The sequence below is a fragment of the Saimiri boliviensis genome, chromosome 11 (assembly GCF_048565385.1).
Source record: "Saimiri boliviensis isolate mSaiBol1 chromosome 11, mSaiBol1.pri, whole genome shotgun sequence".
NCBI classification, from domain to species: domain Eukaryota; kingdom Metazoa; phylum Chordata; class Mammalia; order Primates; family Cebidae; genus Saimiri; species Saimiri boliviensis.
The window spans coordinates 22,689,667-22,761,143 of NC_133459.1; the positions used below are offsets into that span (position 1 = coordinate 22,689,667).

The 71,477-nt window shown below is 45.0% G+C and overlaps 1 protein-coding gene across 3 annotated transcripts; it reads left to right on the forward strand.

The window, feature by feature from the left end:
• Positions 1–204: 204 nt before the first annotated feature.
• On the forward strand, positions 205–52,832 carry LOC101034871 (NIPA-like protein 3). Of its 3 annotated transcripts, none has more exons than XM_074380291.1 (11): positions 205–294; positions 20,947–21,015; positions 22,836–23,007; positions 26,146–26,205; positions 30,458–30,603; positions 34,087–34,183; positions 36,626–36,761; positions 39,736–39,824; positions 41,332–41,395; positions 44,106–44,200; positions 48,850–52,832. In XM_074380291.1, the coding sequence occupies exons 1-11, from the start codon at positions 229–231 to the stop codon at positions 49,047–49,049; spliced, it is 1,194 nt and encodes a 397-aa protein (XP_074236392.1). In that variant the 5' UTR covers positions 205–228; the 3' UTR covers positions 49,050–52,832. The 3 variants fall into 3 exon arrangements, with proteins under 3 accessions (XP_074236392.1, XP_010343740.1, XP_074236393.1); XM_010345438.3 differs by having other exon boundaries at positions 223–321; XM_074380292.1 differs by lacking the exons at positions 205–294; positions 22,836–23,007.
• Positions 52,833–71,477: the final 18,645 nt, after the last annotated feature.

Below are 71,477 nucleotides of genomic sequence, written 5' to 3' on the forward strand. Positions count from 1 at the left end.
TCTCTCTGTCTGCCTGGGAAACACTGAAATTGACACTTCTCTGAGTGAAGCTGAGGAGAAGGCTGTAAATCAGCCAGAGGAGCCTGGAAGTACTCTTTTGGCGTGAGGAAGAGATGGCTGCTGGAGGGAGGTGAACACCACGAGGAGAGATGGCATCTAGCCTGCGCCCCGCCTAGCAGCAGCTCCAGCTCCTGAGCCAGGCCCGGCACGATGAGCCGCTAGACCACCATGGACGGAGCCCACAGCGCAGCCCTGCAGCTGCAGCAGCTGCCTCCCACAAGCAGCGCCAGCGCCGTGAGTGAGGCCTCCTTCTCCTACAAGGCAAGGGCTTTTGTTGGGTTTGGGAATTTGTATTTTTCTAACAAGAAAGTTACGCAGTGCTCTGCACTGGCTTATGGGGTCTGCATGCCTGTCACTGGCAGAAACAGGCAGGCCCTTCACACAGACAAGGGAATGTGTATTCCAGAGAAAAGAGAGGCTCATTGAAATACATAAAAATAAGGAGGCAGAGGCTGGGCGCAGTGGTTCTCACCTGTAATCCCAGTTCTTTGGGAAGCTGAGGCAGGTGGACCTCCTGAGGTCAGGAGTTTGAGAGCAGCCTGACCAACATGGAGAAACCTCATCTCTATGAAAAATGCAAAATTAGCCAGGCATGGTGGTGCATTCCTGTAATCCCAGCTACTCGGGAAGCTGAGGCAGGAGAATCACTTGAACCTGGGAGGCCGAGGTTGCAGTGAGCCAAGATCACGCCATTGCACTTCAGCCTGGGCAACAAGAGCGAAACTCCATTCCTAAATAAATAAATAAATAAGAAGGCAGAGAACCACCATAAAAGGTAGGGAATAAAAGGAATGCATTCCCACTTAGATTTGATTTTTTAAAAATCATGTACTCTGGGCTGGGTGTGGTGGCTCATGCCTGTAATCTCAGCACGTTGGAAGGCCAAGGTAGGAGCATCTTTTGAGGCCAGAAGTTTGTAACCAGCCTGGGCAATGTAGCGAGACCCTGTCTGTACAAAAAATTTGAAAATTTGCCAGGTGTGCTGGCATGCATCTGTAGTCCTAACTATTTAGGAGGCTGAGACGAGAGGGTGGCTTGTACCTAAGAGTAGTTTGAAGGTACTGTGAGCTATGATTATACCACTGCACTCTAGCCTGGGTGACAGAGCAAGACCCTGTTGCTAAGAAAAAAAAACCCAAATATGTGTGTGTGTGTGTGTGTGTGTGTGTGTGTGTGTGTGTGTATCACCTACTCCATTACTTGGAAATAATTTTCATTAATATTTCAGTGTATCTCCTTGTTTTTTTCTAGTAATTTGGGGTCACATTGCACATAAAGTTTTGTGTCTTGGTTATTTAGCTTGACCTTACTTGTGGAATATTTCCCCATGTCATTGAGTAGTGACTGAAAGCATACTTTTTGAATGATTGCCCAGCAATCTGTTGAGCTAATCTGTGTCAAAATGTGCTCCACAGATCCTCTATTGCTGGATATTCAGGTTGCTTCTAATCTGGAGTGGCCGTATGAACCTTCGGGAGGGTTAATCTCTGTGCTGATCTCTGATTCTTTCCTTAGATGTAGTCATATAGGTACAATGAATAGTCAAAGGGAATGAACCTTTTTTAAAAAGAGGGTTTTAACGTCAAATTTAAATGTTTCTAAACACCAATCAATGCAGCATCTGATGACTTGGATTTATTGAAAATTATTTTTTTAAAGATCAGGGAGGCCGGGCATGGTGGCTCACACCTGTAACCTCAGCACTTTGGGAAGCCAAAATGGGTGGATGGCTTGACCTCAGGAGTTCGAGACCAGCCTGGGCAAACATGGTGAAACCCTGTCTCTACCAAAAATACAAAAAATTAACCAGGCATGGTAGTGCACACCTGTGGTCCTAGCTACTCGGGAGGCTGAGTGGGGAGGATCACTTGAGCCCAGGAGGCAGAGGTTGCAATGAGTCAAGATCACACCACTAGACTCCCGCCTGGGTGACAGAGTAAGACCCCCATCTCAAAAAAAGAAAAGAAAAAAAGAAAAAGAAAAAAAAAGATTAGAGACTGCTAATACCCTAGAGCTAAAGGAGACGCTAGAGATCATCTCATCAAGCCTCTCATTTTATGGATTGGGACAGTAAGGCTGGGAGGTGAGAAGTGACATACTTCAGATCCTATAGCAAGTTGAGAGGCAGAGCTAGAACTGTTGTTAATTTCAGATAATCATGATGAACTGAATAACAATGACTAGTATTTATTGAGCATGTATTCTATCCCAGGTACTGTGCTGAGTTGGTCACATGCCTTTCCTTGGGTAATCTTCACACTAGCACTATACATTAGATCCAGCTTTCCTCCTCTGTAACATGGGGATCATAATAGTAACTGCCTCCTGGTGGTGGTGAGGACGAAATGAATTTATTCATGTGAAGCAGCACTTAGGCAAAGACCCACACATCATGGCCAATGCTTGTCAAGGGCTAGCTGTTACCATCTTTATCCCCACTTTAGTACAAGGAAAATGAGACACAGAGAGGTGCTATAATGGTCCTGACTGGCACAGCTAGTAAGTTGTGCAACCAGAATTTAAGCCCAGGTCAGACCGGCTGCAGAACCCATGCTCCTAACTGCAGCGCTGCTCCACCTCTCTGGCGTCCTGACTCCTGCCACCACCACACCCCAGCGTACCCAAGGAAGGGACTCTGCAGATCATTGAAGGGCTTTTGTCATTTTAATTCCATCTGACCAGCCAGGTGGAATATATATGGAAATTATGAACCTTTGTCTGGAATTAGACTCATTCTAGAGGCGAAGAGTGACTGACATTCTCAGCAGACTCTGCTTCACCAAGCAGTCAGTTTCAGAGCTAAGACGGCGTGATTGTTTCAGCATTGGCATCTCGCTCCTTGATCTTCTTTCTGTGAAAGCTTGTTGTTTCCTCTTCCTATGTGGCTGCTATATTCATCTAGGGCTCTGTTGGGCAGAGTAACAGACTGAGGACTGGGAGACCTGAGTTCTTGGCCCAGCTCTGTCATACCTGGCTATGTGATCTTGGGCAAGTGTCATCCCTTCTCTGCGCCTCAGTTTCAGTCTCTGTAAAATGAAGAGGCAGAGTTCATAGACGGTCTCCAGTCCTGCCTAACCACCTGACATACCTGGGGAGCTCAAGAATATGCAGATTTCTAGGCCTCAGACTCATCTCTCTCTGCCTTCACCCTTTCACCCCCTCAACTCTACTCCCCTGCAAATTGTGGTTTTGCATAGCTAAGCTAGAAGCCCAGAACGTGCATTTTGCAAAACCTCTTCAGGTGAATCAATCAGCCAGGTGTGGGAATTTCTGGACCGCATGATCTACTAAGCTCCTTCCTACACCTACGCCAGCTCCATCATCCTGAGAAATCGAGATCTCAGGCCACCACGTCTTACTCAGCACTGATATTCAAAGTCAGCAAAACATTCTTCTCAAGTAGGCAGTGACACTGTTCCCCTCCTTGGAGGTGTCCACTTGCTTGGTTTCAAGTCAGAAAATACTTTTCCTGACTAGCCTTTTTATTGAAGTAGGGTATACATACAGAAAAATATACAAATGATAAGTTCTAGATGTTAAATTTTAACGAAGAGCGTGCATATGTATTATTGACACCCAAAATCAAGAAATGGAAGATTACTAGTACCCAAAAGTCCCTTTGTGCCCCCTGCTAGACACTTCCTTCCCCTCAGGGGTAATCACCCTCTCTTTAAGTCAGAAAACACATTGACAATGGCACAGTCCTGACTTCAGAGGAAATTCAGGAGCTACCGGCCAGCCTGAGTGAATACCACCAGGGCCTTACATATTGAAGGTGCTGAGTACATTCGTTCTGTGAAGGAACCAGAACATTCCATTCTGCTTTTGGTATTCAGAGTCTAAACCACTTCTAATGTAATGATAGAAGCTGTTCTCTTGAGTTATGGAGATGATGGAGTGACAGCATGGATGGCTAAGACCATTGAAGAAGATTTTTGTTATTTACGTTTCCTGAAAGAAGGAGGCACATCGTGCGGTGGAGGGCCCCACGGGACGCGCCAAGGTCAGTTGGTCAGAGGCGGAGGGCATGTGGGGAAAGCTTAGATCAGAGCCTTTGTTGTGTTTTCTGTGGGAAAGGCATGGCAGGACAGGGAGAACAGTTTAAGACTGGCTGATTTGAAGAACTGTGGGTTGTCTGGTACATAGCCCTGGGCTGATGTAGAGCAGGGGAAATATTGACCTGGGTGGGAGAGTTTAATAAAGGAGATGGTTGCAGCTCTGGATTGGTTAGTTAGCCTATGAAAGGCATGCTCCTTAGAATATAAAAAATCAGTTAATACAATGGACCCTGTGAGGAATGGATGCCAAATGAACAAATATAAGAATCTAAGAAAACTCAGAGCACTCTCCCTGATGAGATTTCTAGTCAGTTTCCATTTTAATCTCAAATACAATTCAGTTGCCTAGTATGGAGTATCTTCATGCCGGAGCAAAGATGAATAGGTCAAGGTGGCTCTACCAAGGAAGTTTGAATTGAGGTGAGGGGCAGGCAGGATTGTGATGATGGGTTGAGCTGACTGAAGTACTGGGTGGGGTAAAGATGACCTGGGTCCAAATCCCCACTCTCTTCCTTCTTAGCTAAGTGACCTTGGGTGTATGATGCGTCCCCACAGACCTCCTGTCACCTCATCTGAAGAATGCTGGTTTTCATTCTTCCCTCCCAACGGGTGTGTGGATCAATGAAAAAGCACCTAACCCAGTGTCTGCCCACATACTAGGCATGCAGGAAGCATGTGACTTGGAAATGCCACAGGGTTTCCAAGAGGAAGGTACACAGTACACAAAGTAGAGGGGAAGGTGTGGTTAATTCTGTTTTGGGGGTGGGAGCGGGGTTTTAAGGGAAAGCTGTCTCCTTTCTCCATTTTGTTAAGACTAATTTGATTGCAAGGAGTAAAACCCCATTTCAGAGAAGCTGAGTCAAAAACGGAAATTTTTATAAGCCTACAGGGTAGCTCATGAAATCCAATGGCAAGGAAGACAGTGGGACTTGGAAGGTGCTAGAACTCATACCTCCCCTTCAAAAGAAGGAAAACCTGAGTGGCCAGCTTGGGTAAGGTGTCTACCTGGTCCAGTCAGTGATGGCCAGGGAGTGCCACCCACCTGATGCCACCTGGCAAACATGGTTTCTGAGGCTCTACTATTGTAGGGAGGTCTCAGGAATGTGGTCATATGGACTGGGCAGGCTGCCCCCAACACATCTGTTACCTTTGGAAGGAGGAATATATTGAGAGACTCTTAAGTCCAGTTTGATGGGTGGGATGAAGTTAGGAACAAGCTGTTTGCCTTTGAGTTGCAGCCCTGCCCATCAGGGTATAAATATTGATTGTCGGGGAGGGCACTCTGCTACAGGGAGCCCCCAAGGCTGAGCTGCCCAGGAAGCAGCTCCCAGCAGGACGTTGATACTGTAGAAGTTTGACTTCAGCCGGAAAAGTCAGGCCTCAATTCTTCTGTTGAGTGAGTAGACATTTCCTCTGAGCACCTACTTTCTCCAGCTCGTGCTGGGTGGCACAGGAGCTATATAAATCAAGCTTGTCCAACCCACAGCCCAGGATGGCTTTGAATGCAGCCCAACACAAATTCTTAAACTTTCTTAAAACGTTATGAGATTTTTTTTTAGCTCATCTGCAGCTGTCATTAGTGTTAGAGTATTTTATGTGTTACCCAAAATAATTCTTTTTCTTCCAATGTGGCCCAGGGAAGCCAAAAGCTTGGACACCCCCATATAGATAATCGAGACAGATCTTCCCTGGTTACAGTCTAGGAGGGAGGTGGGGAAGATACATTTTCACAAGTGTCTACCCCTCTAGACTGAAGTCGACACAAAAATAGAGATACAACAGACTGTTAGTAGCATGGCCTTTGGAATCAGAGACTTGGCTTCAAATCCTGGCCCTATTACCTTCTTATTTTTTTAGGAGACAGAGTCTCCTGTGTGGCCCAGGCTGAGTGCACAGTGATTATAACTCTCTGCACGAGCTCTGTTACTTTCTAGCATTATAACTTGAGGAAAATCATGTAACCCCTCTGTAGGTAAGTTTTACATCCATCCTACAGGATAGTTATGAGAATACGTGAATTTACAGAGAGCAAACTGAAGCTGCCTTGTACCACTCTCTGCTTCTGCCTTTGGGAATCCTACCCAGCCTTCCAGCACAAGTATCACCTTTTCCGTGAAGCCTTTGTCAGTCTTCCTGGCAATAAAATATAGGTCCTTGAGCCACACTTTCATAGCCAATTAACAGTAACTACTGTAATCGTCGTAACAAGAGCAGCTTACATTATTTACTTACAGGACAGGAACTGATCCTGTCTAATCCTCATAAAAGCCCTCAGGAGATTGATACCCCATTTTACCTGTAAAGAAACTGGCACAGAGAGGTTAATTAACTTGCCCATGGCCATAGTCAGTGGGTAATGTAGCTGGGGTGAGTAGCTTTGCCCTCACCTCACTTCTTTTGCCGGTAACACTCCCCATTCAGAGACTGAAGTGGGAGTAGAGCGACCATAGTCCTGGTTTGTGCCTCATGCCTGTGTATGTTAATGAGCCCCCTTTCAGTCTCAGAGTCTCCCTATTTTTTTTTTTTTTTTTTTTTTTTTTTTGAGATACAGTTTTACTCTATCGCCTAGGCTGGAGTGCAGTGGCGTGATCTTGGCTCACTGCAAACTCTACCTCCCGGATTCAAGCGATTCTCATGCCTCAGCCTCCCGAGTAGCTGGGATTACAGGCGTGTGCCACCATGCCCAGCATATTTTTGTATTATTAGTAGAGACAGGGTTTCACCATGTTGACCAGGCTAGTCTTGAACTCCTGACCTCAAGTGATCCGAGGAGTTTCCATATTTGGAAGATTTATGGTTACTCTAAATATAAGGCTCCTGGTAGTTGGGAGGCCTTACTTCCTTACCTATAAAATACTGGGACCAGAGTGGTGTGGGGACACCCTGACAGTTGCTCATTCTGTGACTTTGGCTGAGTCCGGGGCTTTTTTGGGTAACAGATCTCCACTGGGAACAGCCCCTGAGATAATCTGCCTGCCGTCTCCCCTCCCTTCCACCTCAATCGACACTGTTGATTCTACTCTGACTTGTCAACTCCAAGAAACAGTTGGGAACCTGATTGGGTGTTGACTCCAAAGAATCAACCTGATCTGGCTGGGCCCAGCCTGGGGCCACCCGAAACATATATATTATATTGTGGTTCTCAGCCCTGCCTCTCTTCTGGGAACCATGTGTTCTGGGTTAACCCGTACATGTGTACTTGGGAACGTTCCACCACTAAAATAACTCCAGTGAAGACATACAGGGTGATTCCTCAGCAAAAAGATGAGCAGAATAGGTTGAGAAGGCTGCCATCGGGGTCTAGAGGTGGAAGCTGGCCAGTCACTACCCCTTCCCTCCCTGCAGCAGAACTGGACACCCGCATTTATGGTTTCCGAGCCCAAGGTCTGGAGGAAGAGCTTGCTGGCAGGAGTCATTCTTGCCTCCCGATTGCCCTGTGCCAGGCACTGCAGGGCGCCTCATAGGTGTGTGCACAAACCATGTAACCCTGGGCTGGTGGCAACTTCTTGGCCTGTCTTTGAACGCTCATAAAATTGGACTTGTCATCACTTCACAAAGGTTTGGGGGCATAATTAATGTTGATGAAGCCCTTTGAAATGCTTAGGTGGAGTTATAGTATGGTATTGCTAATCACAGCTGTCTGTAACTGGTTATTACATGTGGACATTCATATGTTTATGGAAATGGCTTGTAAAAGAAGCCTCAGCCATTTGTGTCCTTAGTGGAAATGCAGCACTTATAAGGTTATTTTTTTCCTAATTGACTTTACCACCTTTGAAGGACACTTCATAGAACACAATGGAGACAGTCTGGAGGAGTAATTAGCATCAAGAGGCTGGAAGTCAGGCTTAGATGCTAAAAACAGGACGCGTAGTAACACCCATCTCATAGTGTTGTTTGTGGCCCTAAGAGGAGGGTGTGCAGAAAGGGCTTAGTGCACCATGTGCTCCATCAATACTAGCCTTTTTTTTTTTTTTTTTAATCATAGTAACTATCGGGGATCAGAAAACTGTACCTTAAAAAGAAAGCCTCAGAAGCAAAAGTTTCTCTCTGACCTTCTGCCCTCCTTTCTCTGGCCCCTCTTCTCCACCAGGCTAGTCATAGAAACTACAATCCCTCTTTCCCAAGACAGGTCATAGAAACCAGAACCCCCGCAGGCACTGATGTGGCTCGTGTTTGTAATCCCAGAACTTTGGAAGGCTGAGGGCAGGTGAATAACTTGAGCCTAGGAGTTTGAGACCAGCCAGGGCAACATGATGATATACCGTCTCTGCTAAAAATACAAAAATTAGCTGGGTGTAATGGCATGCACCTGTAGTCTCAGCTACTCAGGAGGCTGAGGTGGGAGTATGGCTTGATCACCAGAGATGGAGGTTGCAGTGAGCTGAGATTGCGTCACTGCTTTCCAGCCTGGGTGACAGAGTGAGACCTTGAGAGAGAGAGAGAGAAAGAGAGAGAGAGCGCGCAGAACCTCTTTTCCCCAAAGCCAGCTATAAAACCTAAAATATTACTCTAATTTTCTCCCCACTTTTTGTTATAAAAATTGGCTATAAGGAAATTAGCAGACCTACCTTGTCTGATTGTAGGTCAGAAGACCCCCATTCAGAGAGGGTCCTGCCTCATATAAGGAATGAAGGAATGCTGCAAGGAGACAGGCTGAGAAGAATCTGGACAGACAGGCCTCACTGGGTTCCCCACTCAGTCGAACAGCATTAGATCCCTTTGTCCAACCCTATTTCTGCACAGCCGTCCATACTTTGTTGAACCTAAGCCTAAAAATGACAGTTTCTCCTGTGTCTTTGGGTCTTCACTCTGAAGGCTCCCATGTCATGTAAAATGTTGATCAAATAAATTTGTACACCTTTTCTCTTATTAATCTGCCTTTCGTCAGTTGATTTTCAGTGAACCTTCCGAGGGCGGAAGTCCTCCCTTGGCCCCTACGTAACATTTTAGCCTCCAATGTTTTTGCTGCCTAGACGAGTTCACCCTTGTAAGGTTTACAGTTTTACTTCTGGGTCCCACCCTTCCCTGCCCCACTCCCTGACTTGTCTCTGTGGCCACAGTGGCTTCCCTCTGCCTTTCCTCAGCTCTGCATTTCCACTGGTGGCGGGTTATTAACACACGCTCAGGCCAACACCTTCACAGAATCAATCCTCGTGGATTTAGTCAACCACTCATCCAAGGCCATCTCATCTTGGTCTCTTGGGGTAAAATAAAATAGCGGCTACCAGTTATAGGTGGAACCATACGAAACTACCATCTTTATGCATCAAAAATGATTGAATATCAGCTGGGCATGGTGGCGCATGCCTGTAATCCCAGCGCTTTGGGAGGCTGAGGTGGGAGGATCACCTGAGGTCAGGAGTTCGAGAACAGCCTGGCCAACATGGTGAAACCCCGTCTCTACTAAAAATACAAAAAATCAGTCGGGTGCGGTGGCACACACCTGTAATCCCAGCTACTCAGGAGGCCAAGGTGGGAGAATGGTTTGAACCTGGAAGTCGGAGGTTGCAGTGAGCCGAGATCATACCACTGCACTCCAGCCTGGGCAACAGAGTGAGACCCTGTCTCAAACAAACAAACAAAAAAAGGTTGAATATGGTCAGTTTCATAGGGTTCACCCTAATTCTAAATACTGAGGTGAGTGCTTTCTCCAGATTGTCTCAAGAAGTCCCCACTATAGCACTGGGAAGCAGGCACTGTCTCAAATAACTAGCAGAAGAAACCTAGCCATAGAGAAGCAAATCTTGGCAGGCTGCTCTTGAACCTGCAACTGTGTGACCCCTTAGGATCTCTGAGCAGCCCTCGTGGGGGTCTCAGGTTTCTGCACAACTCCTAGGGCCTGTTTCCAGGTCTCCTTAGTCTTCCATAAAAGTAACAAAGCACCTGTGCAGTGTCCTTGGAACCAAACCAGAGTCCTTTTGTCTGCTGCATACCCAAAGGCAGTTCCTGTGGAATAGCTGCCAGCCAACTCTCTGTAACAGTCGCTCCTCATTAGCAGAGGATGACTGAATCACCGGGCTCCAGCTGCCATGCTGCCTGATCCATGCCTCTCAAGGAGGCTGATGAAGTCCTTGCTTTGTATTCTCCATAAGGGCCACGTTTAATGCAGAGCTTTCTCCGAGGCCCTCAAACTTGACCCTCTAAAGAAACACCACATATTTCTTTTCTTTTCTTTTCTTTTCTTTTTTTTTTGAGATGGAGTTTCGCTCTTGCTACCCAGGCTGGAGTGCAATGGCGCAATCTCAGCTCACCACAACCTCCGCCTCCTGGGTTCAAGCAATTCCCCTGCCTCAGCCTCCTGAGTAGCTGGGACTATAGGTGTGCGCCACCATGCCCAGCTAATTTTTGTATTTTGTGTTTTTGTAGAGATGGGGTTTCACCATGTTGACCAGGATGATCTCGATCTCTTGACCTCCTGATCCACCCACCTCAGCCTCCCAAAGTGCTGGGATAATAGGCCTGAGCCACCGCGCCCGGCCGAAACACCACATATTTCATCACTTGTTCTTTTTGTTTTTTTTGACATAGAGTCTCACTCTGTGGCCCAGTACAGTGGCATGACACACATTCTTTTTTTTGTTTTGTTTTTTTAATTTTTAACCTATGTGGGTACACAATAGGTGTATATATTTACAGAGTACATGAAACATTGATATAAGCATACAGTGCGTAATAATTACATCATGGAGAATGGGGGGAAATGTATCTTTTAACACTTGAAAGCTTTGGGAACTCCTAGCATACTTCCATTAAAAGGAAAACTTTGGACGAATTACATTTACCAGAGTTATTTGAGCAAATAATGTTTCATGAATCAAGCAGTTATACAGAACCAGAAGAGGTTAAGAGAGCTCCGCATTAGTGGCCTGAGCGGCAGGCTTCTGTAGGCTGAGTGCAGAAGCAAAGCAAAGAAATGGCTTGACTGACTACAGATAGGTGCTTGCCTTATTTGGGTCTGATTGGAGGAAAGTCCCCAGAGGTTAGCTGATGCTTTCTGATTGGTTACGCTTAAGTTTCATGTTACTGGTTACATTGCAATTCAGTTTGCTTACACAGGAACCCAAAGCCCTATAGCTGACTCAGCCTGATGGCCTCCCAGTTAAATATTTTTCATACTTCTCTATAAGAAAAGATGTAGAATAGGTAATCAAATTTCATTTATTAGAATTTCCTTGGATATAAGGGTCATAAGTATTGATTCAGTCAGAAAAGTTTTTTATTATTGGTATAATCGACTAAAAGCAGTATGAAGTTTTACAATGATTATTAAGCAAAAAATAACATTGTATTAGAAATGAATATCTGAATGAGAAGAATGGGGGTTTCTTTAAATATTAATTTCTGTATTCAAGATAAATATTACTGATTGCTAGAATGAGGTAGAGTTTAGCATCAATTCTATTGCAAGTTTTGTTTTCCATAGCCAAAGTGCTAAGAACTTCATTCACATTAGTATAAATACCTTGAATGGAAGGAATGTAGGTATAGCAGTATCACTAAATTCTTTTTTTTGAGACAGAGTCTCACTCTTGTTGCCCAGGCTGGAGTGCAATGGCACAATCTTGGCCCACTGCAACCTCCACTTCCTGGGTTCAAGTGATTCTCCTGCCTCAGCCTCCCAAGTAGCTGGGATTACAAGCGTCCACCATCATGCCCATCTAACTTTTGTATTTTTAGTAGAGACAGAGTTTCACCATGCTAGCCAGGCTGGTCTAGAACTCCTGACCTCAAGTGATCCACCTGCCTCAGCCTCCCAAAGTGCTGGCATTACAGGCATGAGCCACTGTGCCCGGCTCCAGTATCACTAAATTCTTTGAACTCCTCCCAACTTATGTGCTAAAAATCACATCATAATAAACTATTTTCATCAGCTAACAATATGATTAGAGCCACCTTCATTTTTGTTCAGAGCAAAGTACTGGACACCCTAATTTACAACAAGATTTGTTTTTCTTTCATAGTTTCTGTGAAGTTTACCAAAAGGGCATTATCAATTATGCCTCTAACTATTTTCACCTGAAGGCACCTTGTGTTAACCTGATATATCTAGAAAGAGTCAGGGAAATGGAAATGTTATTTTTACTATACCTTTGCTTATGCTGTACTTTAATGCACATATATTTGTACATTTATTATGTGGTATAGTATATAAGTATTTGTAGATATATTTCAAGTATAAATGATTTTATTTTATAACAGGCTTTGAATATATTTTGTCAAAACTTAGAGCAGCAAATTTGACTTGTTCAATCCATGTAACAGATCTGGAATATAACCTAATTAACAAAGCTAGTCCTTATTGTCCAAACATTAGTCAAACCAGACTCTGGCTTAGAAATATTCCAGTAAGGGCGAAACTCTAACATCCCAGTGTCATGCCTAAACAGGAATATGGATGACAGAGAGAAGAAAAGTCATTCTTGGAATGGGTGTTATGGTATCTTGACGATCACTAAAGAAGCCTGGCAAACAAAATTTCAGAATTCCCCTTGGTTTCCTGGTGGTTTTACAACCTGACAATGTACCGGAGTAAGGTAAATGAAGGACAAGCCTTCTTTGATCAAATGGGAAAAAGCTGCTGTGAAAGGTGAAATAAGAAAGCAGAACATATGAAAAGCTAACAAAGAACATAGAACATGAAGATAAGTGATCAAGTCCCTATGACTGTCAGTATCGCCCTGTGGAAGAAAGTCTGTGGCCCCAATCTAAAGAAGATGGCCTTCTAGTCCCTGCAACGCTGATTTCTATTTTAATTATTTTTTATTTTATGACCTCTGAGTGTTCAAGTGAAATGATTTCTCTTTTAGAAACATAGTCCTAATAACGTCACTCAGAGCCTCCCTGTCATCTCCAAGCCTGGGTCCAAGGTCTTGGAATGGGCTTCTCTGGCTTCTCTCTCTCTTCCCTGGACCCCTGCCTTACCGCTCAGTTCCCCGATCCCATTTTTCCCTGAGTCTTTCCCCTTACACCAGCCATCTTTCTCTTCCTCAAAAGTACTATGCTGGTTCTCACCTCAGGAGCTTCCTACAGGTTCTGGAATGGCTTTCTCCGCCCCAGCCCCACCATTCCAGGTCTTCAGGTCTCCCTTCAGAAATCATTCTTCAGAGATGTCTTCCTTGAGCATCCCACGACACACACACTAGATCAGGTTCCTGTCATGTAGAGTACCCTGTGCCTCTCCTATGTAGCCCTAACCACAATGCGATCACTTCAATGTATATTATGTGAGGACAAGAGCAGGGCGTGGCACAAACTGGGCACTGAATGAATACATGGCTAGAGTGCCATTCCTCCCTTCTCTGCACTTCTGTTGTTCTTGTGCCCATCTCTAATAGATTATAATATTTTCAAGGTCTGTATTCTGCACTAGCCTGGGAGTCACTAGGTCAAGAACCAATTCCCCAGCTCCTAATAACAGCAACTTTATATATTACGTAGTTTGACATAATAGTTATGAACTTGGGCTCTGGTGTCAGACTACCTGTGTTCCCATCCTCCTTCAGCCACTTCCTAGCTATCTCTTACCCTCTGTGCCTCTGCTTCCTCAATATAAAATTAGATGATAATAGTACCTGCCTTATAAAGTTGTTATGAGGATTAAATGAGTTAACATATTTGAAATACTTAGAGTAATACTTGGCACATAGTAAGTGGTTGATAAATGTTACTGTTTGTCATTATCATTGTCATCATCATCTCTAATCGTCACAGGCCTAGTCTGTCAGTTTCCAAAGGCTGAGCTCTCTCTAGTAAACTCCCACTGGCATGTGCCTAACACACAGGAGGTTCTCACAATGTCCTATTGTTGAATGATGGATGATTCTATGATAGCTAATATTTGTTGAAGTCTCTGAGAATTCCCATAGTAAAGAAATCTATATCCATGAACTCTGACTTGTGCTAGGAACTGTGCTTTGTTATTTCCATGGGTTTATCTTGTTTCATTCTTGCAGCCACCTTGAGGAGGAAGTACTCTTAATCACTCCATTTTACAGTTGAGGAAACAAATGCCCAAAGATATGTCCAAGTCACAGCGTCATGAAGGACAGAGGCTGGATTCAAAGGTGATGTCTGCCTGCCTCTAGAGCCTAACCGCTGAATAACGACACTTCACACATTGATAGTGCTGGAACAGTTCCTTAGGATTATGATGTCTTCTGAGTTTCCACAAAATACTGTACTTTGTAGGTTGCCTTCTGCAGTCCTCTTCAGTCCACAAATATTGTTTGAGGGGGTTGGGTATGCTCTGCCTCAGGACCAGTGCCATGTGAAGGTTGGAAGACGCCAGGCATGCAAAAAAAAAAAAAAAAAAAAAAAAAAAAAAAAAAAAATTTAGGCTGGAAGTCTGAGAGCCTAAATTTTAGTTATGCCCCTTCCATACTGCCTTTGTGACATAATATTGAGCCAAGTAGTTCAGGTCTTGGGCCCAGAGTAAATTCCACCTTTGACATTCCACCTGTTTCTCAGCATTCTCTCAATTATTGCCATTCATTTGTGCTTAGATTAAGTCATTTATTCAAGAAACATAAACTGAGTTCCTTCCATTGATTGGGAAAGAAAAGAGAGATATGGAGACTCCAATTAGAGGAATGCAGAATTCTGTCCACCCATATCAGATGATTAAGTTTTAAAAGGAATTAAGAAATCTGTGACAATAATAGCATAATGGGTGGGAGAGAGAGATGGAACTATATAGGAGCAAAGTTTTGTGTACTACTAAAATTAAGTTGCTGTTAATCTGAACTAGATTGTTACAAATTCAGGTGTTAATTATAATCCTCAGCACGACCATTAAGAAAATAACTCTAAACATATAGTAAAATAAATGACAAGGGAATTAAAATGGTACACTAGAAAATATATCTATTTAACACAAAAGAGGGCAGTAATGAAGAAATTGAGGAACAAAAAGAGACTAGAGAAAACAAGTAGCAAAATAGCAGAAGTCCTTTCTTATCACTAAGTATTATTAAATGTAAGTGAGTGAATTAAACTCTCCCATTAAAAGGCAGAGATAGGCAGAATATATATTTTAAAACATTTAAGTATGTGCTATCTACAAAAGATTCCCTTAAATTCAAAGACATAAATAGATTGAAAGTAAAAAAAAAAAAAAAAAAAAAAAGGAAAAGGATATTCCATGTAAACAATAACCAAAGGAGAGCTGGAGGAGCTATACTCATACTAAACAAAACAGACTTGAAGATACAATTGTTACAGGGTACAAAGGAGGACATTATATTATGATGAAGGGGTAAAGGGTAAATTCATCCAGAAGACGTAACAATTGTAAAATACATGCACCTACAGAGCCCCAAGATACATGAAGCAAAAACTGACAGAATCGAAGAAATAGACAATAATAGCTGAAGACTTAAATAGTGAATACCCCACTTTTACTAATGGATAGAACAATTAGAAAATCAGGAAGAAAACAGAAGAAGACTTGAACAACACTGTAAAGCAACTAGACCTAACAGACATCTGTAGAATATTCCATTCAACCAAAGCAAAATACAAATTCTTCTCAAGTGCACATGAACATTTTCTGGGATACAGCATGTATTAGGACAGAAAATAAATCTTATTAAATTTAAAAGATTGAAATTATACAATATATATTTTCTGATCATAGTGGAGTGAAATTAAAAAGGAAATTCACAAATATATATAAATTTAACAACATACTTCCAAATAACCAAAAAGTCAATGAAAAAATCACAAGGGAAATGATAGAAACTACCTTGAGACAGCTGATCCTAAAATTCATGTGCAAATGCAGGGGATCCAAAATAGCCAAAACAATCTTGGAGGAAGAACAAAGTTGGAGAACTCATACTTCTGATTTCAAAACTTACTACAAAACTACAGTAGTCAAAACAATATGGTACTGGCATAAAACAGCCATATAAATCAATGGGATAGAATTCAGAGTCTAGAAATAAACTCTATGATCAATTGATTTCAGCAAGGATGCTCAGACTATTTAATGGAGAAAGAATAGTCTTTTCAACAAATAGTGCAGAGATAACTGGCTATCCACACGTAAAAGAGTGAATGAAATTGGAATCCCGCCTCATACCATGCATAAAAATTAAACTCAAAATGGATTGGAGAGCTAAATGTAAGAGCTAAAACTATAAAATTTCTTAGAAGAAAATAAAGGTAATCAGGTCAGGCAATGATTCTTGTCTCTTTTAGTTTAATTCCTCCATTGCTGCCTTCTTTTGTGTTAAATAGGTATATTTTGTAGCATTCTACTTTAATTCCCTTGTCATTTCTTTTACTATGTATTTTGAGTTATCTTCTTAATGACTGTGCTGAGGATAACAATTAACATAACAATCGAGTTCAAATTAATACCAACTTAATTTTAGTAGTATATGAAATGTCACACCTATATAGCTCCATCTCTCTCCCCCACGCATTATGCTATTATTGTCACAAAATATGACACCAAAAGCATAAACAACAAAAAAGATTAGACTTCATCAAAATTTAAAACTTTTCTGCATCCAAGGTAGAAGTCTAGGCTGTCTGTGTGGTTTTTGATGACACCATGGGGAGGAGGACACCTTGCCGCCAGCTCCCTACTTAGCCTTCCTTGATAGTCCCAGCATGGGAGTTGGGGGGCTGACTTAGTCCATTTGGGCTGCTGTAACAAAATACCATAAACCAGATAGCTTATAACAACGGAAATGTATTTCTCACCGTTCTGAAAGCTAGAAAGTCCAAGATCAAGGCATCAACAGGTTGGGTGTCTGGTGAGGGCCTGCCATCTCACAGACAGAACCTTCTCCCTGTGTCCTCGTGTGATGGAAGGGGCGAGGGGCCTCTCTTGGGCCTCTCTTGTAAGGGCACTAATTCCATTCATGAGGGCTCCACCCGCATGTCCTAGCCACCTCCCCAAAACACCACCTCCTAATGCCATCATCCCCTTAGGGGTTAGGACTTCAGCATAGAAACTTAAGGGGTAACAGGCTCAGACATTCAGAGGTTCATACAGGTGCCGTGTTCTCTGTGGTGTTTGCAGTGGAGAGGTTATTGTCTAAAAGTGTTTTTTCTTGCCAAGCTTCTCATCCCCTTGTCCTATGGTAGTGAGAGGAGGCTTTTCTTGGGGCTTTTTTTCCCCCGCTCCATCCCTGTTGGTATTTCCAGAGTGCTGGCTTCTTCAGCTACAAGTTTGGGATGTATGAGGCAAAAAGAACACCCAGGGATCTCACCAACGTGCCATTCCTGGGGTCCCAACTTTTCTAGTTTGTCTACCTTCTCTCTGCCTTCAGAATCATCTTATGTTTGTGTTATATGTGAGGACCAAGGTTTTAGTTTTACGCAGCAGAAAGAATAGGGAAAGTGCATCTACTCCATGCTCCCCAAAGCAGATGTTCTGTAACTGACTTTTCAAATGGAAAGTTATAAAACAATTTTATTGTATGCAAGGAGCATTAAAATATTGAAATTAAGATTCATTATATTTGTAAATATAATTTCTTTATAAGAATTAGTTCTGTGGTAAGGTTTCAAAAAACTAGACTTGCGAATGTACTTGAAAAACTTACTTCTTTTTACAAAATAAAAGCAGATCACCCCTTTTGTCCACCAAAGCCATGCCTCTGAGAAAGGGGAAGCAAAAACCCCACTCATGTTTATGAGAAGTTGGACTAGTAATAAACGTGTCCCAAACTGGTTTCCACGAACTGTTGATTCTTTTAGGCTTTTTAGTTGCAAGTAACAGAAACAAGTTCTTAAGCAGAAGGCTGGGCTGTTCCTGGCTTCAGGAAAGTCCGGAACCAGAATGGCTCCAGGGTTCTGGGGAGCAGCAACTGATTGTTCAGGCCTCACGTTGGGCTGAAGGGAGCCAGCCTTTCTTCAGCCTTTGTGTTTCTCAGTCCAAGATCTGGATCCCAGGGAAAGAGATTCTGACCTCTGGCTTGGGTCACACTTGGGCCACGCTTGGGCCATGATGGCCAGGGAGGATGGAGGACTGTGAATGACAGTTTCAATAAGACTGTATTCAGTGGGGAAGGGGCAGAGGAGGAGAGTCCTCCCCCACAACGTCAGGGTGCCGTTTATTAGAAGAAAAGGAAAGGATTAAAATTCTAGTCAAGTGAGAATCGTAGATGTTTACCACAGATGCCAACGACTGGATTCCAAGTTAAGAGTTCTAGAGCCAATTAAGTTTGAGAACCTGAGTTAGACAAGGAGAAATTCCTCTGAGAGCCTCCAACATGCTCTGGGAGCCTCCCCGCAGGGGTAGAGGGTGCATTGCCTTTAACTACATGGTACTTTTCTTGCCTTGGCACCCCGTTAACATATTAGAATCTCTGAGAACTCAGCTGGGGATGGCCAGTTCTCTGTGAGCCTTTTAGCTCTGAGATCCCATGATCCTACATGAAGGATGTATTCTGCCCGCAGGTAGCTTTATTCCATCTGGCTGCACATCAAGTGAGTCGTAATCAGTTCCCAGCTCTGACCTTTTCCAAGTGGGGAACACATCTCAGGTGTGGTGAGGGGGTGGCAGAGCTGGGACTAGAACTGGGGTCCCCTGGCCCCGTGTCTTTCCCTCTGTGGCGGCGCTGTGCCTTGCTGGGAGAGAAGTTAAGGACAGCTGTCCATGGTAACTTCAGTTGGTGGGCCTCCCTCTAGGTCCTCCGGCCCTTGCCCATCCCTGGCCAACTGCTCCTTCTCGGGAAAGACCTGCCCTCAGCTCTCTAAGCCCTGCAGTCTAGGAGAGGGAGGGGAGGAGGGAGGGTTGACTTCACTGTTACTGCTGAGTCTGTCCTGAGGAGGAAGCCTCCGCCAACTCTGGCCACTGCAGGGCAACTAGCTAATTATCTGTCTTTCCAGATGGACTGAACATATGACGGCGAGGACTGTTTGTCTTGTTCACTGCTGATTCCCTAGGGCCTGTCCCACGCCTTAAAGAATGGGCAGGATTTCACCAAGGAGGGGAACCTGGTGGGGTTGGGAAGAGAACATGCTGGGAAGGAGGATGCAGCATTGGCCAGCATAGAGCATTCCTTTGTGTTCAGTGGTGAAATAAGGCTGGAGGGTCTGTTGAGGACTCATGTGTGTGTTTAAATGCTAGTACACTTTGACCCAGCAATTCCACTTAAAAGAATTTGTCCCAAGGGACTAATCCAGACAAATGTACAGAAAAGTGTGCACTAGGCTATTCCATCACAGCATTATTTTTTGTTGTTTTGTTGTTGTTGTTTCTGAGATGGACTCTGACTCTGTCACCTAGGCTGGAGTGCAGTGGCTCAATCTCGGCTCACTGCAACCTCCACCTCCTGGGTTCAAGTGATTCCCCTGCCTCAGCCTCCCAAGTAGCTAGGACTACAGGCGCCCGCCACCACTCCCAGTTAATTTTTATATTTTTATATTTTTAGTGAAACCAGACAAGAGTTTCACTATGTTGACCAGGCTGGTCTTGAACTCCTGACCTTGGGATCCACCCACCTTGGCCTCCCAAAGTACTGAGATTACAGGCATGAGCCGCTGTCCCTGGCCCACAGCACAGCATTGTTTTTTATTTTTATTATTATTATTATTTTTTTAAAGATGGGGTTTCACCATGATGGACAGGCTGGTCTTGAACTCCTGACCTCAGGTGATCCACCCACCTCAGCCTCCCAAAGTGCTAGGATTACAGGCAGCATTGTTTTTAAAAAGGGAAACATAATAGACATGGGGGACTCCAAAATGGGGAAGGGTTGGGGTGGGATGTTAAGAGTTGAAAATTTACCGATTGGGTACTGTGTTCATTTATTTAGGTGATGCGTTCACTAGACATCCAAACCTCAGCATTCCACAATATATCCATGTAGCACACCTGCACATGCACCCCAAGTCTACAATAAAATTAAATGAAAAATTAATAATAAAGGAAACAACCTAAATATTCAGTAATAGCAAAGCAATGATGTAAAATATGGCACATCCAAAAATAATGAGTTATCAGACATTTAATAAAGATGACAAATTAAGTATGCCTGACAAGGAAATGTGTTCACAATATGTTAAGTGAAAAAAACAGATTATAAAACAGATGGTAATCTTATTTTTACAAAGTAAATTAACATTTCCATTGATATGTAAATTTATAGACAGAAAAATGTTTGCAGGAATAAGAACCAAAATGTTTATAGTCATTATCTCTGGGTTACAGAATTAAAGGTGACTTTTCTATTATGGTGGGGGTGTTACTGTTGTTTTTATTTTTTATGTTTTTCTCATGCTACCTTGTCTAAGATATTATTTTTATCTGGATATATCTCCTAGTTATTGTACAGTGAATATATGTTTGGTAATCATTTTATAAAGTAAAAAATTTCATGCTAGGAAATCTGAACCTTACTCATAGGTGATATAAATTAAGTTTTTATAAATTGAATAATTGAGAATCCCCTAAGCAAGTGAGCCAGTTAAAAGAGTTTCATGGAAACCCCTCTGGGAACTTGAAGACTCCATTGGCAAGATAGCAAAAAGTATTCTCCGGCCTCTATTTCTCTTGTAAATTCTGATTTTGGAATGTTCCTTTTTTGCACAAGATGGTGGTACGTTAATAGTTTATAGACCTTGTCAGGTCATTGTGATCAAGCCACCAAAGTATCTGATTCAGGGCAGTGTTTTGTAAACCAGCAAAGCAGCCAGATTCACCTTGAGTAGTAAAATTCCAGTTGTGGGTCTGGGGTGTGGCTTTGTCACGGATATTGTTTTTCTGGTTTTGTTTTGGGGCAGCAAATGGTTGAGTGTCAAAAGTATCCTGGGGCCCCTTGGCTTGGGCCCAAATCATGTCTGCTCCTGTGCACTTTCCTTACAGGAGAACCTGATCGGCGCCCTCTTGGCAATCTTCGGGCACCTTGTGGTCAGCATTGCGCTTAACCTCCAGGTAAGTTTCAGCCACCAGCACTGTCTGGGGGCAGAGACACAGCCAATGAGTCAGGGTATCTTATCCAGGTCCAGCTGTCTCCTCTATGCAGGGCCTTTCCTACTACACTCCTGGGCTGTACCTGGGACAATAGCTTGTGGGCCCCTCCATGGTTTCTCTTGATTTGGTGGCCCTACTCCATCCCACCCTAGCCCTCCTAGCCAGGTCCTGACCATCTCTCTTTGGGCTTTGCAATGACCTCCTGCTAGCTTCTCTGGCTCTGGTCTTATCCTTTCCTGTTTCCTTTGCTGCAAAGCTGCTGGAATTACCTTAGTTTTGTCAAACTTAACTCTAATTACAGCACTGTTCATTACTTAAAAGCCTCAGGCGTACCCTATACAGCATGCCCCCACTGACCTCCAAGTCCCCTCGGCCAGTCTGAGTTCGCAAGCAGCTGTGGTATGGAGCAAGTTGATAGCTAAGGAGCTTCTCATGGGGGCACCAGGGAGCTGGTGCTACTGGCATGCGGCACAGCTGGGGTTGGGGCAGGGGGGCGGTTAATGCCCCTGGAGGCTGCCTTCTGTCAGCGGGGGGTGAGAGTCTGGGAATAAATGCCCAGGCTCTTATTCTCTGCTAAGATGATTCTGAGGTGAGATTCACGGGGTTTCTCGGAAGGTCCTCTGTGGGCCTGAGCCCCAGTTGCCTGTGGGACTAATTCACTCATTAACGCACCTTTCATCTCCGTTCCCTGCCTCGCTTTTCCCCTCCCTTTCTTGTGTCCCCTGGAATCATCATATTCAGACTACCTGCTCCCACATTCCTGTCTCAGGGACTGCTTCTAGGAAACCCACATAAGGCTTGATACCTGCTAACAGGATGAATCCCACAGCACACTGGCCAGCTTCACTCCACCAGCACTTCGGTCTGCCAGACAGCACTGCCCAGCTTCTGCCTGCAGTGAACTGCTCTCCTCCCTGGAGCAGGCGGGAGACTGAGCCCTGTAGGCACACGCGTGTGCCTTGCTTACCTGTACCCTATGCATCTCAGCTCTGGGATGTGTATGTTTCTGTGTGTCGCTGAGACCATGTGGTCTCTTAGCTGCTTGTCTGGTTCATTCTCTTCTTTCTCCACACCAGTGTCTCTGATTATTTATCTGCTTCTGGGCAGCCCACATCATGATCCTCGCCAAATGGCAGACTTGGCCCTCTAAGTCAACGTGACTGTCTAGCCTGCCTTAGTTACTGCCTCAGTTTCTACATCTAGGTTCACATTTCCCCAAAAAAGAATATTGACCGTGCTTGAGCCACGTATCCACCCCAGGGAGAGCAAGGTCCACTGATAACCACATGGCCGCCCAGCGAGAGCTGCTGGCAGGTAGACAGGAAGGAGTGTGCCGAACGCTCAGGCATCCCAAACGTGGGGGATTCTGGAAACTACAGAGAGAGGGAGATTGACCTGAGGGCCAGGTCAAGTAGGATCCTTAGACCATGGCTTGCACCCTGAGACTGCGTATTGCCTGTGACGTGCATTAGAAATGCCTATTTCCAGACCTCACCCACGCCTCTCCGAGACTGACTCAGGATAAGGCCCAGGCAGGTATTTTGTCAGAGCTTCCCAGGGAAGTTGTAAGGATTCCCAGCCTGTGGGAGAACTGCTGTCTTAGAATAACTGTCTAGTATTTAGATCCCTACTGTCTTACTCTTCTCTGAGTCAGGACTCCACAAGAACCTGTCAAGTGTTCCCAATTTATTTTCAAGTTGGGGTAGATTTAGGTTACCTACATCATAGCATTTTTTTCCCCCTAACATCTGAGCAAATTACATTATTTCTTGGGTTTCTAGAAGTACTGCCACATCCGCCTGGCAGGCTCCAAGGACCCCCGGGCCTATTTCAAGACCAAGACATGGTGGCTGGGCCTGTTCCTCATGCTTCTGGGCGAACTGGGTGTGTTCGCCTCCTACGCCTTCGCGCCGCTGTCACTCATCGTGCCCCTCAGTGCAGTCTCTGTGATAGGTAAGACCAGAGCTGCCCCACCATCCCCTGGGGTGCTTCCGCCAGGATCAAAGGTGCTCATTGAACAGACCAGCTTTAGCTTGGATAATAAGCGCCTAATACAAAGGGCTTCAGACACACCAGGCCCTGTGAGTGTTTACAGATCTTAATTCCGCTAATCCTCCGGCCACCTGTTGAAGGAGATGTTGTTGTTATCCCCATATAACAGATAAGGAAACTGAGGCACAGGGTAATGAAATTACGTTCCCCAAATGACACAGGTAGTGAGTAACAGGGCTGGGATGTGAACTGGACTGTCTGGTTCTAGAATCTGTTTAAGATTCAGAAAGTTATCAGAAATGCTTTTTATTTCTAAAAGAAGAAGGAAGATAAACCCTAATCTATGCATCTTTTCACCATCAAGATATATTAAGCTTTTTGCCAGGTGCGGTGGCTGGTACCTGTAATCCCAGCTACTTGGGAACCTGAGGTGGGAGGATTACTTGAGGCTAGGAGTTTGAGACCAGCCTGGACGATATGGAGAGACCCCGTCTCTACAAAAAAAAAAAAAAAAAAAGATAAAAAATTAGCTGGGCATGGTGGTGTGCACCTGTGGTTCTAGCTACTTGGAAAGCAGAAGCAGAGGGATCTCTTAAGTCCAGAGTTTGAGGCTGCAGTGAGCTTTGATTGCACAATTGCACTCCAGCCGGGGGGACCCCATCTATTAAAAAAACAAATTAAGTTTTTGTAGGGTTCCTCCCAAAGTGCTGGGACTACAATTGTAAGCCACCACCCCTAGCCATTAACTTTCTCTTCTGCCAGTTTTCTATGATTTCCGTAATCACTGAACCAGTGTTTCAGAACATTTGAACCAACTAAAAGACAAAGGAGCGTTAGTGTTCATGAGAACACAAGCAAAATCGAATTAAAAAAAAAGGCCAGGTGCAGTGGCTCACTCCTGTAATCCCAGCCCTTTGGGAGGCTGAGGCTGGTGGAGCACCTGAAGTCAGGAGTTCAAGACCAGCCTGGCCAACATAGTGAAACCCCATCTCTACTAAAAATACAAAAAATTAGCTGGGCATGGTGGTGGGCATCTGTAATCCCAGCTACTCTGGAGGCTCACGCGGGAGAATAGCTTGAACCCAGGAGGCAGAGGTTGCAGTGAGCCGAGATGGCGCCATTGCACTCCAGCCTGGGCAACAAGAGCAAGACTCCGTCTCAAAAAGAAAAAAAAAAAAAACAATTTCTTCTTAAAGAAAAGTCATTAGTAGATTAGTGAACAATAGCTTTTTTGTGTGTGTAGCAGCCAGGACAATGAACTTACTTTGAAATAATTCTTTCCATTTTGCTGGCAAGCACTACTCTGCCCAGACGCTCTTCTCTGCTCTTAAAGGAGAAAGTCATATTTAGGGTCTTATTCCTCCTTGAGTTAAAAGGTTCTCTTCTGTACAAGGGATGGCAGATGCATGGTAACTATGTGCCCCTTCCTGTGCTCCAGGCAGACATCGTTAATCATGGCACTCCTTCCTAGAGAGCCTAGATGGGGCCTCAGCATTCTCAGTGCTTCCAACAGTTAAAAACAATCACCAGGATTTGGCAAAGGAGCAGAAATCTATTTTCTTTCCCTGATCCTGTTATAAGGCCTTGTTTTTCCTAACCAGGGTTGGTGAACTGGCAGTTTATAAAATGAATAAGGGTCTCAGACATGGTGTGTGTTTTTTCCCACATGGTATTTTTTTTAATGTAATTTGCATGTCTTTAGCTGAGACAAGTTGTTTGCCAGAGTCTCAGACTTTCTCTATTGTCTTACTTCCAGACCATTTTCTACATTTATGTTATGTTACTCCCCAGCCCCTCTATGTGATCATACCCGTAGCTTTATCACTCTGCTTTGCCCACTGCAGGTATCTCCAAAGGGCTCCCAGACCTTTTCACAATGAGAAATAATTGTCTGAGTGATTGGTGCTTTAGATATTAGTCTCTGAATTTTAATAACTTTCAAAGAACGAAATTCTTTGTTTTTTTAAAGGCTAATTTATAATGACAAAACTTCAGATATCAACCACTGGAAGTTAAGGGGCCCTAGAGCTTCTGAAGTCATCCAGTGAAGAAGAATATTAAAAAATAATGATTACCATTTATTAGCTATCTATGACTTAACCATCACTGCTCCAGGTACTTTTAGTAATAATAGCTTAGTTATTGAGATTGACTGTGTGCAAAATGACTTGTATATATTCTTTAATTACCCCTATCATTCAGAAAAGTAATTTTCAATGGTATGCTGGTAAACCACCTCTCAGAGAGACAAAGGAAAAAAAGGGGAGATGAAGGGATGGAGAAGAGGGATGGAAAGCTGGGAAAGGAGAAAAGAGCGAGCTGGTTTGTAGTGCTTGCCAGTTTATATGGTATATACATTATGACTTCCACTATGGCTCATTTCAGGTAGGATTGTTTCCTGAATATTTAACAAAATATTTAACATTCTATGAACTGATGCCAGCTGGATCTAACACCGTATTTCATAGACTAGAGAACTGAGCCTCAGGTGAAGGGACGTATCCAAGGATACACAGCCAGAAGGGGCAGAAGTGGGCTGGTGAGTAATCCAGGTCTGTTCACAGTGACTGCCAGCTCTATCCTTCTGGGCAGTCCCAAGGGTCTTTGAGGACATCTGTGAACATGGAAGAGGCAGGGAGAGGAAGAATTGGGGGAAATGTCAGAGGTGGGTGTTGCAGTGGAAGGAGTAAGAGCCCTGGCCTCCTGCAGTCCTGGGTTCAAGTCTTGCCTTCCCTTACCACCTTCGTGATCTTGAATGGGCCCTTCACCTCTCTCAGCTTCAGTGTCCCCATTTGTCAATAGGAATAATGAGAGCACCCACCTCCAAAGGTGAACATGCCAGAAATATCTTGTGTAAACCACCTGTTGCACAGCAGGTACTCAATGCTTCTGGCCTTGTAGGAAATCCTCAGGAAGGAAGGCTCCTCTCTGAGCCTCCCTTTCCTAGATGGAATCACACAGGAACCGAGCTCTTGGCAGCATGAGTGACAGGAAGTACAAAGCTCCAATGCAAAGGAGCCACCGAGAGGGTACGGGTGAAGGGATGCCCTTTAGCTGACAGCAGCCTCAATTCTTTTTTCTTTGTGCTTCATTTTGCAGCCAGTGCCATCATAGGAATCATATTCATCAAGGAAAAGTGGAAACCGAAAGACTTTCTGAGTAAGTTCAGTGATTTGAACTGTGTCCTTAATTGTATACTAATGCTTTTTGTTAATTGTAAAACCAGTTCACTCTAATTCAGAGGTTATCTGCCTCCTGCTCTCCTCTGTGGTTCCATCTTCTGCCCTCAACAGATTCCTGAGAGCTGGATTTTTTAATCAGGGGTTCCCAAGCCTGGCCACATATCAGAATCATCGGTGAGGCTTTTAAAAATAGACTTTTATCCATCCTATTGGATCAGTTTTGAGCATCTATTGTTGGGATTTTAGGAGGCCCAGTAAAAGAAACCCTCTCTCCCTGACCTAGTTCTAAAGCAATGGGAGTCAAACACAGGGGATCAGAAGTCAGACTTTATTCCTAATCAAAGCTAGATTAGAGCATTTTAGGTGAGCTAGATTAAAGCGTAAAGCTGCTTAGGTGAGCAACCAAGGGACCGTCCTTACACTCTCCCCACAGGACCCTCCAGCTCCCAGTCAGACCTTGGGCAGGTCCCCCAGAGAAACACTGGGGTTTACAGAGTGGAGACGCTTAGCCAGAATTATTGCCTCACACAGTTTAGGCCAGAGAAGGAAGAAAAAAGATCAAAGCCCTGGTGTTGAATTATTTATTTTTTTAATTGATTAGCTCCACCCAGTTGAGAAATGTGGACCAACAGGGCAAGAGGCAAAAGTGTCATTTTAATAGAGGTCCCTCCACATGGAAACCCAAGGAGTGGGGAAGAGCATTCCCCACAAAACACCTACTAAGTGCCATGTTGTGTTATAGGTGCTGGAGATACAGCAGTAGGACAGATGGGGCTTCTGCTCCCAGAGGGGTGTGTGTATGTGTGTGTGTGCATGTGCATGTGCATGTACGTGTGTGCGCGTGCGTGTGTGTGTGTGTGTGTGTGTGTGCAAGTGTGTGTGTTGGGGAGGGGAGAGATACAATAAACAAGTAAACAACTAAATGAAATAATTTTAGGTTGTAGTGAGTTTTTCAGAGAAAATAGAATGCTTTTGGGGACTGGAGAGATGGGAACACTTTCCTAGACTGATCAGGGTCAGACTCTCTGAGGAGGTGATTTTTTCCCCAACTTTTAAGTTCAGGGGTGCACGTGCAGAATGTGCAGGTTTGTTACATAGGTCAATGTGTACCAACGTGTGGTTTGCTGCACAGATTATCCGTCACCTAGGTATTAAGCCCAGCATCTGTTAGCTATTCTTCCTGGTGGTCTCCCTCTCCCCAACCCCCACCCTCCGACAGCTCCCAGTGTGTGTTGTTCCACGCCCCCTCCAGGTATTTATGTGTTCTCATCATTCAGCTCCCACTTACAAGTGAGGACACACAGTATTTGGTTTTCTTTTCCTGCATTAGTTTGCTGAGGATAATGGCTTCCAGCTCCGTCCATGTCCCTGCAAAGAATATAATATCGTTTCTTTTTTTGGCCGCGTAGTATTCCATGGTGTATATGCACCACATTTTCTTTATCCAGTCTGTCATTGATGGGCATTTAGGTTGGTTCTATGTCTTTGCTATAATGAATAGTGCTGCAGTGAACATATGTGCACACGTATCTTTATAATAGAACAATTTATATTCCTTTGACAATATACCCCGTAATGGGGTTGCTGGGTCAAATGGTATTTCAGCCCCTAGGTCTTGAGGAATCGCCACACTGTCTTCCACAACAGTTGAACCAATTTCTACAAGGAGGTGATTCTTAAGCCTAGACCCAGATCCTACTAGGTGATTGCCATCCCCAGGTCTGTGGGCAGAGTTTTCCTCATAGCAGGAGCCACAGATGTAAAGCTGTGAGGCAGGAACAAGCTTGGTTTGTCTAGTCTCAGTAAGGCTGTGTAGCCAGAGGGGTGTGAAGAAAGTGCGAGGGAGATCAGGGAGGACTGGCTGATGTAGGCCTTATGCACCATACTGTGGAGCTGAGGAGTATAGTGGCCCAAGCTGTGTCCTCAGAGCTTCGGAGCTGTGGGCTGGGATCTGGGCGTTGGCATTCCTATAGAGCTCCTCTTATAGGGTGAATCATATACTGAAGTCCACAAATCACTTTGAAATGCATGAGAAATAAGATGGATGGACACATGGATAGATAGGAGAGAAAACAAGTATAATGAAAGGTCAATTTAGAATCTAGCTGTTGGGCCTATGGGTACCCAGCGTACAACTCTGAACTTTAACAGATGTCTGAAAAATTTTAAAACAGAACTTCAGGGAGAGAAAATTTCCAAGACGTTGTGGATATACAGTCAAGTCTGGGGACCACCATTCTGAATAATAAGATCAAGATGGGACCAAGAGGCAGAAAATAAAAGAATTTTACTCTGAAATAAAAGCAGAACTTTGAGAAAAAAAAAAAAAAAAGTAGAGACTTTGGAGCTATTGCCAAGAAGACCAAATGACAGACTGAATTTCAGTAGTCTTAATGATGGGGCAGGGGAATTAGGGCTGGTTCCAAGACTACTGCGGAGGTTTGCATCCCTTTGGGAATACTCTAGGTAGTCTTAGGATGAAAGCCATGCTAGTCCAAGCAGTGCACTATGTGACTTGCAAAAAGAAGGCCCCTCTGGGCATCTGTAGTTTTATAGGCACAAGCCTGGATGAGCAGGGAATGGCCTGGATTTTAGCCTGTCTCACCCATTCAGCCAGGTGCCCTTGTTCAGTGAGCAACCTGCACAGCTGTACATGGCTGCCTTACCTGGAGTTCCATTAAATTCAGCAAACATTCACTGAGCGCTAGACCTGTGTTGGACACTGCAGGTGTGGAGATGAGTAAGACCCATCTCCACCTGAAGGATACTTTAGATAACAGACTTACTTTGTTGAGTTTAACCGTGGCTCTTTCATTTGTTGAACAACTATTTTTTGAGCACCTCCTGCGTTTACGAGGTCTAGTACTAAGAATAAAGATAAAAGACATTTAACATGGCCTCACATTTTCTTTAGACAGTGGGATGAAACAGGCAAAGTTAGTCCTATCCTGGAAGAATGCAGAGGCCTATGGTCACCCTAAGTGTGGCTTAGAACTCTCAGCCATTGTTTGGCTGCCTGAGGCTGGGCTGGACCTGGAGGCTTTTCACCAACCCTACAGAGTTCAATAGGAGTGTGACTAGACTCCAGGGGACAGACAAGAGCCATGCCCCCGGGACCACTAACAGTCTGTGATGGGTCTGTAGAGGAGAATATTGATAGTAATTATATGGTTCCATTGGGCATAGGTTAGATAGCCATTTGGGAAAGGATGAGGTAATTTTTACAAGGTACATGTTGAGCTCTGAAGATTTGCCTTTATGTTTTATTTTATCTGGCTTTTTAGTTTGCGCCTAAAGTGATTTTAGCTTTAAAACGTTACCTGTAAAATGCTCATTAAAATCATAGTGCAATACCATCATGGCTAAAATGAAAGAAACAAAATGTGTTGACAAGAATGTAACTGGAACTCTCATACTCTACTGGTGGGAGTGTAAATTGGTATAGCCACTTGGGGAAAAACATTTGATACTAACTACCAAACTGAACATCCGCATATCCTGTGGAGGAATTCCACCCCTCATTTTATACACAACAGAAATGCATACACATTTTTCTCAAATGACATGTATGAGAATGTTCACAGCAACATTATTTTTCACAGCTCCAGGCTGGAGACTCCTCAAATGGTCCCCAGCAGTAGAATGGATAAGTTGTGTTGTATTCACACAGTGGATCACCGTACACAGTGAGAATGAAGGAACTGCCGCTGTGCCCCACAGTGCTGGTGAATCTCACAAACATCATGATGAGCGAATACAGCAAAAGAGATCAGACTGTGGATGAGTCCATTCATATAAAGCACAAAGGCAGGCAAAACTATCAGTGCTGTTACACGCCAAGATAGTGTCACCCTGATGGTGGGGGCTAGCGATCGGAAAGGAACACAAATGAGAAGTTTCAGAATCTGGCTCATGATTCTCCTTCTCCATCTGGGAGCTGGTTTCATGAGTGTGTTCACTTTGGGAGAATTCCTCAAGCACTTTTTGTATGCATGTTTTACTTCATTAAAGGTTTGTTTTTTGGTTTTTGTTTTTTTACATTAAGTGTTTTTTTTTAACAACATTAAGGAAGATCATTTATTTATTTAAGTAAAGAAAAACCAAAAATACAAACAATAACAAGTCATGATATGTTGCATGAGAAGCCTGTTTCTTCATGGCTTGAGAATGTGTACTGTATCTCAGGCCTGTTCTTGTAGTGAGTCCGTGACAGCCTCTCTTCCCCACAGGGCGCTACATCTTGTCCTTTGTCGGCTGCGGTTTGGCTGTTGTGGGTACATACCTGCTGGTAACGTTTGCACCCAACAGTCACGAGAAGATGACGGGCGAGAATGTCACCAGGCACCTCGTGAGCTGGCCTTTCCTTTTGTACATGGTAAGAGAAGCCTCCAGTCCTTCCCCCTGAGATGGCAGGAGGGAGATCAAGTCCTAGAAACCAGAAACATGAATACCCAGCAACAGGGGATTCCATGAATTGTGGCACATTTTACCAGCATGAAAGACTGTGCTTCTGGAGAGTATGCAGTTTGTGGTGAAATGCTTGTTTCATTTATGTCCTGAGTAATATCAAAACCATTATATAGTAGGATGCCAATTTTACTTTTCAGAGATGTGTGTAGGTATGGTCACATACTGTATCTACGAAGGCCTGGATGGGAAAACAAATTCCATCTGTAGTTAGCGCTGGGAGATAGTGTCATGACTCAGTTCTTATTCCCTCTTCATCTTTCTGAATCGTCCAAAAGTTCTACAATAACCATTTCAAACTTTATGGTAAGGGGAAGAAAAAGTTAAAACTGTAAACAATTTAAGAATGTTATTGCATTTCCCAGTATCACACTGCTGATAGAAGCTGCTAGAAGCCCAAGAGACACAGGGAACTTTGTCTCCTAATCCCTCAGCCAGAGCTCAGTCCTCTGCCCCAGCTCTACCCTGTTTTAGGTCTACAAATAAACTAAGGAAAACTTCTAAAGTTTTTGATAAAGCTACTGGTACGTTCTTGTTCCATTCCCTGTGCTGTGCTGAACACATTTTTAAATACCATCTCAGATTGTCTTACCCCTATAAAGTAAGTGTCCTTTCCATTTTATGGGTGAGAAAACCAGAGCTCTGAGAGGTTAGCTCATCTGCTCAGAGTCCATAAAAGCAGAGCTGGATTTGAAGGCTGGGCCCACCTGGCCTCAGGTGCTATCTTCCTTCCCCGTGGCCTGCTGACAAAGGTGTTCACTGTTCTCCTCTGTCATTAACAGCCTGGTCTCTGATTGAGTCTAGAGCCCTGGAATATCCTTTTTCCTCAGATCATTCACAAGGCAGAGGATCAGTTCCCCTGAAATAGGGTCTGTATCATTTCCCAAGTGGCAGCCATCCCCAGCCTGTAGTTGGCGACAGAGCAAAGACCGCCTCCTTGGGCAAAGTTTTAGGGCTTCTATCCTTTAAGTGCTGTGTGGCCTTAGCCAAATTGCTTTCCTTCTCTGTTTCCCTCTCTGTAAAATGGCAAGAATCTCTGGACTTAGAATTGCTATTGAGAGATCCAGGAGATAGCATTTAAGTTACCTGGAATGTGCTGGATGCTCAGTGAATGATTTCATTGCCTTACTTCATCATGACTGGGAGGGAGTGCTTCCAGCTGGAGAGATTTGGCCAAACCAAATTCTATCAATATTTATTGAGCATCTGCTGCGTGCTAGACACTATGGATATAAAAAAATAAATGAGACATCCCTACAGAACTCACGGACTGTTGGAAGGCACCACCTATGCACAGCCATCTCATGACAGGCTAGTGCTATTCCAGCGTTCATTTTAGAATCATGGCGAATGGGCCACGTGTGGTGGTTCACACCTGTAATCCCAGTATTTTGGGAGGCCGAGGCAGGAGGATTGCTTGAGCATAGGAACTTGAGACCAGTGTGGGCAACACGGCAAAACCCCGTCTCTATTAAAAAAATAAAAGTAAAAATTAGCTGGGTGTGGTGGTGCATGCCTGTGGTCCCAGCTACTTGGGAGGCTAAGGTGGGAGGATAGCTTGAACCCTGGAGGCCAAAGCTACAGTGAGCCATGATCACACCACTGAACTCCAGCCTGAGTGACACAGTGAGACCCTGTCTCAAAAAAAGAAAAAGAAAAAGAAAGAATCATAGAGAATGGCTGAAAAATTGGGATCCCTGAAATGCAGGCACAGTGATTGGGAATGTTGATGATTGATGGCACACCCACTTGATGAAGTATTCTGCGGCAATTAAAGATAATTATGACAACTTCACAAAACATGAAGATTGTTTATGGTAACTAAAAACAGCCCAGTACAAATTATGCGTTGACCATGATGACAACTAGATAAAATATGGATTTACTGGAACAAAGACAAAGAAGAAACGGGGAAATGAAAGCAGCTGTGTTTTATGGTCTCTAATTAGAAGGAATGTTTTAAATGTTTCAAAATGCCCATGGACGTTTCTGTGTTGGTTTTTATACCAAATCAGCTTTGATAAGAGGTTTGGGTTAGGCAAATGGGACTAAGCTGTTGTCAAAGTTTTCTGCTTTAGTTGCACTGGGCGCTGGGGCCGGCTTAACTTCTTGGGAAAGTGTTAGCAAACATCTGGGCCTTTAAGGGGTAGAAAGGACAAGTTATTGATGCGAGGAGGGCGAGCTTCTCAAACTCAGAATTCACATCGTCTAATGGTAAGTTTCTACTGATAGAGCACCTTCTAAACTCCGGGCACGGGGCCTCCCATCTCCGGACAGCGTGGCCTAGCAGGAAAGTGCATGGGTCTGGGAACCAGACTGTCCAGGTTTCAATTCCTCTGTGCCATGCCTGGGATCATGGTAGTACCTGCTTCCTAGAGTTACTGTGCTGATTTAGTAAGTTTAAGGTAGATAAAGTGCTTAGAACACTGCCTGGTGTACAAGATGTCATTTAGTGTAAGCCATGATGATGGGCCCATAAAAAGAATTCTTATCCCTATTTCACAGAGGATTAACTAAAGTTTAGAGAAGTTAAGTGACTTACTCAAGGCCACACAATTAGTTTGGAGTCAGATCCAAGTTCAAACCCAGGTCTCCCTGACTCCAAGTGCCTTCCTCGTTTTATAGTTAAGCCTCACGTTTGAAGCTTGGCTGGGGGCAGAGGGAGTATATACTCATTATTATTATTATTATTATTATTATTATTATTATTATTATTTTTGAGGTGGTACCTCGCTCCGTCACCTAGGCTGGAGTGCAGTGGCATGATCTCAGCAAGATTCTCCTGCCTGCCTCAGCCTCCTGGGTAACTGGGATTACAGGCAGGTGCTACCACCCCCGGCTAATTTTTTTTTTTTTGTATTTTTAGTAGAGACAGGGTTTCACCATGTTGGCCAGGCTGGTCTCAAACTCCTGACTTCGGGTGATCCGCCTACCTCGGCCTCCCAAAGTTGCTAGGATTACAGGGGTGAGCCACCACGTCCAGTCTCATATTCTTGAGCAAAGAGCTTGGCGAACAAGTGTCTCCCTCTTGGACTGATCTGTTGTTTTAATGGGGATACCCATGGAGCCGTGGAAGGGGAGGAAACCATCTCAGCCTGATGAATCTTGGCCCTCCAAGAAAGAATGGATATGAGGGCAACATATCATCCTCAAAGCTTTAGCCTCAGGAGAACAGGGAATTACTTCTCAGTACTAGCCAGGGACTAGAGAGGTTCTCTCTGGGTTTCCCTTGTCCCCTGAATATCTAACAATAGTTTGGGAAATGCTGAATCATAGCTCAGTCATTCCCTTTCAACCCTGGGACTCTGATGATGGCCCACCCCATGAGGGTCTCCCAGTTCCACCTACCTCTGTGGTCCTCACTGACCCCCCTCCTTGCTGCCTTCCACAGCTGGTGGAGATCATCCTGTTCTGCTTGCTGCTCTACTTCTACAAGGAGAAGAACGCCAACAACATTGTCGTGATTCTTCTCTTGGTGGCGCTACTCGGTAAGTTGGCATCTGGGTGATTGAGTTTTGCCACCACCAAGAAGCACGAAATGGAGATGTGGGTTTTGTCTGCAGAGCTGTGGCCCCTGGATCCAGAAGCTGCTTGAGACTGGCTCAGGTTGTTCTGTCTCTGTCAGTGGCTCGGGGGAGCTGGGTCCCCGCTGACTGGAGACAAACTCCTGTCCTCAAGGAGCCTCCAATCTAAATGGAGAAAGTAGCAGTAAACAACTAGCCAAATCCATAGGTTATGGAAGCCTGGGCAATAGCAATTCCAGTGAGGAAGAATACAGCAGAGTGAGGATGAGGTGAGTTAAACGTTGTTTACGAGACGGCAGAAGTAGAGTACGCCCTGGCAACTGAGCCCGGAAAAGATCTGTGCAAAACCTATCAGAGCTTAGGAATTCATTCTGGATTCAAAGGCGAAACTCGATTTTGTCCTCTATTTTTTTTCCCCCTTGTAGAGGGATGGGTGCTGTGGAAGAGATGGCTCCTGAATCAGCTTAAGGCCAGAACCGCATATTACGTTTTCCCTTTTTTTGAGACAGTCTCGCTCTGTCACTCAGGCTGGAGTGCAGTGGTACAGTCATAGCTCACTGCAGCCTTGACGTCCTGGCCTCAACCGATCCTCCTGCCTCGGCCTCCTGAAGTGCCAGGATTACAGGCATGAGCCACTGTGCCTGGCTGGAACCGTGTATGATACCTAAATAGAGCTGTGGGAATCCGTCCTTCCGGAGAAGGAGGAGCGGACAGGGGCAGAGGAGCAGGCTGTGTCAGGGCTGGTGGAGCCTGCTGCTGCGCTGCTCTTGTATCTCTGGCCTCAGGCTAGTGACCCTCCCTCCTGAAGCCACACTGTCCACTTCTCTAAAGCGGGAAGTATGAGACCTTCCAAGTCACAGAAGGGAGTGGGGGTAAAATGAGACACGCACAGGTGCCTAATATGTGTATTTCTCTTCCGACCTTCCTACTGAGTGCCCTACCATAGCGACAGCCCATCAACCAAATAGATACCTGTCACTGAAGACAGGGTTGCATTAATTAATTTTTTAACAGCTCTGTTGGGATATCATTTACATACCATAAAGTTCGCCTGTTTAAAGTATACAATTCAGCGGTTTTTAGTATTTCACAGAGTTGTGAAACCATCATCCTAATCTAATTTTAGAACATTTTGTCACCCCAAAAAGAAACCCTGTCCCCATTGGCAGTCACTCCCTGTTCCCCTTCTCCCAGCCCCAGGCAACTACTAAGCTACCGTCTGTCCCTGTAGATTTGCCTTTTTGAACACCTTCATAAATGAAGTCATATGCTTTGTGGCCTGCTGGGACTGGCTTCTTTCACTGAGCCTGATGATTTTGAGGTTCACCCACATCATAGCATGAATCAGTCTTCATTCCTTGGTGACTTTGTTTTCAAAACGGATGGGAAGGATCATGGCCCTGAAACATCTTCTCCTCTTACGTGGGAAGGCCAGAAGGTTCTGAGGCCATTGGCCAATCTCTTCTTACTACGGAGGACACCCTGATGACAAGTGCTTAAGTGACTGTGATATTTGGAAACTGTAGCCGAATGGGTGAGGGGCCTGAGAGCCACTGTGTGTTGGGGAGAGAGGGGCGGTGTTGGCAGGAGAAAGCAAAATAAACCAAAGCTGAAGATTAGGAAAGCAGAGCAGGGCTTCACCTGGACCACTCCTGGGGGCTGTCTCTAACTCCTGTGTGGCAGGGCGGTCTGACAGTCCGCAGTGAGAAGACATTTCTGAACAGTAGGGTACAGCGAGGGTCTCCACAGGGAGGTGAACAGGATGCTCCACTGGGTACACAGAGAGAATATTAGAATTTCAATCATTTGTTTCCACCTTTTGAATTATATTCCTGTACAAATTTTGTAATGTACATACCACTGACGCACAGTGTCACATGACTATAATTTGAAAATAAGTACACACGTACTGGAAATGTTTGCACATATGCACAGGGGTATGCATTCAGAAACACAAGAGAAATGTTTTTAAAAATACAAGTGACTGAGCAGTAAAAAAACCCAACAACCCCTGAGCGGTTTACACACCACATGTTTTTCCTGTGGTTGCCGTGAGACTGGTTAAGTTCATTCATCCATTCAGGGATCCTTTTGGCCACAGCACTGGGCACTCCAGGCCTCGGAGAACTGAACTGACTGCAGTATAGAGGTGACATCCAGGAATACCTGCGGGGGTTTGGCCTTTCTCCCTGCTTTGGTGTAGTCAGCACAGAGGATGGGAGTCACGGGAGAGGCGCATACCAGACCCAGTGCAAACAGCATCTGTCACTGTTAAAACTGCTGGCTTGACTCTTCCTGTTCCCTCCCCTCTTTCTCGCTAAGTCCTTTGGGGTTATAGACTGGCTTTCTGGATCTAACTCTGCATTTCCCAGAGGCCCCCCACTCACCATTATCCCCCATCTGCAGGCTCCATGACGGTGGTGACAGTCAAGGCCGTGGCCGGGATGCTTGTCTTGTCCATTCAAGGGAACCTGCAGCTTGACTACCCCATCTTCTACGTGATGTTCGTGTGCATGGTGGCAACCGCCGTCTACCAGGCTGCGTGAGTTACAAATCCTTTTCCTGCTGGGTCCTGCCATTCAGGCCACTTCTCTTCTGGGGTCCTGATGACATATGCTGTGAAGCCACAGGAGGGCAGAGCATGCCACAGGGCCTGGCATCCAGTGTGGAGAGAGGAGCTTCTAATCTGCTGAGTTGTCATGTGGAGGGACACCTGCTGCTCAAAAGACAAAGCGAGGCTGGGCACAGTGACCCACGCCTGTAATCTCAGCTCTTTGGGAGGCTCAGGTGGGTGGGTCACTTGAGGCCAGGAGTTTGAGACCAAGCCTGGCCAATATGGTGAAACTCTGTCTCTGTTAAAATATGTAGAATATATGTATAATACACACACACACACACACACGCACACACACACAAATGAGCTTGGCAAAGTGTGCATGCCTGTAGTCCTGGCTATTCAGAAAGTTGAGGCACAAGAATTAAATAAAAAAGAAAGAAATATGAAGCCAGCAGTGGATGAGTTTTTCCCTGCTGCCTCAGAATGAGAATTTTTTTGTTTTTTTGTTTTCGTTTTTGCTTTTTTTTTGAGACAGAGTCTCATTCTTTTGCTCAGGCTGGAGTGCAGTGGTGCCATCCCAGCTCATTGCAACCTCTGCCTCCAGGGTTTAAGCGATTCTCCTGCCTCAGCCTCCGAAATAGCTGGTACTACAGGTGTGCGCCACCATACCGGCTAATTTTTGTATTTTTAGTAGAAACGGGATTTCACTTTGTGGGCCAGACTGGTCTCAAACTCCTCACCTCAAGTGATCCACTCGTGTCAGCCTCCCAAGGTATTGGGATTACAGGCATGAGCCCCCACACTTGGCCCGAATATGACAAATTTGTAGTTGAAGGTGGCCTCACTTCCCATCTTCTCTGGGGCAGGCCTCTGGATGGTGGCCATCTCTAGGAGGCACCTGCTTGTCTTCTGGGTTGGAAAGAAAAGTTGTCATTTCTTGCCCTCAATATATTGCCTCCAAATCTTCCCGAGTGGAAGGCAAAGCGTCCCCTCCTCTTTCAAGCATCAAGTTAAATAAAAGGCCGCAGCCTGAGGGCAGGGCCTGTGTCTTGCTTGCATTTGCGTCCCGGAGTCAAACAGAGGGCCTGGGAGGAGGAGAGGCTCTCGGAATATCATAGGTGACAAACCTGCATAAGTACGTAGAACTCAGCAGTGAACGAGACTGATTCAGCCTGGGAAGTTCAGGCTGGGGCTCAAGGTCCACCAGCTACATGGCCTCCAGGGACCATACAAGCAGCTGCTGCTGGCCCAGTGTTTGGTGTGAGCCTAGCTCTCTTCTCAGTGCTTTATGGAACCGGCTCACTTGGTCCTTACAACTCTCCTTTGACGTTGAGGATATTATCACCTCTTCCTAGCCTCTTACCCTCTCTGCCTCAGTTCCTCATTTTGCATATGAGGCTAGGAAGAGGTGGAGCTGAGATCTGAACCCAGGCATCTGGCTCCCCAGCCCATGCCCTCACCGCTCTGCTGTCTCCTGCCCAGCTTCTCCAAGATTCAAATTCTTCGCCTGCAGATGAGAACAACAGTCCCTTCCTAAGGGAATCACGTGAAGCTCTTAGGAGAACATCTCTAGGCAAATGTCCAGGGAAACATGAGCTGTTTCTGTGATTATTGACCTTGGTATTGTTATTTTGGTTATTGTTATTTTTGGTCCCACTATAATAATTCCAGTCATCACCAGAGAGCTCCTGCCAGTACAAGACTCTGTGCTGAGCACCTCCAGGCATCACAACCATGGCTCAGATGCCCCGCCTCCTAAGGAGCTACTCATTCACTGGGCAGTGCAGTCCACTGAGAGTGCTCGGCACACAGAGATGATGAAGGTAACCACTCACTGCCCTAAGGCATTCACAGCCCCGGGAAGGGGACAGCCAGTGAACAAACTATTACAGTCAAGCTGCGTGCAGTGGCTCACACCTATAATCCCAGCTACTCAGGAGGCGGATACAAGAGGAGCATTTGAGCCCAGTAGTTGGAGGGTGTGGTGAGCTATCATTGTGTCACTGTGCTCCTAGGCCACAAAGCAAAATAAAAAAATGAAAGCAATTGAGTATGGTATAAGCAGCTATGCAGAGAAAGAGCAAAGAGGCTGGGCGCGGTGGCTCATGCCTGTAATCCTAGCACTTTGGGAGGCCAAGGCGGTTGGCTTGCTGGAGCTCAGGAGTTCAAGACCAGCCTGGGCAACATGGTAAAACCCCGTCTCTACTAAAATAGAAAAAATTAATCGGGCATGATGGTGTGTGCCTGTAGTCCCAGCTACTTAGGAGGCTGAGAGAAGAGAATCACTTGAATCCAGAAGAGAGAGGTTGCAGTGAGCTGAGATTGTGCCACTGCACTCCAGCCTGGGCAACAGAGCAAGACTCTATCTCAAAAATAAAAAATAAATAAAAAAAGAAAGGGCAAAGAATATCTTCCAAAATGGGGGTATTGTTTATCATAGATGGAGTGATTAGGAAGGACTCTAATTTTCTCTCTTTTTCCTTTATTTATTGCAGTGATCACATTATTCATTATTTTCAAATTAAAAATAAATTTTGTTTAAAAGAATAATTATAACACTGGGCAGAATGTCATTAGTGCTGTAAGAGTTTCTAGGGGCAGGGGTATAAGAGATACAGGAATGGCTCTTTTTAATGGGGTGGGGATACAGCAGGGTGTGGAGAAGGGCATTTCAGGTGACAGAAACCATATGACCAAAGGTGTGAGACCATGATGGCCTGGCCCACTTGGAAAATGGGGATGGGCCTTAGCTGTGTGTCTAGGGGAAGAGTGGGAATGAAGCATGCACCGAAGACCAGGGATACATGGTGCCCTATAACATGAGGGTGGCATTTTTAGAAACCAAAGGAACGTTCCTAAATGTATCAACTTCATGTTTCAAACCAAACTCTACTGTTGTCAGCTCTTAGCCTTTCCAGCATCGCCACAGCCCACTGACTGGAGTGCTTTTGTGTTGAAGGTTTTTGAGTCAAGCCTCACAGATGTACGACTCCTCTTTGATTGCCAGTGTGGGCTACATTCTATCCACAACCATTGCTATCACAGCAGGTAAGGGTGGCCCATTGCTAGATTTCTGTCTCTACCTTAGCAGCAGGGTGTTATCCCAGGGCAGAGGGAGGCTGATTCTACTGACTTGTTCTCCCTGTAGAGTGATTTATAGGTTCATGGAGAATGTGCAGGACTTCCAGACAGAGAGACCTGGGTTGGTATCCCAGCACAGGCACACACCAGCTGTGTGGCTCTGCAAACTTCACTTAACCTCTCTGAACCTCAGCTCCACATTCATAAGATAGGAGTGATAACACTACCTCCTAGAATTATAATTGGTATGATCCAAATGTCCCCTGTGCCCTACTGTGTGTGCTTTAACAAGTTTTGCCATCATCTTCTAGCTCCACAACCCCCACTGGCTAAGTGACCACAAATCTCTTCTACATAATTTTTAAAGATTATGAATATGCATAGCATTGCAACATCCATCGATGCTCAATAAGTGGTCATTAGCATTACAGCCCTTTTTCTTCTATTTCACCTCTAATTTTTTTTTCATTTTCTCTCTGTAGTGGCCTCAGAGGCTGCAAGCATATAAAACTGTTTGTTTAAATAGCATAATCAGTGACTAAAATCTTCGGAGTAAAATATCCAATAAGAACCAAGTGCTTTCCTTTGATGAGAGCCTGGCTGTAAAGCCCTATGCTCTGCACAGCACTTTAGACAAATGGTGCCCTAGTTCCTGTCTGAGCAGGTAGGAATACACGAGGTGCACAGCTTCCAGGGCCCATGCTGTGAGCAGCACCAGAGACCATGGGTTGTTGATCCAGAGCAGCCAGAAGCTAAGCTAAGTCATGGTCAAGAAGCTTGGTCAAGAAGTGTGAAGACCAGTCAAGGTTGAAATTAATGGCAAATGCCATGGTTGAGTGAGAACAGAAGTCCAGGCAGGGAATCAGGAGCTCAGGAATACAGCTGGAGGCCTGTGTAGGTGAGATGATTCCAGACAAAGACTGGCTCAGGGTAGGGGCAGTAGTCCCCCCCCCACTCCCATACCACAGGAGTAGACCTGCAGACTTGGCATCTACTGGCCACATGCAGTTAGAAAGCTCTAACAACATAAGCACAAAGCCTTTATCCATCTTAAGAAAGGTGGAGGGGAGAAGATTGTAGGCACAAACTGGTAAATAGGGTCGGTGATTTAGTTGGTAAGTGTTCTCTGTCGTTTTCCTGCTTTGATCATGCACTGTGGTTCTGGAAGATATGACTGGGGGAAGCTGGAGGAAGGGTGTATGGGGACTCTGCACCATTTTTGTGAATCTAATGTTATCCCCCAATAAAAGTTAAAAAACTAGATGGAGATCAGAGGGGCCTAAGGGGGGAAAAAGTTGACAACCTGATCCCCTAAATGGCTTTGATTCCATTCTTCTTGCAAGGCACAGTTATAATATATTTTGATCATTTTGGCTTCCTGAAGGGAAGAGAGCTTAGCCAAATCCTAGACAGACTGGTAGATGGGTGATTTGAAAACAGCTCAGTGGTGTTTTTCTATGATTTGCTGCTGCAGGTGCCGTATTTTACTTGGACTTCATCGGGGAGGACGTGCTACATATCTGCATGTTTGCACTGGGGTGAGTTCCATCCTGCTTGCCGGCCCCAAGACGTTGCATGTACAACTCCAAGCAGGTTGCCCCTCTCTCTCCTTATTGCTACAGCTGCCCCATCCTTTAGACTCAGAGGAGCTGTGGGATTGTGGAGCTTTGTCCCCAGAGGTGAACATTTTATTCCCCTAAGGGCTTTATCTCCCCCTTTCTTCTCTTTTGGACTCTAATCTCTTTGGCATTTCTCAAATATCACATTTTGACACATGAGAAGGCTCTCAACCTCACCTCGGATCTAAGAAATGCACATTGAAGCTACATGAGATCCCATCATTTTGCAAAAACTAACAGGACTGATAGTATTTCACATTGGCAAGAGGATGAGGAGAGCAGCCCACTCCTGCGCTGTTCGCGTATTTTTAATGTGGGAGGAAAATTCGGCAACAGCAACAAAAAAATCCAAACAAGCATACTTTCTGATGCAGTATTCCATTCTAACCATTTATCTTGGAAAAATGCTCCAACAGGGATGCAAAGACACATGTATGAAGCTATTTATTAATTGTTTAATTAGTTGTCTCAACAATTGAAAGCAATAGAAATGCTCAGCAGTAGAATCTACGTTTTAAAAAATTATGCCATATCCAGATAATAGCATGCAGTGCTGCCGTTTTGAAAATTTGAGGCCATTCTGTAGGGGCTGACACAGAAAATTTGAGGCCATTCTGTAGGAGGCCGAGGCTGTTGGATCACCTGAGGTCAGGAGTTTGAAACTAGCCTGGCCAACGTGACGAAACCCCACCCCTAATAAAAATACAAAAATATCATCCAGGTATGGTAGCAGGTGCCTGTAATCCCAGCTGCTTGGGAGGCTGAGGCAGGAGAATCACTTGAACCCCAGAGGTAGAGGTTGCAGTGAGCTGAGATTGTGCCATTGCACTCCAGCCTGGGCAACGAGAGTGTAACTCTGTCTCAAAAAAAAAAAAAAAAAAAAGAAAGGAAGAAAGAAAGAAAGAAAATGTGGCTGTGGCCTTACCCTATGATCCAGCAATTTCACTTCTAGATTTTCACCCAAAAGAAAGAGTATATCTATATTAGTCCATTCTCACGCTGCTAATAAAGACATACCCAAGACTGGGTAATTTATAAAGAGAAGAGGTTTAATTGACTCACAGTTCAGCATGGCTGGGGAGGCCTCAGGAAACTTACAATTATGGTGGAAGGGGAAGCAAACACATCCTCCTTCACATGGTGACAGGAAGGAGGGAAGTACCAAGCAAAGGGGGAAAAGCCCCTTATAAAAGCATCAGATCTAGTGAGAATTCACTATCATGAGAACAGCACGGGGTAACTGCCCCCATGATTCAGTTACCTGCCAGCAGGTCCCTCCCATGACACATGGGGATTATGGGAACTACGATTCAAGATGAGATTTGAGTGGGGACACAGCCAAACCATATCAGCATCTTTTGACAAAATGACTTGCACATGAGTATTGATATAGTAGCTTTATTTCCAAACTGGAAACAACTCAAATGTCTACCAACAGGAGAGTAGACAAAACATAGTGTATTCAGACAGTGAGTTCTACATAACAATTAAAAATAATGAACTATAGGCCGGGTGCGATGGCTCATCCCTTTAACCCCCACACTTTAGGAGGCCAGGGCGGGTGGATCACTTGAGGTCAGGAGTTCAAGACTAGCCTGGCCAACATGGCAAACCCCATCTCAACTTAGCCAGGCATGGTGGCTCGCGCCTGTAATCCCAGCTACTCAGGAGGCTGAGGCAGGAGAATTGCTTGGACCCAGGAGGCAGAGGTTGCAGTGAGCTGAGATCGGGCTACTGCACTCCAGTCTGGGTGACAGAGCAAGACTCCATCTCAATTAAAAAAAGAAAAAGAAAAAATGAATACATACAATAAAGAAGATGAATCTTAACACTTCATCAAATGAAAGAAACCAGACATAAAAGAGTATATACTGTATGATTTAACTTACATGAATTAAAGGACAGACTAATTTTATCCATGGTGAAAGAAGTCAGGATAGTAGTATCTCGGGAAGGGCTGGCATGAAATGGAAAGGGCCCAGGAAACCTTTCTGAGGAGGATGGAAGAATTTTCTGTCTTGACCTGGGTGATGATTCCACAAGCAAAATTCATTCAGCTGGACATCTAGGGTTTGTGCATTTTACTGCTTGTAAATTATATCATAATTTTTAGAAAGTATGTTTGTTTGTATAAGCTATAGGAAGAAGGAAAAAAACAAAACAAAACAAAAATACCCTGGAAGGCTACACACCTACCTGGCTGAGTGAGACCAGGAGTATAGGGACTTTCCAATTTTTATTGATTTTATTATCTGTACTTTAGTAGTGATTGAAATGAATGACTTTAATTTAAAAAAAATTTTTTTTTAAGGCAAGATTCAGAGAATCCTGATTGAATGGCAGTAAAGAACCATGAGAAGCTTGCCTAGGAGAGTCTAATTTATTCTGATTACAGCTCATGGCAAGTGTAGGGCATGTGAGGCCACTCCAGCTATTGTTATTCAACTTGCAACTGCCCCTGCTGATCCCAGGCTGGCAGCCTCTCCCTGCTCCTGGGGCGGTGAGCCCTCCTCCGCAGCCTGCAAGCCTTTTTACCTCTTTCTCTTTCGCATCACCTGAGCCTGAAAATATCCCTTCTTGACCTTGCTCCTGGCCTTATTTCTCTTCCTGTCTTATCTCCATTCCTCAGGTGCCTCATCGCATTTTTGGGCGTCTTCTTAATCACACGTAACAGAAAGAAGGCCATTCCATTTGAGCCCTATATTTCCATGGATGCCATGCCAGGTAAGGTTAAAGCCCCCGTGGGTCCAGCTGACCATCCATATAGAATGACTGCTACTTCCTGTTTAAAAAGAGACAACCAACTGCTGTGCCGTGCCTTTATCGTGTGACTGTTCTCTCACTGTCTTTTTTCCTTTTCTTTCTTTCTGTTTTTTTAATCTTGTGCAAAAGGGTAGGCAATGGCTGAGGCACCTCGGGTTGGTTTTGAGCACATCTTGCCAGTTCCGTGTCTATTTGGGGATCTTTTAAAGAAAATTCTGATTCATACTCAATATAATTAGGATCTGCAGCCCCAGGCTTCATGCCTGCAGATGGAAAAATCCATTCATCTAGTTGGAATGAAATGATCAGAGAGAGGAAAGAAAATAAGTTGAATGAAATTAAAATACTATAATCTCATTCCCTGGATGCCACAGCCAGTGGATCTTTCTGGAAAGCCTAATTTCCTAGTAAGCTAAAGATTCATACAGAGAAACACAAATTTAAACGTCTGTAAGCCCTGACAGTAACATAAACATGTGAATCAGCCAAATACTGCCCGGCAGGGAGTGGTGGAGCCTGTGGAGGACTGGAGAGTGCCTGTCTAGCCTAACGGGATTCTGATTAGAAAAGTTAAGACACTGGACCAACCTCAGATTTGCTGACCTAGACTCTATAGGTTGCTGGTGACCATCAGCTTTCACACTTAACATTTTTATTTTATTTATACAAGACGGAACTCTCTCTAAAACATAATCTCCTGTCCTTCATGAACACAATCTAATGAACAAAACATAAACACATTGACGGTCTAGAGTACTGCCTACTCGAGAGGTTTTCATGCTGTAACGCTGTGGTGGAGGTGTGTTCTCAGAGCTGACTGGTGTGCCCCTACATTAAATGGCCCCAGGGTTTATGTGTCTACTTTTTATATTAGTTCCTCCTCCTTTCTTGTTATTAAGCTGTTGTCTGTCCTTGCTGTTAACAGCCTGCCCAAGTATAGCAACTCCATGTGAGTGTGTTCATTCGACCCAACTTGTTCAAATTACAAATAAAGTCAAAATGTAGGAGCTCTGAGTTGGGGGCCTAAGGTTTCTCCTAGGAGTTAAGTGCATGAGCTTTGGTTGCATGAACTATTTAAACGTCTAATCTGGCTGCTCAGATTCCTTTTTTGCTAACTTCCTTGTTTCTCGGCTGTGTTCCGGATAGATGAGGGCGCTGGATAGCTGAATTCCAGATAGGTGAGGTGTCAACTCTGTGTGTGCAAGTATGTGTATGTATACGTGTGTCTGTGTGTTTATAAACTATGTATGTGTATATATCAATATCAGTATTTGTATATATATATATACAGATGTATTTTCTGGTGGAAAATAGAAGGTAACCTAAGGTAATGTTAGATATCAACATTCTGTGGTCTGTTTGTGGGTGTGGCTCCCAGCTTTCTCTTTGTACCTTGTGACCAGTGGGAAGTCAGATACTGAAACAGGGAGACCCTGCCCTTGCAGTGGCTTGTCAGGACCCTTCCGATGGTAGGTGTTCTGTACTATGAAGAGAGTGGGCTTGGAGTTCAGATGACCTGGATTCAAATCCCAACTCTGCCATCCTGCTGCGTGGCCCCCCAAGGCCTCTCGTCCTCACTTGTAACTGGGGTTCCTTCTTTCAGGCTAGTGCTCACATGTGTAAAGGGCCTCTTGCACGGTGTCTGGGACATGGTAGATGCCTGCTTATATTTGGTTTCACTTCCCTTTTGCTTTAAAAACCTTTGGAAGTTTCACACACTTCTTTGACCTGGTGGCAGGCAGAACATGCAGGATAAACTGCTAAACAAGTCTCAGCCTAAACAGAGGTGCGTTTCCAGCCACTTGGTTTCCCTGGTCAGTATTAGGACCTTGCCTTTTGTTTACTTAGATTTGTATCTTCACAACTGACAACTGCTGTTCAAGACATATTAAAATTCCAGAAATTTACTACATCACAATTTGGAGAGCCTTTAAGTAATTCAAGCACCTGAAAGACTTCTTAAAAATGAGGGGAAAAAACACAGCCCCTGACCTCCAGGAGCTAGCCTGGCCCTCTCCTGTAGAACAGAAACAATTTCACAGAACAGCGGCAGACAAGGCCACCCTGCAGCTGTGATGGATCAGGACACAAGCAGGTGGAATGGAAAGAAAAGGGCTTTTTCCTAAAATTAAAAAGAAATAAATAAAGAACACAAACAGTACTACTCTGCTATCCTGTCTAAACATAGACAAAAAACAGACATTGTCCAAATTATGAAAAACACCAAACATCCCTCTCCTAATGGGAGAGACTGCTGCTTTTTTACCAGCCACAGCTTTAGCTTCAATCTAGTCGTCTTCTAGATAAGAACTAAGATCCCCAGTTACAGAGTTAGGCCTGCTTCCTGACAGCATCCAATCCAAAGCAAAGCCTCATTTCCTTGAGTCCTCCCCAGAATCACCTAGTCCAAGCCAACCCCACAGTAACTCCTTTCTAACACCCTCTTACTCAGATGGCTCATGGTTCCCTGCCGTGTACACCTCTCTCATTGCAATGTGTCAGTAAAGCCACATTTGTTAAACTAGAGATGTATTTCTGTTGGTCTTTGGCTGGAGGGCATTGATAAAATCCAAAAACTAAACCAGGCCTGTTAAGCCAACTCTCTTCCCTGAGGACAGGTACCTCCTCCGCTCTTCCATTTCCCTCTTCTGCCCTCCCCCAAAATCTAAATCACGGCCTCTTAAACTGTGCCCTTCAAAGAACCATCAGCTAAGTCTTATGCAATAGGGAGCCAAAGGGCCTTTCACAGACTCAGTCTTCCCAGGCCATTTGCAGAGTGAATAAGAGCACAGGCTCTGCTGTCAGATCCCATCTCTGTCTCATTAGCTGTGTGACCTTGGGCAAGTTACTTTACCTCTCTGAATCTCTTCTTATCCAGGAAATGAGGACCATAGTTCATCTCTGTCATAGGATTGTTTGGGGATTAAGCACAGGTATATAGAGAAGCCACACAGCATTCAGTTCAGAGTATGGACTTCTGAGTTTAAACCCCCTGAGTTTGAACCCAGGCATACCCCTACATTAAATGGCATTAAACTGAGGGTTCCTCCTGACAGCAGCCGGTCTGTGCGCCTATTTCCTTACTAGCTGTGTGATTTCAGGCAAATTACACGCTTCATTTCTGCTGCTTCATTTTCCTTATCAGTCATCCTGGGGATTAAATGAGATAGAACTTTATAGCTACTTAGAACAGTATCTGCCACCACCTAAATACTCAATACACATAAGCCATTGTCATTATTGCCATTATTGTTACTGTGACATTTAAAGTGCTTAGCCCAGTCACTGCGATGTGTCAGTAAACCCACATTTGTTAGACTAGAGGTGTATTCCTGTTGGTCTTTGGCTGGGGGGCATTGACAGAATCCAAAAGTGAAACCAGACCTGCTAAGCCAAATCGCTTCCCTGAGGACAGGCACCTGTAATCTCAGCTGCTTGGAAGACAGAGGCAGGAGGATCATTTGAGCTCCAGGTGTTCAAGACTAGCCTGGGAAACATAGGCTGTACCTCAAAAAAAGAAAAAGAAAGTGCTTTAGCCCAGTGCCCAGGGCACATTAAGCAGTTAGATGTCAACGGTTATTATCATCACAGTTTCATTGCATTCAATTTCTTATGGCTCAACCTGAAGGCAGAATTTGAAGAGTCTTAATTCCCTGCAGAAAAAGTTGTCCTCAAAAGTAACCTGAATGGTTCACACCTGTAATCCCTCCACTTTGGGAGTCCAGGGCAAGCAGATCACTTCAGCCCAGAAGTTTGAAACCAGCCTGGGCAACATGGTGAAACTCCATCTCTACCAAAAAACCACAAAACTTAGCCAGGCATGGTGGCATGCACCTGTAGTACCAGCCACTCAGGAGGTTGATGTGGGAGGATCGCTTGAGCCCCAGAGGTTGAGGCTGCAGTGAGCCAAGATCACTCCACTGCACTCCAGCCTGGGCAACAGAGCAAGACCCTGTCTAAAAAAAAAAAAAAAAAAAAAAAGTAACCACATCCCTCCCGACCTGACTAGGGGAATTGTAGGATAAAGGAATTACAGATTAAAGGCTTTGCCCTCAAATGTAAATGGGAATCGCTCGTCCAAGTACCCAGAAGTAACAATAAGCAAATCTCACCTTCCCCTCTATGTGGGCCAGGACATTAATGTTAAAGGCCAAGATGCTCCCTCTGGGCATCGTGATGCATCTGTCACCCTCAGGTGCCTATGACACAAAAATTACCCTCTTTCCTTGATGAAGTTTCCTGGATCCTGATTTAATTCAGCAGTGAAGTGTTGGCATCTACCACGTTCGAAGCACAGTGCTCGTTCCACTCCACCTGGGGCCCACACCAACATTCCCACCTCACTTCAGGCCAACTGAGGGTTCCTTCTGACAGCAGCTGGTCTATGTGCCTATTTCCTGAAGATTCATCCCTTGTTGCTTAGCAACCATAATAGTTCCAGTGTATATTTGTGGTTGTTCTCTTTTAAATCTAAAGCATTCAGGAAATTGACAATGCACATGATTAGCTGCTGAGCACTATAATTAGTGTGTGGTGGGGTAGAGGGAGAAGCGGCCCCCTTGGCCCCCTTACCACGTGTAATGATGTGGGGAAAATGGATTTCATTTCAGGTATGCAGAACATGCATGATAAAGGGATGACTGTCCAGCCTGACCTCAAAGCTTCTTTTTCTTATGGGGCTCTGGAAAACAACGACAACATTTCTGAGATCTACGCTCCTGCCACGCTGCCAGTCATGCAAGAAGAGCACGGCTCCAGAAGTGCCTCTGGGGTCCCCTACCGAGTCCTAGAGCACACCAAGAAGGAATGAGACTTGGCTTCCTTGATTTATAACTGTTCCCACCAGGCCGACAGCGGTTCAACCCTGAATCCTAAAACTTGCCTTTTTCGTCTCATTTTGTTTTTAACCGAGAATCTACGGAGGATGATCTCAGAAAGCCTTTGTCTCTGGCAATGGATGCGTTATCTTGGTCTTGGAAATTTCAAATGATGAGGGTGGGGGATGGAAGCAGTATTCCAGGTGGGCAGGATGGAATTCAGCCTCTGCTGGATTAGCCCAGTGGGATTTGGAAAGCCTTTCTATCATCCTTGAGGATGGTAACTGAGCTTCCTCCAACAGCGACCAAAGGTTGCTTAGCTTCAGAGCTAAAACAAGGCAGAGAATCTGCTGTTAATTCTCAAATCCAGGGAAAGGTTAGACACCTTAAATCTCTTCTTTCTCCACCTCATGTGCATGCCTGATCTCTCCCTGTCACACTCCTGATGCCGTATCTGTGACAGCCTTCCTGTCACCTTCACGTGATAGGCTGGACCAACCCTGGGTGGAAGGTTCTGACGTTTGTGTTTCAGAAATGTACACCTGCCTTCCAATCATCTGTGCCCTTCTAGGGAAGATGTGCTTGATATATTTAAATTGCATCTACTCTGAAAGCTAATTTGGTTGTGGTCCTGTGAGGACTACTTGTTTGTCTGCCCCCGGCCCCTAATGGAATTAGAAAGTTAGAAGGGAAAGAATAGGAGGATAGGAGAGGGCGATGTTGCTTCAGTCCATTAAGGAAGAAAAAGTCCCCCTTACTCTTACAAAAGGTGATTGCACCACTTAAAAAAGAATAGGTAGAAAATATGGCCGTTTTATGTCTTACTTGTTTCCTGCATACCAGTGCCCCTGGAAAGATGGGGATGCCCATTTCACAGACAGCCTCTTCACCTGTCATCTTATCTCTCCATTACAGAGTCACAAGTTAAGCTCAAGTTACTGGTTAGTTTCCTTGTAATCAATAGAGACTCTGGGTCCTCATCCCCATGCATGTATGTCTGGGAGAAGCAAGCATCCTCAAAAACAGGGCTGTTGCTTTCTTTCTGGCTGCATATAAATTTGACTGTCTTCCCCTAGACTGATGGTATACTTTTGAGAGGGGCAGATAAAGGTTTGCAAACTTTAATGGGCATAAGGATCCCCTAGGCATGTATGTAAAATGCAGATTCGTGCACCCCAACTGCAGACACTCTAAGTGGGACTGGAGTGGGGCTCAAGTGTCTGCATTCTTATCTGGTACCACCAGTGATTCTGATGCGATGCTACAGTCTTGAGATTTCACACCTGGAAAGCTTAATAATTTAAAAACATGTTCTGCTAAAACCCCCAGGGCTCCATGCACCCTCACTAGAAAGTTTCCTCTCTAGGCTTCCTTTGGCAGGTTAAATAATCCCCATAGGATCTATGGCATTTCTTAGAGCTACACTCACCACTTCCCTAAACAGCCTTTAACAGGCGTGATAACAGTGTTAATAGACCAGTGTTGATAGGTCACTTATCTTTATTGATTTTGCTTAATACTGATTTAGTACCTTGACTTCAAAAACTGACCTCTGTTGCCTGTGATAACCACTTCTGTATCGTGTCTTAACTGCCTAAGGCAGCAACAGACAGTGGGCTTTTCCTCAGGGTGGGTATCAACTCAATTCAATATTTATAAGGCATTTACTATGTGTTAAGCATTTGAAAGGCCAAAGCTATAAACACAAGACATAGTTCCTGCCCTCCAGGCCAGAAGAGGGAGCCACAAATACCCAGGAATCTCTGAGGGGTGTGAAGTGCAGTTGTGGGCCACAGAAAACGACAGTGATGGAGACCCTGCTAAAGGTCAGACCCTGGGCCCAAAGGGGTATTCAGAAGTGGAGATTATTTTGGCCCCACTCATAGATGGGTGGCAAATCTAAGATTTGCACAAAGCATATGAAAATAGGGCGATCACCCCCGAGGCAGAGGGGCCAGCATTGGCAAAGGCACAGAGATCAGAGGAGCTGGGCAAAGAGGGGAGATCCAGGGAAGGTGGTGGGAGACGGGCTTCACAGCTAAGTAGTAGAAGCTGGGCACAGTGGCTCACGCCTGTAATCCCAGCACTTTGGCAGGCCAAGGCTGGAGGATCACTTGAGCCCAGAGGTTTGATATCAGCCTCAGTAACAGCAAGACCTGGTCTCTACTAAAAATTAAAAAAAAAAAAAAAAAAAAAAACTGGGTGTGGTGGTACATGCCTGTGATCCCAGCTACTCAGGAGGCTGAGGTGGGAGGATTGCTGGAGCCCAGGAAGTCAAGGCTACAATAAACCATGATCACACCACTGCACTCCAACCTGGATGACAATAAGACCCTGTCTCAAAAATAATAATAATAATAATAATAATAATAATAATAATAATAAGGCAGTAGAGGTCAAATCATGGAGGATCGTGAATACCTGGCTAAGGAGTTTAAAGTGTATCTTAGAGGACATGGGAGCCATTGATGGTTCATAAGGAAGAGAAGGGCAGGATCAGCACTGATTGAAAAGGAGGGCTTATTCAGCATGGAGGAAGAATCAGAAGGGGGAATAAGTTACCTTCTTCAAGCCTGCAAGACCAAAAAACACGAAGTGGAAATTAAAATCAGTTTTCACTGCTATTTATATATTCCTCCTTGCCCAAGTGATTTTTCTAAAGCTGGGAGTGGGGGCAGGAGGGAGAAAGAGAAGATGAGCAGGGAGGCTATTTAGATGTGCCAAACCCAGGTGATCAGTAATAATTTGGGCATATATGTGTTCCCCAACTACTTATTCTTCCCCCTTCCTTCCCTTTTTTTTTTTTTTTTTTTTTTGGTATGAGCCTTTTAGCCTTGGAGCCAGCTTTCTTGAGATAAGTGAATGAATGAAGTGCTTTGTAATTTCAGGTCTGCTGCAGATCATGGGGACAGCGCCACCCAGAAACTGCTGCTGCGGCCTGGGAAGCTCCCTTGCCTTCGGGTCTGGGGCAGTGGCATCATCCCACAAAGCTGAGCCATGAAAGGGCCAAGCAGAAAGTTACATGGTGGGTTCCTGAGTGGAAGTCACGCACAGGTCACTTGAGTAGTCAGGAAGAACAGCTGATGTGGAGCCATCATCTCTCTTGGGCTGGTTCCTCCCAGTCTTTGTCCTGTGGTATAAATGGACTGTCTGCTGATGGCCATACGCAGCACTGGCTGTTAGGAGGGGAAGGGATGCCTGGGAACCAGGCGTGCCCAGGCATCAGATTTCCACTACTCACGGCTCTGACTTCCCCGAGCCCTTTTGAATGCTCCAAGCGATGTTAAATATCACACCTGAATCTCCTTCCGAGCAGCCCAGGTACCTAAAGCAAGGTCACCAAACTTGGGTTTACACTTCAGTTGCCATCATATCAGGCTTCAGGTTATGCAGTTTGCAGTTTGGAGTTGGATGCTGGGTGGAGAAGGGAGGGCTGACTCCCCATTGCTTTTCTAGTGGAAATCAACCAGTTCAATGGCGCTGTGCAGATACAAGACTCCATCAGGCTAGTGTTAGAGAACCAGCCCTGCAGCTTTCCGTGTGAATTCCAAATCTGTTCCAACACTGGCCAATAGGCAGGAAAAAGGTTATTTGTGTGTTTCTATGAGAAGCTGTGTAAATGAAATCACCATGAAATATATTCTGTGCGGATGCTTATATTTTGTTAACTTCCCGACTAATATGGCATGTCTTATTTTTCAAAAAAAAAAAAAAAAAAAGTACTAGGTGCGAATAACATTATGAAGTGGTATTTAATTAAAAAATCCATGCAGTGACAGCTGAGTTCGTGTCTTATGTTTAGTTGCTACTTCCGAGAATTATCTAGAACAGTACTGTCTAGTAGAATTTTCTGTGATAACAGAAGTGTTCTATGTCTGTGCTGCCCAATACGGTAACCACTATCCACATGTGGCTGTTGAACACTAAATGTGGCTAGTGCAACCGAGGAACTGAATGTTTAATTTCATCTAATTACATTTCCATGTGTAGCTTGTATATTAACAGTACAGATCTAGAGATGCCCATAATTGCAGTTGAGGCTGACTTGAGCTTTGCTGGTGACCCTCACTGTGGTTAAAAGCACAGATTCTCTGTCTACACTGCTTGTGTTTGATTCCTGGCTCTCTCACTTGTTAGCTGTGTAGCACTGGGCAAGTTTCTTAACCTCTTTGTGCCTCATCTGTGAAACAAGAATAACAGCATTATTATGGATTGTTTTAGGGATCGGATGAGTTAGATGTAAAGTCTTGGAACTATATTGAGCATCCCATCAGGACATTGTATTATATTGAAACTGGTTTTTTTCTCTTTATTCTTTTTTAAATTATATAATGAACACTTTAAGTATTTCTAAGCACATATGCCTCTTCATTCTGAGTATCCAATTTACAAAGGCAGGTGTAGTATGGTACCAGTATATTTATTTGTACAGTCACAAAAATGCAGTCATTTATATATACTTGTATATTAAGCACTTTATGCTACATGAAATATTAAGACCTCATATTTACATCTCATTTCTCCTTTATAACAGTTCCATGAGGTAAATTTTAATCTTATCTTCATTTTACAGATGAAGAAACTGAGACTGGCTGGGCATGGTGGCTCATGCCTGTAATGCCAACACTTTAGGAGGCCAAGGTGGGAGGATCACTTGAGCTCAGGACTTTGAGACCAGCCTGCACAACAGAGCAAGACCCCATCTCTACTAAAAAAATAAAAATAAAAATTAGCAGGCCTGGTTGGTGTGTGACTATAGTCCCAGCTACTCAGGAGGCTGAGGCAAGAGGACTGCTTGAGCCCAGGAGATGGAGGCTGCAGTGAACAAGGGTTGCATCTCTGCACTCCAGCCTAGGCAACAGAGAAAGACCCTATCTCCAAAAGAAAAAAAATTGAGACTCGGGTCTCATAGCTGGTGAATAGCAGAGCCAGTATTGCATCTCTGCACTCCAGCCTAGGCAACAGAGAAAGACCCTATCTCCAAAAGAAAAAAAATTGAGACTCGGGTCTCATAGCTGGTGAATAGCAGAGCCAGTATTTGACCCCACGACTGCCTGACTCCGAAACCTGAGCTCTTCCCTCTACTGTACTGCCTTTCCTGGTGTGGGCAAGTGGGATTTTAGTGTGAGTAAGGTCTGCCATGCATTAGGACATCACCTTTGGCCCAGTTTCAAAGGAAGGTGCAAACTTGAAGGACAGAAGCTCATTAGCTGAGTCTCTGGGGACCATGTTTGCAATGGTCTCACCTGCTAACCAGACAAGGGAATAAAATTCAGTCTCACAGAGCTGGGGGGAATTTTAGGATCATCCACGACTCTCAGACTTTATTTCATGCAACAGTACAATTTTAAAATAGAGATTGACAAAGAGTTACTTTTTATAGTTACTCTTGTTCTCTTCTTTTGTTGTTTATTCAGTTATTTTTTATTAGTTTTTAATTTTAGTTTCATGAAATAATAAAATATTTAGATTGAGATTGGCAAAAGGTTATGTCTTTAATCTTGTCCTCATTAATTTTTTTGTTCAGTTTTTATTTTACTTTTTGGTTTTATGAAATAGTAAAAATTTTTAAATAAATAGAAATTGGCAGGCCGGGCGCGGTGGCTCAAGCCTGTAATCCCAGCACTTTGGGAGGCCGAGGTAGGTGGATCACGAGGTCGAGAGATCAAGACCATCCTGGTCAACATGGTGAAACCCCGTCTCTACTAAAAATACAAAAAATTAGCTGGGCATGGTGACGTGTGCCTGTAATCCCAGCTACTCAGGAGGCTGAGGCAGGAGAATTGCCTGAACCCAGGAAGCGGAGGTTGCGGTGAGCCGAGATCGCGCCATTGCACTCCAGCCTGGGTAACAAGAGCGAAACTCTGTCTCAAAAAAAAAAAAAAAAAAAAAAAAAAAAAAAAAAAAAAAATTAGCTGGGCATGGTGGCGTGTGCCTATAATCCCAGCTACTCAGGAGGCTGAGGCAGGAGAATTGCCTGAACCCAGGAGGCGGAGGTTGCGGTGAGCCGAGATCGTGCCATTGCACTCCAGCCTGGGTAACGAGAGTGAAACTCTGTCTCAAAAAAAAAAAAAAAAAAGAAATTGGCAAAAGGCTAACTCTTTTTGTAGCTCATCCTGTTCTCTTTAATATGTCTCTTATTAGTTTCACTACAAAATCAGCTTATTACTTTCACTACAAAATCAGCTTCCTTTTTGTTCAAACAATAAAAAAGGAAACAAAGTCCAAGCCTTGTTTAAGAAAAAGATGATGTTTGGTGCAGCAGTACCGTGTTCTATCTTGACCTTATTAAATGTCAAAATGCACCAAGCAGAATATTTAAAATTATAAATATAAAACAGCTGCAGCTGGGCATGGTAGCTCACTCCTGTAGTCCCAGCACTTTGGCAGGCCAAATTTGTCGGATCACCTGAGGTTTCACATTAAACAGCCTGTCTAATATGGAGAAACCCTGTCTCTACTAAAAATACAAAATTAGCTGGGCATGGTAACACACACCTGTAATCCCAGCTACTCGGGAGGCTGGGGCAGGACAATCACTTGAACCTGGGAGGTAGTGGTGAGCTGAGATCACACCATTGCACTCCAGCCTGGGCAAACTCCATCTCAGAAACAAAACAAAACAAAACGAATGCAAGCCAAGAAACAAACATTTTCCCATTGTGATGCCATAAGGCACTCAGGTAGGAGCATAGTTCTGCGAAGGCTGCCCAGGTGTAATGAGAGAAGATTCACGTGGCAGCCAGAGCATTGCTTTCTGCCTTCTCCAGCTTATACTGAAATGTGAGGCACTCTGGAAACTGATGCACTTAATTCTCAGGATTACTTTTTTTTTTTTTTTTGAGACAGAGTTTCGCTCTTGTTACCCAGGCTGGAGTGCAATGGCGCGATCTCGGCTCACCGCAACCTCCGCCTCCTGGGTTCAGGCAATTCTCCTGCCTCAGCCTCCCGAGTAGCTGGGATTACAGGCACGCGCCACCATGCCCAGCTAATGTTTGTATTTTTAGTAGAGACGGGGTTTCACCACGTTGACCAGGATCGTCTCGATCTCTTGACCTCGTGATCCACCCGCCTCGGCCTCCCAAAGTGCTGGGATTACAGGCTTGAGCCACCGTGCCCGGCCTTAGGATTACTTTTTAAAAAGTTAAAAGACACGAAAAACCCCAGAAATCCCTATCTTTAGGTCTCCTGTTTGTTTTTTAAACAACAGCATCAGAAATACAGCTATGCAGTTACCCGTACACGCTGATCTTACAAAGCTGAGCTGTGTAGATCATCCCTGTGTCGGGATGACACAGGAAACTAGACAGCAATCTCTTATATTGTCTTGTAATTATGAAAATATCTTCTATCAAAATTGTCAAGTCACAAATGTGTCTTCACATGAATGAGATGAGGCATCTTGGCATATGTTTATGTACTATTGTTGTTGTTGTTGTTGTTTTGAGATGGAGTCTTGCTCTGTCACCAGGCTGGAGTGCAGTGACGCCATCCTGGCTCACTGCAGCCTCTGCCTCCTGGGTTCAAGCGATTCTCCTGCTGAGACTCCAGGTGCGTGCCACCACACCAGGCGAATTTTTTGTATTTTTAATAAAGACAGGGTCTCACCGTGTTGGCCAGGATGGTCTCGATCTCCTGACCTCGTGATCCACCTGCCTTGGCCTCCCAAATTGCTGGGATTACAGGCGTGAGCCGCCGCGCCCGGCCTGTTTTCCCCCTCTCCCTGAGACAGAGTTTTGCTCTTGCTGTCCAGGCTGAGTACAATGGCGTGATCTCGGCTCCTTGCAGTCTCCACCTCCTGAGTTCAGGCAATTCTCCTGCCTCAGCCTCCCGAGTAGCTAGGATTATAGGTGTGCACTACCATGCCCAGCTAATTTTTGCATTTTTAGTAGAGATGTGGGTTCACCATGTTGGTCTGGCTGATCTCGAACTCCTGACCTTGGGTGATCCACCTGCCCCTGCCTCCCAAAGTGCTGGGATTACAGGCGTGAGGCATCATGCCCGGCCACTATTTGTTTTTCCTGTAAATTGTCCATATGCTTTGCTCATCATTCTATGGCCCTTTCCATTTCTTATTGATTGCAAAGTGCTCTTCAGTATCAATTAAACTTTTCTTTGTGATAACACCTACAATTATTTCCCTATAGTTTGTTACTTGCCTTTCAATTTGCTTGTAGTATTTATTTTTACTATGAAAAGGACTTTTTCTTCTGTGTTTTTTGTTTTACATATAATTATTTCTATGTATGTTATTTATACTTACGTAAATATTTGTATTACATACTCAAATGTCTTGTGTTTTACAGCTTCTGGTTTTTGAATCATAGTTTGAAAGGTCTAACTTACTCCAAGATTGTAAAAAAATTCCCCATATCATCTTTGGATCATTTTAGAATTTTTTTTTTTTATGCTGGACTTACTAGACAATAGTCTGGTTGTATGTTTACATCTGAAAGCCATTTGGAGTTTTTTCTGCTTCACAGTGCAAGGTATGGATCCAACTTTATTCTGCCAAGATAGCTACCAAGCTCTGATGATACCATTTATGGAAGAGTCCAACTTTGCCCTAAAGAATGGGATGCCACTTCTATAATACACTAAATATCTATATTTTTGAGACTTGCCATTCTGTTCCATCGGTCTGCCTGTACATTCACCAGTAATACTGTTTCAATTATCAAGGCTTTCCAATATGTTTTAAAATCTGTTTCAACAAGTCTCAGCTCCTTGCTCTTGTTCAAACTTATTTTGTCAAATTGGAACATAGAAAGGAAAAAAAAATACCCTACTATCCTGTCATTTCATTTTAAAAAGATGTTAACACCAAAATAGTAAGAAGAGCAAAATCTCATAATAGAGAGTAATCCTTTAAACTGAATAATTTAGCTTTCTGAAAAACGTCAGACATTGCCATGATTTGACTATTTTGCCGCAGGCTGCTAAGATGGGACCAGCATTGCAGAGCCATGCTTGGTCTTGGTACAGATGTAAGGAGAGGGTGGGCCATGGAGAGGGTGTCACTGGCTGGTTAGCTGCAGGCACAGAACTTGAACTCAGATCTTAGGATCTCTGGTCTCGTCCTTTTAACACCTCCTACATCCCACGCCCACTACCTTTACTGAGCTTTCACTCTGGGCGGGCACTTTACATACATTATGTATTTCCTTCTCACAATGGCCCCACAAGGAAGCTGTTCAACCCCTGTTATATGATACAAATGTGGAAACCGAGGTTCACGGAAGTTCAGTAATTTGCCTAAGGCCACCTGGTGGGTAACTGGCAGAGCCTGGATTCAAACCTACATATGACTGACTTCAAAATCTGTATTTTTTTAAATTCAGTCTTCTACATTTCAATAGGCAAGAATTATTTTAATTTCTTTATTTTTATCTATTTTTATTTTATTTTTTTTACATAGAAACTTCCCTGGATTCTGAGCAGTGCAGTAGCTATTGTCAATCTTCATAAACTCCCTGGGCCAAGCCATCTGTCCTTTCATTCATATATCTAGGATATCATTTCTTTTTCTTTTTTTCTTTGAGACAGAGTCTCACTCTTGTCTTGAGGCTGGACTGCAGTGGCGCAATCTTGACTCACTGCAACCTCTGCCTCCCGGGTTCAAGCGATTCTCCTGCCTCAGCCTCCCAAGTAGCTGGGACTACAGGTGTGCACCACTACATCCAGCTATTTTTTGTATTTTTAGTAGAGACACAGTTTCACCATGTTGGCCAGGATGGTCTTGATCTCTTGACCTCGTGATCTGCTCACCTTGCCCTCCCAAAGTGCAGGAATTACAGGCGTGAACCACCACACCCAGTCTTTTTTTTTTTTTTTTTTTTTTTTTTTTGAGACGGAGTTTCGCTCTCGTTACCCAGGCTGGAGTGCAATGGTGCGATCTCGGCTCACCGCAACCCCCGCCTCCTGGGTTCAAGCAATTCTCCTGCCTCAGCCTCCTGAGTAGCTGGGATTACAGGCACGCGCCACCATGCCCAGCTAATTTTTCGTATTTTTAGTAGAGACGGGGTTTCACCATGTTGACCAGGATCGTCTCGATCTCTTGACCTCGTGATCCACCCGCCTCGGCCTCCCAAAGTGCTGGGATTACACACACCCAGTCTTTTTTGGTGGTGGGGAGCGATGGAGTTTGGCTCTTGTTGCCCAAGCTGCAGTGCAATGGTGCGATCCTGGCTCACTGCAACCTCTGCTTCCTGGGTTCAAGCGATTCTTCTGCCTCAGCCTCCAGATTAGCTGAGCTTACAGGCGCCCGCCACCCACTATGCTAATTTTTGTATTTTAGTGGAGACAGGGTTTCACCATGTTGGTCAGGCTGGTCTCTAACTCCTGACCTCAGGTGATCCACCTGCCTCTGCCTCCCTTTTTGTTGTTGTTGTTGTTGTTGTTGTTGTTGTTGCCCAGGCTGGAGTGTAGTGGCATGATCATGGCTCACTGTAGCCTCAGCCTCCCCGGGCTCGGGTGATCCTCCCACCTCAGTCTCTCAAGTAGCTGGAACTACAGGCACACACCACCAACACTCAGCTAATTTTTCTATTTTTTTTGTAGAGATGAGGTTTTGCCACATTAGCCAGGTTGGTCTTGAACTCCTGGACTCAAGTAATCTGTCTGCCTTTGCTTCCCAAAGTGCTGGGATTACTGGCATGAGCCACTGTGCCCAACGTGTATTATTTCTTTATTTTATTTTATTTATTTATTTTGAGACAGGATCTCACTCTGTTGCCCACGCTGGAGAGCAGTAATATGATCATGGCTCACTGCAGCCTCGATTTCCCAGGATCAAGTGATCCTCCCACCTCAGCCTCCTGTGTAGCTGGGATTACAGGAGATACCACCATGCCTGGCTAATTTTTAAATTTTTTTGAAGAGATGGGGTTTACTGTGTTGCCCAGGTTGGTCTCGAACTCCTGAACTCCAGCAATCTCCCTGCTTCGGCCTCCCAAAGTGCTGGGATTACAGGTGTGAGCCATTGCGCCTGGCCTAGGTATGTATCATTTCCTAGGCTGTCATGTCTATCAGGGTCAAGTCAGGAGACAAAAGCCACATCAGTTATTGGAACAGAAAATTTAACATTATGGTTAACTAGGGTTGGGCACAGTGGCTGGCAGCTATAATCCTAGCACTTTGGGAGGCTGAGGTAAGAGGATTGCTTGAGCTCAGGAGTTCAAGACCAGCCTGGGCAACATGATGAGACCCTGTCTCTGCAATAAATACATACAAAATTGTTAACTAGGTATACATTTTTTCCACAAGGTAACTGAAAGTGTAAAAGAGGGCTAAGGTATTGTGGCGAGAACACTGTCAGAAGCAGCCACCCTTAGGGCTAGGGAAAAACAGGTAACAGGTTGGAATCGTTAAAACACAGGTGCCTGGAGGAGATGCCCTGTATAGCTGCAATTCAAGCACTGAGGAGACAGTCTCACTAGCTGATGCTATGTCTTAGCCCCATAAAAAAAAGACCCAGACCCATGAGGCTCTGGATGAGCCCTGGAGTCCACAGGCTGAAAAAGAGATACTCCCTAACCTTAAGTGGGAGAGAAAAAAATTACTTAACCATGGCAAGAGTATCTGCTAGTGGTTCCTGTTCAACGTGGCAACCTGAGCACAAACATTCACCTCCTCCTGCCCCAGAGTAGCTCTGAGCTTAGACAGTAGGTGTGAAGAACAAGTGTGCTATGGGCAGCAATCCGGATTAATGGGAAGACTACTTATAGGCCCCGTGGACACATAACAACATCGTCCCCAGAGGGAACTCTAAGAATTACTCTAAACAGTAGAAGATAGTCAGGTGCAGTGGCTCATACCTGTAATCCCAACACTTTGGGAGGCCAAGGCAAATGGATCACCTGAGGTCAGGAGTTTGAGACCAGCCTGGCCAACATGGAGAAAGCCCACCTCTACTAAATACAAAACAATTAGCCAGGCACGGTGGCACACACCTGTAATCCCAGCTACTTGGGAGACTGAGGCAGGAGAATCGCTTGAACCCAGGAGGCAGAGGTTGCCGTGAACCAAGATCGAGCCATTGCACTCCAGCCTGGGCGACAGAGTGAGACTCCATCTCAAAAAAACAGTGTCAGATTTGGTTGTGGACAGCCCATGGTGGGGATATGGGAGCAGGGGGCGAGGCAGCGAATGGACCTCTAGCTCTGTTTTGTCAGGAGACAGACCCGTGGAAAGCTGAAACCGAGTCCTTCAGCAAATGACTTGTCCCAAGGCAGCCCGCGGCTCCATGCTCACATGCCTGAAGAGGAAACCAGGCCAGGCCCTGCTCACTTCTTCCAAGATGAAAATCCCCCCTCATGCTCAGGGGATGATGGTAGGCCTTTGGGTAAACAAATGCACACAACTGCAAGGGAAATCTCTAGTAAGCAACGTAATTCTTTGTTCATAAATGGGATTGTCCACCAAGAATTGCTGAGACCAGCTCGGTCGTGGAGACCCCAATGCAGGTGACGCTGAAGGAATGAAGAAACAGACACAAAGATAGAGTGCAAAAGTGGGAATCAGGGCTGACATCATTCCGAGGTGAGAACCCAGAGCAGTCTGTGACCCACCTATTTATTCTTTGTGCACAAGGGATTATTTTAGCCAAGCAGGTGTTCTATGTTTTTTCATAGAATAAAGATAAGCTAGGCAGGCAGCTAGTGCCTGTTCACTACTAATTACAGATAAACTAGAAAGTATTCTTTATGAGGGAGCAATGGGGGCAGGGTCATGTATCCTGTGTTTTAAGAACTGGTTTAACTGGTGCATGACATCTATATATTGTTTACCATTCTAGAACGCCCTGAGCAGGTTCCCACCTAGGCACGCCTCGATGTTCCTTGCCGTCATTTCTCAGTGAACAGTATAATCCGTCACACACATCAAGGCCTGTTCCTATCAAAGAATCACAGGACATTTGAGGAAATTCGACAGTTTGTAAGCAAGAGACTAAAATGACTGAGGCCAGGCACAGTGGCTCACACCTACAATCCCAGCACTTTAACAGGCTGAGGCAGGAGGATTGCTCGAGACCAGGAGTTTGAGACTAGCCTGGGAAACATGGCGAGACCCTGTCTCTACAAAAAATTAGATGGACGTGGTGGTGCACGCCTGGAGTCCCAGCTACTCGGGAAGCTGAGGTGAGAGGATCACCTGAGCCCACTGAGATCGAGGCTGCAGTGAGCTATGATCACACCACTGCACTCTAGCCTGAGCAACAGAGCAAGACCTTGTCTCAGAAAATTTTAAAAATACAATAATTGAGTTCATAGAAGAATGGCAGGATAATGTAGACAGGGCAATGGTTCATTAAATTACCTCCTCTATTTTATGTCTCTGTGAAGTTTTTTTTTGTTGTTTTTTTTGAGACTGAGTTTCATTTTTATTGCCCAGGCTGGAGTGCAATGGAACAATCTCAGCTCACTGCATGTAACCTCCACCTCCCAGGTTCAAGAGATTCTCCTGCCTCAGTCTCCCTAGTAGCCAGGATTACAGGCATGCACCACCATGCCCAGCTAATTACTGTATTTTTAGTAGAGACAGGGCTTCATCATGTTGGCCAAGTGGGTCCAGAACTCCTGACCTCAGGTGATCCACCCGCCTTGGCCTCCCAAAGTGCTAGAATTACAGGTGTGAGCCACTGTACCCAGCCTATGGAAGTTTTCATAGTAAAAAATGAAAAATAAGTGTCACTGAGCACTTCCTAGGAGCTAAGCACTGGATCTACAGTGGTGAAGGAGAAGTACCCCTCCCCCATGCAGAGCAGTCGGAAATTAAAGCACACCACATAAAGCGTGGTGACTGTTATCACTGAAGGAGCGATGGCATTTCACAGCATGAGGACGAAGCAGGAAGCGAGAGAACCAAGAAAGGAAAATGGAAGCTGTGGGGGTGGCCCTAGCAGTGACAGAGCAGGCAGGATATCTCGTGCCTGGAGCTTGGGCCTATCCTGACCTGGTGCCCGGGACCCAGTGCAAAATGAAAATGGAGGGGCCCTTAGGTCAAAAACCAATAAAAACTGCCACCAAGGGACTTTTAACAGCTTTTTTTCTCTCTTTAACAACAGTCTCTAGACTTTTTTTTTTTTTTTTTTTTTTAGACGAAGTCTCACTCTGTCACCAGGCTAGAGTGCAGTGGCACAATCTCGGCTCACTGCAATCTTCACTTCCTGGGTTCAAGAGATTCTCCTGCCTCAGCCTCACCAGTAGCTGGGACTACAGGCACGAGCGCTACCAAACCCATCTGATTTTTTTTTGTATTTTTGGTAGAGACAGGGTTTCACCATGTTGGCCAGGATAGTCTCGATCTCATGACCTCATGATCCACCTGCCTTGGCCTCCCAAAGTGCTGGGATCACAGGCATGAGACACCACTCCTGGCCTCTCTTGACTTAAATGTGTTACTTAATATCATTTTCAGTAAAGGCAAATTAAAACTTTAAGTGATTAGCATGAATTTTTTACCCATTCCTCTTTATTTTTTGCAATACCCATTAACTACAAATATCAGAGCACTTAACGTATATCTGTAAGTGCTGAAAGTATAGAATTTGTGTTTCATAGCTCATACATATGTATTTTGTTCTTACCAGAACAGTGAGAACCCTGCATGAAACACATTCAGCTGTTTTTATTTGTTTATTAATTGCACATGTGCCACCACCGCTCTCTGCCTCCAGCTTGCTGATGGGTAAAGAAGCACTAAAAGGAAACGCCAGTGGTCCCAGCTACTCCGGAGGCTGAGGCAGGAGAACCGCTTGAGCCCAGGAATTTGACTCTACAAAAACGAAAAATGATTAGCCAGGAGTTGTGACACACACCTGTAGTCCTATCTGCTCAGGAAGCTGAACTGGGAGGATGGCTCAAGCCCGGGAGTTGAAGGCTGCAGTTAGCTATGATCATACCATTGCGTTCCAGCCTAAGTGACAACCAAGACCCCACAAAGAAAGGACTCAAAGGACAAGCCAGTGTGGGTTGCTCCACCTTTTCCTGTCTCTCTGTGCCATCATTTTCAGTGTGAGCAGTTGGCCGACACAGGAGGTAACACTAGTAAGGTGGACATGATGGGGCTCCTTGTCCATAGCCGCCTTTGTGTGTTTAAAGAAAGTGTGGGTTGGAAGAGAAAGTGTGGCCTCCCCATTATGCCAGCCCTTCCCCACTCCCACCTCCGCCCACCGCCAAATTGTAAACATAACACGCTTACCTTGTTTTTTTTTTTTTTGTTTTAAGATGGGGTAGTCTCGCTCTGTCACCCAGGCTGGAGTACAGTGGCCTGATCTCAGCTCACTGCAACCTCCGCCTCCCAGGTTCAAGCAATTCTCCTACCTCTGCCTCCCAAGTAGCTGGGATTACAGTGCCCGCCACCATGCCCAACTAATTTTTGCATTTCTAGTAGAGATAGGGTTTTACCACGTTGGTCAGGCTGGTCTTGAACTCCTGATCTCGGGTGATCTGCCTGCCTCTGCCTCCCAAAGTGCTGGGATTATGGGCATGAGCCACCACACCCAGCCCTTGTTTTGTTTTAACAGGGTCTCACTCTATCGCCCAGGTTGGAATGCAGTGGCACCATCTCAGCTCACTGCAACCTCTGTCTCCTGAGTTCAAGTAACTCTCATGCCTCAGTCTACTGAGTAGCTGGGATTACAGGCACTACCATGCCTGGCTAATTTTTTGTATTTTTTTATTAAGAGACAGGGTTTTGCCATGTTGGTCAGGCTGGTCTCAAACCCCTGGCCATAAACAATCCATCCGCCTTGGCCTCCCAAAGTGCTGGGATTGTAGGTGTGAGCCACTGTGCCCGGCCGTCATACACTTACCTTGGATTTGCTTTGCGCGCATGTGATGGATCCAACAAAATTCATGCTCAGGGGCATTGCGAATGCTATATGTGAATGGGCAGCAAAAAATAGCAGACACATGTGCCAATCTGCCCAGGGCTGTGTCGTCCCATCTGACTTTGCTTACAGATGAAAAAATATTCAGAGATGAGATTATTAAGGACTTCAAGATGATAAATGCAGGGCATTGAACCAAGTGTGAGGCCCTTTAGAGTGTGGGCACCTGCACAGCCCACAGTGCCCAGGAAGGAAGCCCTGGGTATTTGTCCAGCAGGGGCCTTTCCAGGATGCTCAGGCAATGCCAACTTCTTTGGACTAAAATGAACAAACTGGTAGGTTCTCAGTGTGAAAGCTGCTCTGAATCCAGCTCAAGACATGCCTCATCTAAGAGAAAGAGCCCATTCCTAAAGGTTGTAGGCATCTATTTCCATCAAAATCAGTTACAGTGATTCAAAGAGAGAAGGAAAATAGACTCTGGTTCTGTGGGCATTTGCAGTACACTGCTGCCTTTTTAAAAATCAAAGACCTTCACAAGGTCAAGAGTTCAAGACCAGCCTGACCAACTTGGTGAAACCAGGCTCTACTGAAAATACAAAATTTAGCCAGGCATGGTGGTGTGCGCCTGTAATCCCAGCTACTCAGGAGGCTAAGGCAGGAGAATCAGTTGAACCCGGAAGGTGGAGGTTACACTGAGCTGAGGTCACCCCACTGTACTCCAGCCTGAGTGACAAAGCAAGATTCTGTCTCAAAACAAAACAAAACAAAAAAGACTTGTAAATCAAGAAAAAGCTCAGCACTGCATGGGAAACTTTTGAAGTAAAAGAGAGATACAGATGGCAGGGCTCTGAGTCAATTCACTTCAAGCCAAATCAGCCGACACCAACAGCCTGACTTGTCTAATATCCTGCTTGGATAAATGTCTAATTTGGCCGGGCGCGGTGGCTCATGCCTGTAACCGCAGCACTTTGGGACACCGAGGTGGGCAGATCACCTGAGATCAGGAGTTCGAGACCAGCCTGGCCAACATGACAAAACCTGCTCTCTACTAAAAATACAAATATTAGCCAGGTGTGGTGGTGAGCGCCTGCAATCCCAGCTACTAGGGAGGCTGAGGCAGGAGAATTGCTTGAACCAGGGAGGTGGAGGTTTCAGTAAGCTACTGCACTCCAGCTTGGGGAACAGAGAAAAAAAAAAAGTTTGTCTAATCGATATTTCAATTGGACCCATATGTCCCAGGCCTCACCAGACCATGACTTTGGCTAATAATGCTTTTCCTTTTTATATCAGATGATTCCATCACAAGCTTCTAACAGCTGGAAATGAGCCCACCTCAATGTGGCATTTTCTCTCCCCCACCCCCATCTTCTGTTTTTTAGAGACATTCTCAGGGAATGCATTGAGTGTACCATGCACTCTACAACATCTCTTGGGTTTTCTCATCTTGCTCAGCTATTGTTGCCCCTCAAGACCAGCACACAGCAGGCCCCTGCTACTGACTCCCAACTGCCAGGGCCCCCCTACCTGCTCTGCCTTCCACCGTGGGTCTTCCCCACAAAGCTCGGCACAGGCCCTTGGCAGCCCCTGGAAATGGCTCTGTGTGAGCCTACAGGTCATGCCTAACCCCAAGGTTCCCCATCCCCAGCCCCCATCCATGTAGGACTTCATGGCTCAAGGCCAGCCCTCTTTCCCTCCACCAGGAATCTCCAAGTACCCAAGAAGCCAGACCTGATGGTTTCCACTGGGCCCAACTCTTTTCTCAAGACTTAACTTATATCTCCTTTCTCTCTCTCTCTTTTTTTTTTTTAGACGGATTTTTCGCTCTCGTTACCTAGGCTGGATTGCAATGACGCGATCTCGGCTCACCGCAACCTCCGTCTCCTGGGTTCAGGCAATTCTCCTGCCTCAGCCTCCTGAGTAGCTGAGATTACAGGCACGTGCCACCATGCCCAGCTAATTTTTTGTATTTTTAATAGAGATGGGGTTTCACCATGTTGACCAGGATGGTCTCGATCTCTTGACCTCGTGATCCACCTGCCTCAGCCTCCCAAAGTGCTGGGATTACAGGCGTGAGCCACTGCGCCCGGCCACATCTCCTTTCTCAAAGAGCCCAACACAGCTAGCTATCCCAAAGAGAGGCAACTCAAGTCTTCACCCTTAAAGTCAGAAAATATTTCAGGCCGGGCAAGGTAGCTCATGCCTGTAATCCCAGCACTTTGGAAGGCTGAGGCGGGAAGATCACTTGAGGCTGGGAATTTGAGATCAGACTGGGCAACATAGTGAGGCCCTGTTTCTATAAAAAAAAAACTACTCAGGTGTGGTGGCCCAGGTATGGTGGCTCACACCTGTAGTCCCAGCTACCAGAGAGGCTGAGGTGGGAGGACAGCTAGAGCCCAGGAGTTGGAGGTTAAAGTGAGCTATGATTGCACCACTACACTCCAGCCTGGGCAACAGAGTGAGACTCTGTCTCAAAGAAAAAGAAAAAAAAAAAAAAAAAGCATTTCAAATGGTAGATTTTTTTCCAGCTTCGGATTTTTTTTGAGACCGAGTCCTGCTCCATTGCCCAGATTGGAGTGCAATGATGCAATCGCAGCTCACTGTAACTTCTAACTCCTGGGCTCGAGCGATCCTTTAGAGTAGATAGGTGCTCAGCACCTTGCCTGCTAATTCTTAAATTTTAAACAATTTTTGTATAGGTGAGGTCTCCCTGTGTTGCCCAGGCTGGTCTCAAACTCCTGGTCTCAAGTGATCCTTCCACCTTGGCCTCCCAAAGTGCTGGGATTACAGGTCTGAGCCATGATGCCCAGTCCAGAATCTTTATTCAAAGGATGATGTCAATCCAGCCCCCAGGCCACAGCAACGTCAAGGCAAATGCTGGCAGCATTTGAAAACACTCAAGGGGCTGCATGTATTGCAGCAGGACCATTCACCATGATCTCCGGTTTGATGGCATAGGTGGGTTTTCAGCATCATCTAGATCTTTTGGGATGCTCTCTGCAGCATAGGTGGAAGGAAGACCACGTGGCCTGTTAAGTCAGAAGCACAGGGCAGGACCCTGGGAGGCAGCACAGCATCGTGGGAAAGGGAGCCAGGCTCTGGCGCTCATTCTCTGTGATGGCACTGAGAAAGTACATAACGCTCCAGGCTTCTGTTTCCTCACCTGTAAAACTGGGATAGTAATACTGCCTTCCTTGTAGGTGTTTATAAGGACTGAATATAGAACAATCCCTGGCATACGGTAAGGCCTCAATAATGGTAGCTGTTAGCTGTTTTTTGTTTGTTTGTTTGTTTGAGATGGTGTCTTGCACTGTTGCCTGGACTGGAGTGCAGTGGTGTGATCTTCCTGCAACCTCTACCTCCCTGGTTCAAGCGATTCTCCTTGCCTCAGCCTCCCAAGTAACTGGGATTACAGGCGCCTACCACCACACCCGGCTAATTTTGTTTTTGTTTTTGTGTTTTGTTTTTGAGATGCAGTCTCGCTCTATCACCAGGTTGGAGTGCAGTGGTGCGATCTCAACTCACTGCAACCTCCGCCCCCCCAGGTTCAAGTGATTCTCCCTGCCTCAGCCTCCCAAAACCTGGGATTACAGGCACCCACCACCACACCTGGCTAATTTTTTTTGTAATTTAGTAGAGACGAGGTTTCACTATGTTGGTCAGGCGAGTCTTGAACTCTCGACCTCGTGATCCACCCATCTCATGATCCGCTCACCTCAGCCTCCCAAAGTGCTGTGATTACAGGCCTGAGCCACTGTGCTCAGCCAATAAAGTTAGCTGTTGTTACCATGTTTCTTTAAGCCATGAAGCAGTGTAAGTAGAGACACAGCCATCAGGCCCAAGGCAAAGAGCATCAGGCCTCCCTTGCAGCTTTCTGCATTTCATGTGGGTCTTGGGGCTACATTTTGAACACAGCAGGGAGGGAGGGGGATTCTGATTCCAAAGATATTGATCCACTTTTTGACGACCATTTACAAGTTTAACTGTACCTCCAAACTGGTAGGTATTTTTTGAAGATCCCCTTGGGGCTCTGAGATTGCAGAACCAGTCTGAGTCCTGCTGAAGGATAAAGCCTTCTTTGTTGCCAAGATGTTCATGTTCGCAAGCTGTTTTCTCTCAGCTCCAAACCTACGGTTGACTTCAGGATGCTGGAGCTGGAACTCTCCATACCATCTCTCTGCTTTACCAGTTGCTCCCTCTTAGGGGCCTGTGGGGGAAACCGAGGCTGTAGGAGGAAGAAAGGACTTGCTCTTTCTTATCTACTTCCTGTTCCTACACACATCACCCTAGAAATGCAACTCTGCTCTAGCGTAGCAGCAGCTGAATCTGGTTTTGCGGTTCTTTCCCATTCTTGCACAACCAGCTTCACAGAACCTCCCCTGACCCGAGACAACAGCTCTTCTTCCTCAGAGGTCTCTGACCCAGCTCCACAGGGCCCCCTCCTCTTATCTTTCTTAAAAAAAAAAAAAAGCAAATTGTTTTCTATGCATAATGCACACCCTCCTCTTATCTTTCTTAAAAAAAAAAAAGCAAACTGTTTTCTATGCATAATGCACATACTATACAATTCATTCATTTAAAATGTGCAATCCAATGGTTTTAGCATGTCATAAATATATGCATCACCACAGCCAATTTTAGAATATTTTCATCACCTCAAAAGAATTCAGGAACAGAAAATAATGCGTGTTAGAGAAGATGAGCAGAAGCTGGGAGCTCTCCCACTGCTGGTGGGAATGAAATGATGTGGCCGCTGTGGAAAACAGTATGGTGGTTTCTTTAAAAATTAAAAATAGTCCGGACCCGGTGGCTCACGCCTGTAATCCCAACACTTTGGGAGGCAGAGGCGGGCGGATCATGAGGTCAAGAGATCGAAACCATCCTAGACAACATGGTGAAACCCCATCTCTACTAAAAATACAAAAATTAGCTGGCCGTGGTGGTGTGCGTCTGTAGTCCCAGCTACTCGAGGGGCTGAGGTAGGAGAATCGCTTGAACCTAGGAGGCGGAGGTTGCAGTGAGCTGAGATCAGGCCACTGCAATCCAGCCTTGGCAAAAGAGTGACTCTGTCTCAAAAAAAAAAAAAATTAAAAATAGGCCAGTCGCACCGGGCGCGGTGGCTCAAGCCTGTAATCCCAGCACTTTGGGAGGCCGAGGCGGGTGGATCACGAGGTCGAGAGATCGAGACCATCCTGGTCAACATGGTGAAACCCCGTCTCTACTAAAAATACAAAAAATTAGCTGGGCATGGTGGCCCGTGCCTGTAATCCCAGCTACTCAGAAGGCTGAGGCAGGAGAATTGCCTGAACCCAGGAGGCAGAGGTTGCAGTGAGCTGAGATCGCACCATTGCACTCCAGCCTGGGTAACAAGAGTGAAACTCCATCTCAAAAATAAAAATAAAAATAAAAATGGAATTTATCACATGATCCAGCAATTATTCTTCTGAGCTATACACACACACAAAAAGGGAAAGCAGGTGTATCCATCTGTTCTCGTGCTGCTAATGAAGACATACCCGAGACTGGGTAATTTATAAAGGAAAGAGGTTTAATTGACTCACAGTTCCACATGGCTGGAGAGACCTCACAGTCATGGCAGAAGGCCAATGAAGAGCAAAGTCACATCTTACATGGTGGCAGGCAAGAGACAGCGTGTGCAGGGGAACTCTCATTTATAAAACCATCAGATCTCATGAGACTTATTCATTACCAGGAGAATGGCATGGGAAAGACCTGCCCCATGATTCGATTATCTCCCACTAGGTCCCTCCCACGACACGTGGGAGTTATGGGAGCTACAATTCAAGATGTGATTTGGGTGGGGTCACAGCCAAACCATATCAGCAGGATCTCAAGCAGATATTTGTATACCCACATTCGAAGCAGCATTATTCACAATTGCCAAAAGACAGAAGCAAGCTAGGTGCGCATCAGTTGATAAACAGAATGTGGTCTCTCCATACAATGGAATATCATTCAGCCTTAAGAATGAGGGAAATTCTGACACATGCTACAGCACAGATGAACCTTGAAGATATTAAGCCAGTCCAATCAGCCAGTCTCAAGAGGACAAATACTATATGACTCCTTTTCTATGAGGTACCTAGAGTATCCCATTTACACAGACAGTAGAATGGCAGCTGCCAGAGGCTGGGGGAGAGGGAAATGGGAAGTTAATGGGTCCAGGGTTTAATGGGTACAGAGTTAAAGGGTACAGTTTCATGGGTACAGAGTTCCTGTTTTGCAAGACAAAAAACGTTCTGGAGATGGATGGAGCTTGAGGTTACAGTGAGCTGTGATTGCACTACTGCACTGCAGCCTGGGCAACAGAGACCTTCTCTCAAAAAAGAAAATTGTTACCTAGACATAAAGTATTACCTAGGTAACTGAATGGGTAAAAGCTCCAAAGAATCCTGGAGGTAGCAACTATAGAGAGCTATGTCCATTCCTAGGACCAAGGGAATCAAGAAAGAGGCTGTAATTATTACATCAGTGCACACTGGTGAAAATGTACCTAATGCCACTGAATTGTGTGCATAAAACTAGTGAAAATACAAGGTCAGGAGTTTGAGACCAGGCTGACCAACACGGT

Coding starts and splice junctions, on each gene's coding strand:
- LOC101034871 (XM_010345438.3), top strand. CDS start 229: ATGGACGGAGCCCACAGCGCAGCCCTGCAGCTGCAGCAGCTGCCTCCC. Junction 322..20,946: donor AGGCCTCCTTCTCCTACAAG/GCAAGGGCTTTT, acceptor CTTTCCTTACAG/GAGAACCTGATCGGCGCCCT. Junction 44,201..48,849: donor TTCCATGGATGCCATGCCAG/GTAAGGTTAAAG, acceptor ATTTCATTTCAG/GTATGCAGAACATGCATGAT.